The sequence below is a fragment of the Camellia sinensis genome, chromosome 6 (genome assembly GCF_055761805.1).
Source record: "Camellia sinensis isolate YWXY chromosome 6, ASM5576180v1, whole genome shotgun sequence".
Classification (NCBI taxonomy): domain Eukaryota; kingdom Viridiplantae; phylum Streptophyta; class Magnoliopsida; order Ericales; family Theaceae; genus Camellia; species Camellia sinensis.
The window spans coordinates 45738515-45810603 of NC_138966.1; the positions used below are offsets into that span (position 1 = coordinate 45738515).

General features: G+C 36.9%; 4 protein-coding genes across 11 annotated transcripts; 2 read left to right on the top strand and 2 right to left on the bottom strand.

The window, feature by feature from the left end:
- Positions 1–14706: 14706 nt before the first annotated feature.
- On the top strand, positions 14707–25587 carry LOC114268977 (deSI-like protein At4g17486). Of its 4 annotated transcripts, none has more exons than XM_028210232.2 (4): positions 14707–15030; positions 19071–19327; positions 24259–24546; positions 25093–25587. In XM_028210232.2, the coding sequence occupies exons 2-4, from the start codon at positions 19117–19119 to the stop codon at positions 25335–25337; spliced, it is 744 nt and encodes a 247-aa protein (XP_028066033.1). In that variant the 5' UTR covers positions 14707–15030; positions 19071–19116; the 3' UTR covers positions 25338–25587. The 4 variants fall into 4 exon arrangements, with proteins under 4 accessions (XP_028066033.1, XP_082729905.1, XP_028066034.1 ...); XM_082873779.1 differs by lacking the exon at positions 14707–15030 and adding an exon at positions 15515–15579; XM_028210233.2 differs by lacking the exon at positions 14707–15030 and adding an exon at positions 15748–15864.
- Positions 25588–27496: 1909 nt separating this feature from the next.
- Positions 27497–43854, bottom strand: LOC114268976 (lysophospholipid acyltransferase LPEAT1). 5 transcript variants are annotated; one of them, XR_003631466.2, is made up of 9 exons: positions 43084–43848; positions 41159–41278; positions 40964–41001; positions 36043–36107; positions 33863–33931; positions 32398–32531; positions 30640–30780; positions 28309–28480; positions 27497–27922 (listed from the first exon to the last, which is right to left on the bottom strand). XR_003631466.2 is itself a non-coding variant. In XM_028210228.2 (9 exons), the coding sequence occupies exons 1-8, from the start codon at positions 43582–43584 to the stop codon at positions 28370–28372; spliced, it is 1179 nt and encodes a 392-aa protein (XP_028066029.2). In that variant the 5' UTR covers positions 43585–43854; the 3' UTR covers positions 27497–27922; positions 28331–28369. The 5 variants fall into 5 exon arrangements, 3 of the variants coding, with proteins under 3 accessions (XP_028066029.2, XP_082729903.1, XP_028066030.2); XM_028210228.2 differs by having other exon boundaries at positions 28331–28480; positions 43084–43854; XR_014332328.1 differs by lacking the exon at positions 30640–30780.
- LOC145792649 (uncharacterized) lies at positions 36973–38209 on the top strand. The gene is made up of 2 exons (XM_082873780.1): positions 36973–37102; positions 37472–38209. The coding sequence occupies exon 2, from the start codon at positions 37496–37498 to the stop codon at positions 38207–38209; it is 714 nt and encodes a 237-aa protein (XP_082729906.1). The 5' UTR covers positions 36973–37102; positions 37472–37495.
- A 4992-nt stretch (positions 43855–48846) lies between the features above and the next one.
- Positions 48847–52676, bottom strand: LOC145793286 (uncharacterized). The gene is made up of 2 exons (XM_082876075.1): positions 51723–52676; positions 48847–48900 (listed from the first exon to the last, which is right to left on the bottom strand). Exons 1-2 carry the CDS (start codon positions 52671–52673, stop codon positions 48847–48849), a joined length of 1005 nt encoding a protein of 334 aa, XP_082732201.1. The 5' UTR covers positions 52674–52676.
- Between the last annotated feature and the right edge of the window lie 19413 nt (positions 52677–72089).

A 72089-nucleotide genomic window follows, 5' to 3' on the forward strand; every position in this document is an offset into this window, starting at 1 on the left:
GTTATAGGATGTGTTGGGCAGGTTTGTTATAGGTTGGTTGTGTTTGGGAGCCTAGTGTTGCTGCCCAGATTTTTGGACCTTCGCTCGAGCGAGGAGTTGGTCGCTCGAGTGAGAGTTGAGTTTGTGTCTGGTGGATCGAGCCAGAGTGGCTTCGCTCGAGCGAGCGATTGCGTCTGGTTCTGGCCCTGAGAGTTGCATTTCTTGGCTCGAGCGAGTTTTTCTTGGCTCGAGCGGTCTGGTTTGTTCTTCGCTCGAGCGAGAGGTTTGTCGCTCGAGCGAGCGTGCTGGTTGCAGACCTGAGGGTTTGAGTTGTTGGCTCGAGCGAGCATTCTTTCGTTCGAGCGCACTTTTGAGTTTTTGGCTCGAGCGAGAGCTTCTTGGCTCGAGCGAGAGTTTTCTGTGTCTGGTCGCTCGAGCGACCAAGTCTTCGCTCGAGCGAGCGTGTTTTATATCAGCGGACAGTAGCGTTTTTGAACATCACTTTTTCACCTTCTTTTTTTATCAAACCCTAGATCCGAGACTCTCTCTCTCTAAACTTACACTCTCTCTAAGAATTGATCTCCCTAGAGTGTGAATCTAGCCTAGGGCCTTTGTTAAAAAGATAGAGGGCGTTGAGAGCTTTGTTTTAATCTGAAAAAAGTTGGGTTTTGGAACACGTTGATCTTCGAGTCTTCATCTCCGTTTTGGCTCAAACTTCGAGGTAGGGATATCCTACTCCTCTCTATGGATTTTGTCTTTAAATTTTAGTATTTTGAGATGTTGGGGTTGGTTTGGTAATTTTGTGAAAGTTTGGGGCTTTTGTGTAATTTTACAAAAGTTGGGGTTTTATTCATAATAAACCTAGATGCATGTTTGGCATAGAGAAATGGAATAAATGTTGAATCATTGATGAAAATGGGACCTAAAGGTTGAAATGGTAATTATGGATAACGACCTAATTACATTGTTAGATTAATTGGGATAATTAATTGTGAGAAATAAGGAAATGAAATGTTGATTGAATATCCATTGTGCATTTATTTTCTGTTTAGAGATAACTACTTTGGGCTATCGGTGGAGGATAGTCGTGATTGTTGTAGACAATGCATGATGATTAGGCAAACGAAAACTAATCAATGGAATGTGTCATGGAACTTGTCGGTTGATAGAATACATTAACTGTATGTATTGAGTGATTGTATATAGAACGATTGTGTTTGTATACGTTATGTGTAGAGGAGGAGATGGGGGATGTACTCCGCGGTTTAGGGGAAGATAGGGGATGTACCTCTAAACCGGATAGTGTTGGGAGAAGATAGGGGATGAACTCCGTAGATACAGCTCATATGCTTGTCTAGTAAAGTGAAGATAGAGCTCATATGCTTATCTTTGTGAAGTGTGGATATAGCTTATATGCTTATATGTGGATATTGTTGATATACATATCTGTTGTAGAATGTGGATATAGCTTATTTGCTTATCTGTGAATGTGGATATTGTTGTTATACATATCTGTTGAGAATGTGGCTAGTGCTTATATGCCTATCCATTGAAAAAGAGAAAATGAAAAGTAACTTGGACTTATTAGTCGTATGACATAAATAAGTGAATGTATCAGTGTTGGCCATCTATCAATTGCTAATATTTTAGTCATTGTTCATGGTTGGTTTAGTGTATTTCTACTGGGCTGTGGCTCACCCTATATGGGAATATTATTTTCAGGTGCAGGTAGCATGCCACCTCCAAGGACATAGCTTGGGAGGCTAGAGGCGGACATACTTTTGTCGTTATCTTTTTGTTGTATTACATGTAATTTCAAGCCAAGGGCTTTATGTGTAAACGAGTTAGAACTCTTTTGTTGTAACCAAGTGTTAACTTGGAAAGCTGTAAGCCTGTAAGGCATTTTGCTTTTGTTGTTAACATGTAATACTTTCGTATGAAACTCTGATGTATAAAAGAATGTGGTTATTTTAATATGTCAATGCATGTCTTATTTGATGGGTTTAATGTTATTATTTTGAGGACGTTACACTTTTGATCCAAGAATCTCGGGATTTGGAGCATTTCCATTTTCTTCATCTTCTTCGTTGGGTGTCAACTTTTGAGGTAGGGATTCCTACTCACTCTTATGGTCTTTGACATAGATTTTTGGTTGTTTTGACAAAGTGTTGAAGTTTGGTAATTTTGGGACTTAGGGTTTCAAAATGTTAAAAGAGGGATTTGTTATTTTGATTCTAAAATGTGTAGTGTGGATTTCAAAATAATGATATCGTTGTTGGTTGTTGATATATAGACCATTGGGTCAATATTGGAAAATGGGGCAGAAAACCCTAATTGGTAGTATAAATTAATTGGTATGATTAATTTGGAAAAATTGTGGTTATATGGAATTGAGTTGGAAATAATGAAATTGGTTCATTATATAGTAGAATAGTGGAGTTGGATTTATTAATCGCTCACTTTTGAAAACATTGATATTTTATCTGTTGGAGCTTTTATTATCTGTTTAGAAATAATTGCTTAGGCTACCGGTGAATGATAGTTTTGATTGTTGTAGACAATGCATGATGATTAGACAAATTAAAACTAATCAATTGGATATGTCATAGAGTATAACGGTTGATAGAATACATTAACGTTATGTATTGATTGATTGTGTATATGACCTATGTGTATATACATTGTGTGTGTGGGAGGAGATAGGGGATGTACTCCGCGGTTTAAGGGAAGATAGGGGATGGACCTCTAAACCGGATGTTGTTTGGGAGGAGATAGGGGATGGACTCCATTGATACAGCTCATATGCTTGTCAGTTAACGCGTTGATATAGATTATATGCTTATCTATGGAAGTGTTGATACAGCTCATATGCTTATCTTTGGAAGTGTTGATATAGCTAATATGCATATCTGTTGAAATGTGGATACAACTTGTATGCTTATCTGTTGAGATGTTGATACAACTAGTATGTTTATCTATTGTAAAATGGGAAACGTTTAATATGAGTTACTGTCTCATATAAGTGGTTGGTCAGGTTCTAAGCCGTTGATGCAAATTGTGAAATTGATAAGAAATGGAAAATGAAATGAAACATGAACACAGTGGTCATAAAATGGAAATGGGTCATGAATTGGTTTATGGAAATTGAACATTTATCAATTGCTAATGTCTTAGTTATTGCTCATACTGTGTTTAGCATATTTCTACTGGGTGTTGGCTCACCCTATATGGGACATTATTTTCAGGTACAAGTAGTATGCCACCTCCAAGGACATAGCTTGGATGATGATGAGAGTTGAAGACTCTTTTTGTTTATTTTGTTTGTATTACATGTATATCAAGCCAAGGGCTTATTTTGTATAGAGTTAGTACTCTTTTTTTGTGTAACTAGGTGCTGACTTGGAAAGCTGTAAGCCCATAGGGCATTTGCTTTTGTTGTTAACATGTAATACTGTTGTAAGAACTACTCTGATGAATAGAAATGGTTGGTTTCTTTTATATCAATGAATGTCTAAAGTGATGGGTCTTATGTATTATTTTGAGGGCATTACATGAAGAGTTACCCTCTATCTTTTGTAAACAAAATTCTTGTTTTTTCAATTAAAATTCTCCAATCCATTCAAAATAAAATAAAATAAAATTCGTCAAGAAATAGATAATTAAATGTGTTGCTAATAATAAATTTAAATATATAAAATAAAACATCATTTTCTTATGGAGAGTTATATAATTGGGAAGATCCCAAAACTAAATGAAATACGACAATAATTCCATGTACGCATAAAAATCACAAAAACATACATACAAAATCAATATGAAAATTGATTCTAGGTAATGTGAAGACTACAACCATAATGAATTTAAACCACATTAATTTTTCTAGATATAAATTACGAAATGTATTGTAGTGCCCTTAATGGTTCCATTCAGCAGAGCACCATTTGGGTCTAACCCCAATAAGACTTCAGCTACATATTTAGCAGTCCTTGCCGGTTCCTTGATGTTGTATTGAGATATTAAATTTTTGGAAAAATAAAAATAAAAAGAAAGAATAAGTGAACAAAGTAAAAACTCATTGCCAATCTAAGATATCACTGGATCCATGACTTGAACGTGACATGAGTTGATCTCATAATGATCAATGCAAATGTCTCAAATATGCATATCAAATTTTCAATAGACTATTACATCTGGAACCTAATGATGTTTACCATTTCAAACTCAAGAATGTGTAGCCTCATTTTTTCATATCATGTAAAAGGGTGCTTTAAATTTTAGTTACATCCACCAATGCAAGTTCTCCTTAAACCTGCATATATGACATTCTCCATTTCTATCTGTACATCAAAATATACCTAAATTCCATGGAACTGACAAAAAGATATATTGTAGACATCCCATTTTTGACCGTCCTCAAGACTTGGACATCACCGCTCGAACACTCGGTGATTACTCATGTTTGTGTTTCGTTTTAAGTTCCCGAAGGTCTCGGCTATGCGCCTTGCCTCAGGATCTCTCAACTCGACTGTTCTGTGTTTGGTTTTGCACCAAACACTTGTGTTTTTGCTTCTGAGGGTAGAAAGTAGCTTGTTAGCTAACCCTGACACCCACCGGCCTTGGTTTGAGGCCACCGGCCATGTTTTGAGGCTACCAACCATTGGTGAATTATACCATTGGCCGGTCGGCACTCAGTATGGCCGGCCGGCCATCTTTTTGGCCGGTGACCTCCTTTTCTGGCCGATAGCACCTTTTTACCTTTTTCAGGCATGGTGCATGCCAGCTGTGCCAGCTGGAATGCACCAAACCTGCCCCGGGGCATACAGGTGGCTGTTTTGCCCTTTTTGCACCCTTTTGGTCAAAGCTTCTTGAGGAAGCTTGACCCTTTGCCAAAGCTTCCTCAAGAAGCTTGCCAGCTGTCCTAGCTTCCTCAGGAAGCCTTGCACCCTTAGCTTGGCTTCCCTTGTAAGCCTTGACCCTTTTGAGTAGCTTCCCTTAGAAGCTTTGGCCAATTACCTTGTCTATATAAGAGCCCCTCCTCCTCCTTTGTTTGGTTGAGCAAAAAACCAGAGCTATACACATATATATCTGATATATATCATCCTCTCTCTCTATATCTCCCTCTCTCTCTTCATTTTGTGTGTGTTTGAGGGCCTAAAGTGTGTGTTTGTTCTTAGTTTTGCACTAAAACACATAGCATTACACCTTACTTCGAATTTGAGAGGCTTTGGGGGTTTGTTCTTGAGGTTTTGGACTGGTTTTGATCAAAAGAAGAAGGTTGCACTTGCTGTTCATCAAGGGTTTTTCAAGGGTAACTCTTTTACTTTAGATTCTCCAATCTTGCACTAGACTTTTGCCTATCTTGCTCATTGTTTTAGACTTTGTGTATAACTGAAAAAAGTCTTGTATTTGCATGCTTAAGATACTTCATTAAGGTTGTTTTGGTGTTGGGGGTCGATCTCCCCCTCTTAGGCCTTGTTTGGCCCTTTTGGTGCTCTCTTTGCTAAGCTTTGTTACCCTTGAGTATTAGCCTTCTCACCACTAAAATCCAGTGGATTTTCAGTGGTAAAGAAGAGGTTTTGAGGTCTTGCATAGGGGAGGGACACCCCTCTCCCTTTATCTCTCTTTTACCCTCATTTTTGGCTCATAAGGGTAGCATGTATGCTTGGTTGTATTTGGCCCCATTTCAGAAGTTTTTGGATGCTATTTGGTCACTTATTGCCTCTATTTTTGATCGGATTTGTGGTCCCTTACATGCATAGTATACTTGCCTTGCATTCCTCCATTTTGCCTAGAAGTAAGCCATGCATTTAGGCCATGATTCTTGCATGTTCTAGCTTAACTCCATGAAGGTCTTAGCATTATTTTGCCATGCTCAAGGACTGTTGGGGGCTGTTTTAGTGATATTTGCCATGTTTAAGGTAGCCTCTTTGCATTTTGGCTTGTGAGCCTTGAGCATGTGAGTCACTAGCATGCTTTAGTTGGGTTGTTTCAATGATTTGGAGTCATTTTATATGTCATTTCAGTCCTCAAACCATTCTTGTATGCTTGCATTCATCATATCTTTCATGTTTTGAGGATGTGTCCTTTTATGCCTAGAAATGAGCTTTGGTGCATGCATTTTGTTTAAGTCACTTAGGCTGCCATACCAGTGGATTTTAGGGGCTCATTTTACATATTGAAACTCTGATTTGTATTGAAAAGTGCATGCCATGAGTGGTTGGGGTGGTTGTAGTAGGATACTCTCTTTAGTGGCCTTGAATGCTTCCTCTTTTGTATCCATTTCCTAGCATGTTTTGGTGCCATCTTTTGCATGCATTTTAGAGTCTAACATGAGTGTTTGGTATCCATGTACCTCACCTTTGGGTGCTCTTGAGAATAGCCCTCCATGCCTTAGCTTTAGGCCGCTTTGATTTGCTTGTTTGGTATGCTTGTTGTCCATCATTTTGGCATCTTTGGCCACTGTTTTGGGGTGTGGCTGGGGCCTCCCATTTCAGCCTAAGTCCACTCTTGTATATGGTTGCATGCTTGACTTGTTACCTTTAGTTGCATGCTTGCATTGTGCCACGTTTACATTACATTTTAGGTTGCATTGCATTGCATCTCGCATGCTTAGTACATTACATTTGCATGTTTAGGTTACCTTGCATTTGGCATACCTTGTAACTTAGCCTCATGTTGCATAGTTGAGCCACATTTGCATACATATATTGCATTGTTTGGTTTGGGGTGTCAAACCAAACATGAGAATTGAGATGCGTTCGTACTCAAAGTAACGTAACGCGCCTCGATCCTCGGTCGCCGCCCCCCTCTTGACCTCAACATGATAGGGTGTTGGCATTCATGTGTTTTGTTTGCATGCATTTACATTAAGTTGCTAACTTGGCCTCTTAGGCCATCATGCATCAAAATGCATAATTGATGGCCCGAGGATCGAGGGCCATGCTCCCTTGAGTCCATTACATGACAGGGAGTGTGTCCATGCATACATTTGCCTAAAAATTCCATGCCATACACTGGTTGCCCTCTGCTGCTGTCAACTGCAGGATCTGCAGGAAGTTTTGGCCGGTCAGCTAAATACAGTGCCGACCGGCCAGGAATTTGTGGCCGATAGCTTATTCAGTGGCCGGTGATCATCCCCTTCGGCCGGTGGTGTTTCTACTTGGTCAGTGGTATCCCCCAGCATCCAAAGAGCATACCTTTGGACTTTGGCAGTCCTCAAAGGATCAGGGCAGTGTAAACAGAGGCAACAGTGCTATGGCAGTGAGTTTCCGGACGAGACGAGTCAAGCATGCATCATTCACACATCCCGAGGCGGGGCTGTGGCCACCTTCTTTCTACATTTAATTTGTTAATTAATTAGAAATTCTGTAATAATTAATTTAGTATTATTTATTCGGACTGTAATATTTATTCGGACCCTCCGAGTGAGGGCAATTGTGTAATAAGTGTGCGTGAGTGTGTGTATGTCTCCCAACCCCACGTCTTTCTTCCCATTTATTTACTAGCTTTCGATGGTTAGCCTAGGGCATGTTTCAATTAGCATACAGTATGATAGCATGCGTGCATCCATACATTTGTCTTACATGCACCGGGCTCGGTGCATCATACTAACTGCATTTGTATTTCAATTCCAAAGTTGAATACATGATAGTTGTAGCGTCATCACATGCCATCTTAGAATAGCCGAGCCTATTGTAGTTGCATCTTGTATGTGTTGCATTAGCCATCTTAACAGGAGTTAGGATCATGCATTGATTACTAACTAGCTTTTGTTTTGGCTCGGAGTACTAGGTAAGCATTTACGCTTTAGCATACCGCATGCGTGTGAGTGTTGCCATAATAACATGATTACCATGAGGCTAGCTGCTTATGTGATATAACTGCTTGAGTGCCTGTGGGTGGAGGTCGAATTACCTAAATTAGAATAATGCATTAAAACTATGAGTTTTAAGCCCACTAGATAGTGGCAAAACCATCTTTTTTAAAGCCCACTTAAGGGTGGCAAAACCTGCATTTTAGCCTACTTACGAGTAGCAAACCATTTTCGAAACAAGCATGAAATGTTTTGTTTCAATTTAGGCAATTTGGTCTATACTTGTTTGCTGTGCACATAACATAGTAATTCTAGGCTAATAACCAGAAAAAGAACACATAACGTTTTCAAAAACGGATATCACGGTTAGTAAAGGCAGATCTTCGGATCGGGCGAGAGGGAGTGCTCATAGCTGACCTTCTCCAATCGTACCCAAGCTCCCGAGCCGAGGCAACTTTGGTGATGACGGACACGTGGCCTTTGGCACCGAGTTAGGGTTTCTTAAATTCCCCATAAAAAATATTTAGGTGGCGACTCTGTATCTGGTAAAGCAGTCCATGTTTGGCACTTCTTTTCTACAAATCTGTTTTCCAAAACGATTTGCCAGATCTAGACTCTTTGATGATTCATCGGTCTTGCATTGCACTCTACGAGATTAGATACAGGACCGTGACACCAATTGAGTCTGAACTATAGCATGAGGCCCGAGGGCGCGTCCACATATATAATCAATTACAAAAATTGGAAAGAATGGCCAAGATATCATGCATGATGAATAAATTATCGTCAACCAAATGAACACAACAATCAAATTCAAAATCCAGAATAAATAACCCAATTGAACCAATTAAAAAAGATGAATCTTCACCATTAATTAATAAAATGTATGATGAATCTGCAACAAAATTCAGTGAAACAAAAAAACCCAGAACTTACAGGACATGAGATAAGACAACCCAACCACGCATATGATCAGATAAACAATCCATTTCTTGGCTTCCTCAACCAAGTCCCGAACCATCACAGCTGGCTTTTGGGCGCTCATTTCGGACCCCAAGATTCAATCTTTCACACCACAAAACTCATCAAACATACATAATAATCAATGTTCCTCCCTATAACCCTCAATTCTCTTCTAATCAATGTTCCTCCATATAACCCTCAATTCTATAACCCATATGAAAAATAATTCAAAAAGAAACACTAAAATTCTGAAACCCATTTCCTAAAAAGAACATATCAAACCCATTACCAAACTCAAGCAAGAACCAAAAATACTGTAACCCAAATCTAAGAGGAGAAAAACCCACAAAAATATCATGGATTGCAAATTTGTAAGTTATAGTTTACCTCTAAATGGTTGCGATGTCGTCGCAAGAGGAGAGAGGCAAAACAAAAGGGCGAGAGAAGAGAGTCGGTGGTCAGTGGTCGAGAGGAACGATGATAGCAAGAGGCAAGGAGAGGTGCTCGGTAGTCGGTGAGTGGCAATGTTGTCGTGAGAGAAGAGAGAGAGAGAGAGAGAGAGAGAGAGAGAGAGAAAAGCGTATGAAAGAGGGAGGATGTGACACCCCTATTCTGTATTATGCTAATTGGCCCCAAATGCCAATGTGATTATATGTTTTGATATGATTTTGTGTGCCATTAAGCGAATATATATGATTTTGAAGTTTTATCTGTTCATCGTAGGAATATCTGTTTGAATAACCTGCTTTGGAAATTAAATTGAGGGCCTTATCGGCCACAGAACCCTAAATTGATTACGCCATTGTGATTGGCATAATTTTTAGAGCCTACGGTGAAATTTAATTGAAAATTGATTCTGGTCAATTTAAACTGATTAAATTGATAAATTAAGTATCCCATTATTTTATATTAAAATATTTGTTAGTGGGGCTTGCTGTATATTTGCATTGCACTCTCCTTTAGCTCTCTTAAAACTCAAAATCTGAGTTAGACAATTGAGAGTGAGAGAGAGGCCGGCTATAGAGAGAGAAAGGAAGAGACTTGAGCAATTTTTGGCTCTAGCTCGGGAATTTGAAGATTTAACTTAAGAATTGACTAGAATTTGGAAGATTAAAGCTCCTAAGTGAGTAACCAACCCCTAACTCATGAATTTGAGTTGTGATTTCGTGAATTGAAGATTAATTTGTGATCTAGAACATGAAAGGAGTTGGTTTTGATGAATTTGAAGACTATATATGCATGCATGTATGTATTGTTTTGAATTTGCGTATTTGAGCTTGAATTACATGACTCATGTTGCAATTTTGGTTGAAATCCATGTATTTGACCATCTTTTCATCATATGAGATGAGAATGAAGGTTATATGTCACATGCATGTACAATCCATGGAAGTAGAAGCTTTGAATGCATGAAATGGTTACATTGGTAATGAGTTGGTGGAAAATGAGCCATGCATGTAGATAAATTATGAAATTGAGCTTCAATATGTTGTAATTCTATGTTTGTACCATGTTAATACATGATTATGTGAAGTTTGGACCGAAATCATGCATTTAGAGCCTTTGAATGTCGAGATGAAGCTCAAGAACTCAATCTAGAAAACCCAGATTTTCGATGTCCGCTCGAGCGGGTGAAGTGCCGCTCGAGCGGAGAAATCGAGCTCCCAGCATTTTCTGCAGACATGGTTCCCGCTCGAGCGGGGAAGTTGACGCTCGAACGGGGAGCTATGTAGACAGGCAGTCCGCTCGAACGACCGAGTTCACGCTCGAGCTGGAATTGAAGGCAACCAGTACTTTCGCAGACCTAAGGGTCCGCTCGAGCGGGGACCCTATTTTCTGAAATCCTGTTTTTGCATTTTGTGTTCTGTTTTTCGTTCCCTTTCACTCGCAAGCACTCTTAGGCATATGTTAAGCATTGTAAATGAGTTAATGAGATAATAATAAAGCCTAAGGAGGAATATGTGAATTAAAGAACGGATTGAACTGTTAATGACCCTTTTGTGTTCGTGAAACGTGTAGGGTCAAGCTCCAGGGCAAATCCACAAGCCGATCACTGTGAGTAATATCAATATTTGAAAGCTTATCAATGTCCATTTGTGTATTCCCTTATAAGCTTTATGAGTTGCTAATTGGGATTGTGGACAAAGGTCTGACATGAATGAATAATTGGACCAAAGGTCGTTTTGACAATGATAAATGGACCAAAGGTCGTTTTGGTAGAAATAATTGGACCAAAGGTCTTTTTGACAATGATAAATGGACCAAAGGTCGTTTTGGTAGAAATGAATGGACCGAAGGTCGTTCTGACATATATGAATGGACCGAAGGTCGTTTTGATAAAAATGAATGGACCGAAGGTCAATTTGACATATGGGAGTGGGCCGAAGGCCGTTTTGACATGAATGAGTGGGCCGAAGGCCGTTTTGACATGAACAAGTGGGCCAAAGGCCGTTTTGACATAAATGAGTGGGCCGAAGGCCATTTGGACAGAAATGAATGGGCCGAAGGCCGTTTCGACATAAGTGAATGGGCCGAAAGCCGTTTCGACATAAGTGAATGGGCCGAAGGCCGTTATGCCATGAATGGAAACCCGAATGGGCCAAAGGCCAGAATGTTTGGAACTACAGTTACTTGATTTGAATTACGTATAGTTATATATATATATATATATATATTTGTTAAATAGAAGTATGAATTGGGCCCAAGGCCGTTTGGAGCATGTTGTTCTACATATTGTTATGTAACTGTCATATTGATATTATTCACTGGGCTATCGCTCACGCTCATTCATGTGTTTGTAGGTGAGCCAAAGGAAGTCCAAACCCAGCCCCAGTGAAGTCTGCTAGGAAAAATCCGAGCTTTGAGGAAGTCAGCCTTGCGTCTCACTCTTGAGACCTACCCCTTGTCTTTTTGCTATGTAATTATATTTTGTCTTGCCGGCAAGGACTTTATATATATCTGTAAATAGTCTGTCATAGGTTGACTCGTCTTGGATGATCCTGTCTGTAATGAATTTTGTGAAACTGTACTTTTGATGTGAGTTATTAACGTAACTGAATATGGTCTGTTGATGTGCATATAAGCACGGCTCTATGGACAAAGTTTTTATTTATTGCTTCCGTTTGGCCCTTTTACTTTGACAAGTTATGTCTGTTTTGGTCTGAGGCTGTAGGTAATCTCAAGATTGCTGGCCGGTTATGTCCTTAACCCATGAGGCGTGTTCGGGTCATGACAGAGGATTTCTCTGAAATGAGAAAGAGGGAGGATTTGGGCCGAGATGAAAGAAGAAAGAGTTTGATGAGCGTGGGTCTCTCTTCTGTAGGGAGTGGATGGGTGTGTTTTAAAATTTGAAATTTGGAAAAGTGAGGTGTAACAGATAAACATGGGTGGTTGCAAAGTTTGTGGCTTTTGGGCGGGAAGTTCTAAAGTGAGTGAGAAGGTTTTTATCTCTACCGTCCATCTTCAAGCATAAATGAATCATGACCGTTAAAATGTCCTAGTAGGACAATTGTCTCTAGGATAAATTCAAAAACCCTCTTCCCTTATTATATAGATATATTGTTTCCAGATCAAACCCTAGTCAAACAGACGTCTCTCTCTCTCTCTCTCTCTCTCTCTCTCTCTCTCTCCCCCCCTCCCTCACTCATAACCCCTCCACCACAACCTCTGTCACTATCTCTGACCTCTGATTTGAGTTCAACCATCATAAGTCCACCACTGCCTCTCTCTCATCTGCACCTCTCTTCTGTCGCCCTTCATCAAGTCTACAGCTCATTCGTGAGGCAGATCTAGATCCCATCGCCGGCCGCGCATCTACTTCACGATTGATGAGAAAATGAGATCCAAACATTAATGGTGCACTGCAAGATCCATCGGCCTCTTCTACTACCCTCTGCCGTGTCTGCCTCACATTTGCCTCATGATCGAGATCTAAGAGGCTTGTCGAAAATCCACCGAAAAAACCCCTATCTCCGTTGATCGCCATCAAGAGATCGGTCACGGCTCAAATCTTAAATCAAACGCAAGATCTACATATCTACAAATCTAGTAGTCCAATCATTGTCAAGACTGTCGTTGGGACAGTGTTCGTAGTGATGATGTTGTATGTGTACACTATGATGAAGATCCAGAACATTGTGAGAATAACAAGATAATGATTCTTTGTTCGTAAATAGGAGATCTGAGATCTCTAATGGATATCAACTCTTTTTTTTATTACTATTTTTTGGTTTTTTTTTTTTTGTGATATGTTTTTCATTAGCTTTGTTGTTGTTGTTGTCGTTGATGATGGTGATGATGATGAAACAGATTATAACAAATTAAAAACACAAAATTTGATAGATAAGACAGATCTGATCTATTCAAAATTTGAACAGATAAAATATTTGAACAAATAGATTTAGACAGATAAGTGAAAAAATTGGACAGATAATAAAATTTGAACAGAAATTTGAACAGATAAGGAATTTCAGCAGATAGATATTTCAATAGATAGATAAGTTAAAATGAGAATCTTCATATACACACACACACACAGAGAGAAGAGGTGTAAAAATTTAACATATCAGGTGGTAAAATTCAACAGATAGCAAATATTTAAACAAATAAGGGAAAATTTTGAACAGATAGAAAAAGAATTGAACAGATAGAAAAAAAAAATTTGAACAGATAGTCAAAAAAAGTCAACAGATAAAAAAAGTCAACATATAAATTAAGGGGTAAAATTGAAACAAAATGCCTTCCAAAACCAACAAAAGCACTTCTTACCAAACTATTTCACAAAGAATAAATCTTTCACCAACAAAAAAAAATATCCCTTAAACCTAATACTTTAAACAAATATTAGATTGGATTTTTTAATAATTTTCTCTTTAATTAAAGACTCAAGGTTTTACCAAATAATTTTTTAATTAAAAAAATCAATGTTAATTTTTAATCTTATCAAATAGGTCCCGACTCGAGTGATTTATTTATTTGTTTTTTAAAATTTGATAATTAATTAAAAACCATAACTCTAGTAGTCACAGTCACCTTTTGTTTGGAAGATACCATACGTTACGACTCACGTTCAACTTTGCTGGGAAAAAAAAATCAATTTGAAAAACACTTTTTCATTGAATTTATTATTTTTTTTTAACTTTTTCACAACTTTCAAATTATTTTTTACATAAATTTTTAAACTAAACAATTGCCTTTTTGGAAATATAATGCCACCACTTTCATTTTGTATGTTTTGTAGAGAAAGAAAAACAAGAAAAATTTCTCCCACAAAAATATTTCGTAGAGTATTTTTATAGAAAAAATTTGTAAGATGTAGCACTGCTACAAAAACAATAACCATCGTGCACGCATTAATGGTTAGCTTTGATCATCTCCAATAATTATTTAAATCTATTATTAAATTAAAATTTAGTAAAAAAATCACTCATTTTTTTTTTCTAACGATTTCATCAAATAGTTATCAAATTCATAATTTATTTTTTTTTCATCAAACTGAGAACCAATGTGCCTTTTATCAAATTATTATTCATAATTATTTGACTTTTACCATCGGATGTCCCTCCGAATGTTCTCGAATAACCACCTCAAGGTACAAAATTTGTAAAAAAATTACACTAATCGGTTGACTCTCGGTTGACTCCCAGATGACCACCTTAAAGTAAAAATTTGTGAAAAATTTATACTGACCGATCGAACGGCCGAACATTTGTCTAGTAATCTGCCCGATCAACCCATGTTCTAATGAAGTTTCAAAAACTTATAAAATTTTTATTTAAATTTCTACTCAAATTTAATGCACCTTAGAGATTCTCTTATTGATTAATAAGCAATCAAGCTTAGTGAATTATTTACTCTAAAAATACAATAAAATCATGGAGCAAACCACCAACCAATGGAAGGTTGGATTCACTGGAAAAATATATATATATATATATATATAAATAAAAAATAAACAAACAAACAAGAGAGAGATAAATGCTAGATTGAGATAGACAGAGACAGACAGGAGAGAGAAAGAGAGAGATAAAGACACGAGTCCAGTCTTTATCTTGCAAAATGGGGTGTCTGTTCTTTTCCTTTTATCGTCTTTATAATTTGTTGGGGCTCAAAGCTAGGTAGAATGTATGTGTGGCTTCAAAATTAGCAGTGTGTGTTTGTGTTACCTGGGTTTTGTCTATTAGTGTCTGTGACTCTGTTTTGCCTTCTGTTCATTAGAAACATAACAGTGTGGTTTTACTCTGGCCTCCTTTCCAATGGCAATCCTCTCCAAATCTGTGAGTCTCTCTCTCTCTCTCTCTCTCTCACACACACACACACACACACACACAGAACACAAACAACACATGACTTTTCTTCTTCTTCTCAAGTTTCTGTGATGTGGGTCTCTAACATTTTCTTGGGTAGGGTCAACTTTAAAGAATCTCTCCATTTTATAGCCGTTTTTGCTTCCATCATCTGTCTGATCTGTGAGTTTAAGCATAATTGGGTGTTTTGCCCTGTTGTTTTCATTTTATTGTTTTCTTCTTCTTACCCTCTTCCCTTGGTCACTCATGTGGTTGTTTACTTGCAAAAATGGTGAAAATCCTAGTTTTGTTCATGAATTAGCTAATTCATGTTGTTCTTTGCGGGAAATGCAGCTTTTGAAGTTAGGGTTTTCTTGGGTTTAATCAATCTTGAACAATGTTGGTAGTGGAGCTATTTTGCTCAAATTATATTATGTTTTGACCATGGCGACTATTGTTCTCTGACTCAAAACAGGCAAAATAGAGGGAACTGTGGTGTATATGCTTGGTGTGCCATGCATGTAGGGGCCAATTGAACTAGTAGGTTCTTGTTGGGTTTTCTCTTTTTACAATTTGGTTTGAAAAACTATTCTAAATGTCTATGTTTGCCAACTACAATTAGTTGGAATACAGACCTGTTTTGATGTTTTGACTTTAATTTCAGATTGTGTGTGTGTGTGTGTGTGAGAGAGAGAGAGAGAGAGAGACAACTCCAGAAGTCGGTTGATGTCCCCAATAGTTCTATGACCAGGACCTCCCATTAGGCTAATAAACAAATTGCAGATAAAAACATATGGATTCTCGTATCTTCTAAAATGGGGTAAGGTGCGTACATCTTGCCCTTTCTAGACGGCACTTCAATAGAAGTCTCATGCACTCTCTTTGCTTTTTATTTTCATATCTTCTAAAGAGATGACAGGCACGAACACTTATATTTTTTTAAAAAAAAATTCTTGTCTTTCACCATGAATGGAAGAAGGATAACATATAAAGTCAAGTCTTCAAGGTAACATAGATATGGACTGAGATTATAAGAAATTTCTGAACTACTTAAAGAATATTCTTTAACAGCTATTTTCATGAGTTGCTACATTTAGAGTTGTAATATCACAAAACGAACTTTCTCTCTCTCTCTCTCTCTTTTGTCATTTGAAAATGAACTACTTGATAAAAATAAATAAATAAATAAATAAAAAATCATGTTTTCTCTAAAGACCCCGAACTTTCCAAGATTTGTTTATAATATTTTCCACTTGAGAATCTTTAGGAACTTTCCTTAATTTTTTTTTAAATTTTTTTATTTTTAAATCTTTCCTAAATTTGGAAATGGCATCTATGTTGATTTGGTGAATCATTTACAGAAAATGACGTAAGCAAATGATCCCATGTGGTATGTTTTACGGATTATGACAACAAAACAACTTCTTTCATAGAGTTTGGACTTATTGAAGTCCTTGTTGGTCACTTGGTTTTACACAGTAATTTGAAACTTAAACTTGTAATAAACATATTGAAATCAGGTTTTCCATCTTTAGAAGTATCGCTACAAGATTTCAATCATGTTTCTACCAGCACATCCTCTGAAAATTCATGTTGCTAAGAGAATCTAATTACATAAATTAGTCAATTTGAAATGCTATATATATTTAAATCTAAATTGAGGGGCTATAGTAGTGGCCTCCCACTTTTCAATTAGATTCTCTCTGGAATTTGGTGTCTCCAATATTTTATTTCCTTTGATTCTGTGCTGACAACTGTTGGAAGGTCAAAGTTCCTTGTGTTTATCCAATATTTTAAAAATATGTTAAAGTCAGCTTACTTGATTAACTTTGTTATATAAAGTAATTGAAGGTGACCAAAATGTGGTTGGAGAATGGGAATGTTTGACGCTGTTAATCTCTAGATGTATTATGATCAATTGGTTTAGTGGAGGCAAACCAGAATCAGGAAAGTAAATGGTAAAAATCCTTTCTAAGAGTGGTAGTTGTTCAATGGAAGAGTCAGTTTTCATTGTCAGCCTATGTTTGAAAACATTTGATTGACCTAGTTACGTTGTCTTGTTTGAGATCAACTTAATTGAAAATCTGTTCTTGAGTATGAAAAGGAGAGCATGTCTGTGTCATTTTATCATTCAAATTCCATTAGGAAAATCTCTATAGCAACATATTATGCCAGAAGAAGAGGTTACTGTTGCTGAGCTATGTTACATGGACTCTTCAAAATAAATCAAATATCCGTGTCGGACACTCGACACTCGGACAAGGGTATGGGATATGTGTTGGATACTTTTCAACGGATACTTTTTATATAATTGTATATAACACTATTATTATATGTACATATTGTTGTATAATTGCTATAAATGTCATTTTGACACTATAAGTTAAATATAGTACCATTTTATCTCAAATATTAGATTAAAAATATAAAAATATGACATTTTTTTCCCGAGTCCGCGTATCCTTAAATTTATGATTTGATGAGTCCGACCTCTAAATACATATCCGCACCTGACACCTGTACTCGAGTCCATGTAACATAGTTGCTGAGGACATGATAGTGAGATTTCAATTTAGAAGATGCTCTGTAATCTCATGAGGCATCTTATTTTTCATTTAATCACGGAAGTCTGTTTTCATGAATTTTGCTTATTGATGGTGATTCCTGTTCACTGGTGTAGATTCTGATACTTCATTAACCTTTCACCTTTATTTAATTATTTTGTTTGGACATATATAAATTTTAGTTTCACCAATTACTACTATCTTTCTCAGTTGAGAACTTTCTCGTTAAGATATTTGTGAGCATTTAACACCTTGTCTTTGTGCATAGATGCACTTGAAAAGCTTCCTGTTTTGTGATGACATTGAATGTTAGGCTTTTGGCTGATGTTCTGGGTAACATTTTAAGCTATGTACACTTGAACAAACCAATAAAGTAGGAAGGAGATGGATTAGGACATAACCCAAGTGCCGGGTCCCAATAATTTAGAGTGTTTGGACAGATGGTAGACTGGAAATAGTCCTAAACTTGGGCATAATATGGACAAAGTGGCTGCTTTTAAAACTCAACCCTTAAATAATATTATGTCATCTTTCTGACAGAATAACCTAAATAAGTCTTATAGACTTCCTATAAAACCACTCTTATTATAGTCAGGAACTAACCAGCGAACCAAAGCCTCAAATTTGAGATTTCTCAACATAAATCACCTTTTGAAAGAAGCATTATAAACTATCCGTCAAAATACTTAAGTAATCCTGACAAAGTGTGAGCTTGGTTTAATCTCCAACGTTTCTCCATCTCCATCTATGTCAAGATTTTGGATTATGTTTCCTACATTCTGAAGTACTAAAGTAAACTGGTGCATTGTCAATCATTAACTCATTGATACCATTTAGGATTAACAACAATTTATAAATAAAATCATTTTCCCTGCTCAAATTTATTAGAGTTACCTGCAAATGATATTTATTGTTTTTCTTTTCCCTATCTTGGGGGGATCTTGGAGTGTCCCATTGCCATTGGACGCGAGACTAATTCCTCTGGATCACTGGATGAAGGATGTAGCTTGCACACTCCATGTGGTGGGGGCTAAAGTGACGTATATTGCATCTACTCACTTCAGAAGCACTGGAGAAAGCTTGTATATGCCCTTGTGATTCAAACATATGGAATGAAAACTATAATCATTGAGTTGTATAGGGTAGATTTGTCAGCCAGTTAATTTTTTTTTTGGTAATGTATTAAGTATATAAACTACAAAAATGACCTAATATCATTGACTATTATGTATGAAGAGAACTAGTTGACTTGTACGTGGTGAAGAAAATATAAAATGGAACTTAGAAATGTCAAATAGAAAATTAAAATATCTGTAACCTCCAATTTTATTCTTTTGAGAATAGAATTAAATTCTCTCTCTCTCTCTCTCTCTCTCTCTCTCTCAAAAATGCTTTTATTCTTCATTCCTCTATGGTGGTTTCTTTTCATTATAGGTCTTATGTTTCTAGATTTGTCCATATGTACAGATTACTACCGGCCTTGAGTGACTCCTGGTCTCACTTTAGTAGCAACATGAAATTTGGATCAAAGAAAGTATGGAAACTGAAAGTGCCATTCCGTTTGAAAGGAAAATCGGCCACCCGTTTTTGCATATTTCCAAAAGTCAAAAAAGCTAGTTATGGTCCAGGCAACACACCAGTTTATCTCAATGTGTATGACTTGACACACATGAATGGCTATGTCTATTGGGCTGGTTTTGGCATCTTTCACTCTGGTGTGGAAGGTAAGATCTCGCACTCCATTTTTATCCATTTTTATAAGTACTTCATTTTCATCCTATGTTTGTTTCTTCAATTTTCATTTTTCTTTTTTTTTCCATATATATATTTTTTAAATTTCTATCTATAATTATGAACCTAGTGTTGTTGTGTTCTATGTTACATGGACTCTTCAAATTAAATCAAATACCCGTGTCGGACACCCGACACTCGGACAAGGGTATGGGATATGTGTCGGATACTTTTCAACGGATACTTCTTATATAATTGTATATAACACTATTATTATATGTATATATTGTTATATAATTGCTATAAATGTCATTTTGACACTATAAGTTACATATAATACCATTTTATCTCACATATTAGATTAAAAATATAAAAATATGACATTTTTTTGCCGAGTCCGCGTATCTTTAAATTTATGATTTGATGAGTCCGACCTCTAGATACATACCCGCACCCGACACCCGTATCCGAGTCCATGTAACATAGGTTGTGTTTAGTACTAAAATGAGCATAAGTTATATCTATCTTGGACAATCTGTCCATATGATTTGTGTTTATTGTCTATTGACAATGCTGTCTGCACAACATTTAATCAGAACTATGATTCAAGGAGATATGGTTTCTTTCCATATGTGTGTGGAGCCCACACACCCATTCTATCTATAGTGGTGTGTTTTGGGTGTAAAGATAGGTGCATTTATAGCATTGTTGTTTCTTTTCAGTTCTTAATGTTGATTTTGATTCACAATTTCATAGCAGAGCAACTGGCTTGTCATTCTTCTTACATGTGTGGAATGATAGATGACAGAAATAGATAACTCCAGCTGATCTTAGGAGTCTAGGATAATTGAAATGATCAACTCTTCATTGCGAAGTCTTCAAACTGAGATTTTGTCATATTGGGTCTTCTTGAATGGTTGTGGTATGAGACCTACAAAAAGTGAAGAGAAGGTCTATTGTACCTAGTAATGGCCTTCTGGCTTTCACAATTCAAGTAAATGGTCAGGTAAAGGCAAAATTTCTAGGTGACATGTAACAACTAATTTTGGTTTCAAGGGCAAAACCCCAAATTTTGTTGTGGTGTTGATTGTGGATGTTTAAGCCCCTTTGTAATTGATGTCATGCTATTGTTGAGTAACCTATTGGCTTGACAATTACCTCTCTAATTTCGCATTCGATAGGGAAAAGATGAAAAGAAAGAAAGGGGGACAGAGGGAACGAGACACTATCCCTTGTTTGGTAAGAGGGATGAGGGAATGGAAGAGAAAAGAGGAGGAAAGAGCAGTCTGGCCCCAAAAAGTTTGGATGGATGAGTTGAAGGAATAACTCTTCCTCTTTAAAAAATGTGAAATGACTAATTTGTCCTTAAATCTCTCCTTAGTTTGAATGACATAAGGTATAATTGTAAAAGCACCAAAAACTTATTCTTTTCCTTCCTCCTTCCCTTTTCACTCAACTAAACAATTAGGAGGGATGAATCAATGTATTTCCTAGGTTACGTTTTCCATCCCTCTTTATTTCCCTTCCTTCTAGTTTCCATACCTTTTACCAAATATAGCACAAAAGTGTGGCAGAACCTAATATGCCTTTTTAGTGTGGATGCTAATCAAGTTAACTAGATTGGTCTCCCAACCCGAGTGACTATCTTGGTGTCTAATTCAAGACCCCACTTGTATTCAATTTTGTCATATAATAAAGTAAATAGTCTAAACAAAGTTTTTTGTTTTTATGGAGAAGTTTTGAATGGGCTTGTTGTACACCTTAAGCGGATATGCACATCATCTTTAATGGCATAAGTTTGGGTCCATTGTCCTTTGAAGGAATATTCTACAACCACTGTTGGATCCATGAGTTGGGGTGGCTTCTATTTCCATACACTAATTCCCCGTATTGCACACACTTATGGATTTGGATAGGGATTTAGAAAGAGAAAGAGAGAATATAGGTGAACCATGGTTGTTAAGATCGCTATCTGGATCGTAGGATTATGATCCAATATATATAAAGCAATCTGAATCACACTTTGGATTGGGTGTATGTTAGGATTGGTGCACGTTTGGTCAGGATTTTGGGATCAATTCGGGATCGCGATTATGTGCAATTCTGTGTAAGAGACATTTTTTGGCATATTTTACCATTTGTTTGACAACTGTAAGTCAAAATACACGTTATCTAAAGAGAATAAAAAATAAATAAATAATTGATAAATCACCCAAGTTAGATTAGCGTATATATATATATATATTTTTGAAGAGAATAAAAATATTACTATCTCAAGTCTGCACATCAATTAGGGCAAGAAAAATTGTGGAAAGAGATTGGACCTCAATTCAGCTTCAGAAAAATATTACTCTTTCGCACGATCCATTGTGTCATAAATGAATCCCATCACCAAATGCTCATACAAATCCACCAAACTAAGGCTTCGTTTGGGAACAGGCTAATTTAGTAACTTTTTGGCTATTTGGCTAAAATATGAGCTAAAAAAAAATTAGTATGTTTGGGATGACTTTTTAGTTTTTTACGAAAAGATGTGCAAAAAGTAGAGAGAAAAGAGAATCTTTGACTTTTTGGTATGGGTTGTTGGCTTTTTGGCTAATTTAGTAACTTTTTGACTTTTTGGCTAAAAGGGAAGGTTCCTAAACGAGACCTAAGTACCTTAATGAGAGGTACTACAACCTTCAAGCTCATAGAGATGCCCTACCAAAAATTACGATTATCTAAAATAATATCTTCAATCTTTCCTCCTTTTCAAACCTTGCAAATGGACTGTTCCTCCACTTGTTTGATGTAAATAAAGAGGACAATGCACCTTTCTACTCGTGAAGGCGTCTCAATGTGACTAGCAGCATTTTTCCTCTTCCTCCCTCTTCCAGAACAAGAACCAGATGCTTGACATTGTGTTTGTGATGCTACTTGTGCTGCAAATTGTGACAGATAAGTTTTAATAATTAAGCTACAAACACAGTGCCTACAACGCCTAATTCCACTAAAATCCATTGCCAATTAATAGTAGCAGAGATAACCCAAAAAAAAAAAGAAAAAAAAAAGAAGCAGAGCACAGTAACAAAGTGTAAAATTGGAAAGGAGAGAAAAATAACACAGCAAAGTGAACAGACAGAAAAATAGAATAACAGTAATAGAGTGGGGAATTGGGAAGAGAAAACAAAATAGAGAGAAGCATAAACAAACATAAGAAGAAGATAGAAAATCAAAATAGGAAGGGGAAAAAAAAAGAAGAGAATGTGAATTTAAAACAAAGTAGACGAGGAAAAGAAAGAAAAAAGAACGCAGTCATTGAGGAGAAGAAAGAAACATGCAAGAGGGGAAAAAAACAAGGAAGAAGAAGCAGGAAAAATGAACACACACACACAAAAAGGCATATTTGATTTCGAACATAGATAAGAGGAGGAAAAAAGAAGACGAACACAGGAAGGAAAAAGAAGAGGCAGAGATCCAATTCGAATTTGAATTCGAACAGAGAGAAGTAGAAGCAGAAGCAGAATAGCAGCAGCAAAAGGAAAAAAGAAGAAGATAGAGGGGGAAGAGGGGGTGGGGGAAGAGAAGGAGGATTTGAATTCGAATGCGGACAAAAAGAAGAGGTGAAGAAGAAGAAGAATAGTATCTGGGTTTTGATTGTGGAGTTTCCAAGTTCTAGCAAATTTGAAGCTCAATTGAGGTCCAATCTCTCTTTCCCCCAATTTTTCTTGCCCTAATCAATGTCCTCTTCGGACTTGAGAGAGTAATATTTTTTCTTCTCTTCAGATAATGCGTATTTTGACTTACAGTTGTCAAACAAATGGTAAAATATGCCAAAAAATGTATCTTAAATAGACCGTATCCAAAGTGCGATTCAGATTGATTTATATATATTGGATAGTGCGATCATAAAATTTGAATTGCGATCTTAACAAACCACACATGCCATCACCGTGAACCCAACTTCTGCAAACCCCAAAATTGGTTGGATGGTTGATATTTAAGCAAACCGTATAGGTTTGATAGTTGATACCCAAACAAAATTTGTTGGTTCAATGATTGATATCCGAACGACAACGATTTGCCTGGTTGTTCGAACAGTTTGAGAGAGAGGATAGAGTTTGGGGGTGGTAATGTGCATCATCGATTGGGAGAAAGAGAGGATAGGGTGGAGAGGTTGGAGACTCAGAGGAGGTGCGGGAGTGATGAAAGAGGATGGGTGTGGTGGAGGTTGGACTTCGAAGGTGGCAGTCGGCAATGGAGTGGCTGGTGAGATGGTGGTGGGTGTCTGGTGAGATGTGTATTGAGAAATTAGAGAAAGATAAAAGTTGTTCTTAATGGAAATTAGAAAAATTCATTAAGTGTGTGCACTGAGGGGAATTGGTGTGTGCAAATAGAAGCTCTCATGAGTTGGTGTTAGTGAGCAACCCCTGTGAATAAGCTTTTTTACTCGAGCATGAATATGGACATGTTACTGGAAAGACTGTTACACTTGCATTATATATCTAATTTATAGCAAGTTACTATCTCTTAATAGCTTGAGAGGCTAGCTCATTTCTTTTGGAGTGAGGAGCATATCTTGGGTGAAAAGAAATTTGTAATAGTAGTAGTTTCTTTTGTCATCAAGTGGTTGAGCAATTATGCCTCAAAGATTAGGGTCTAAAATGAAATTGTTGGTATACTTTAGGGATCATTTGTGTTGTTTACCCAAATTATAATTCATCCAGAAATCTTGAGAGATATATGAAATCTTGTCCTATTGCTAAAAATAGATACAAAGTCCCCTTACTGTGGGCACTTCATTGGCAAAGTGTTGCTGATCAGTAGAATTGATTAATTGTGTTGCAAACAGCAAATTTCATTGTTATTCGATTACTCTTTGTATATTGCTCCTGAATCTTTAAATGAGGTAGATAATATCGATTATCCTGCTTGCACGTTTCAGTTCATGGAGTAGAATATGCCTTTGGAGCTCATGACTATCCATCTAGTGGCGTGTTTGAGGTTGAACCTCGGCAATGCCCAGGCTTCAAGTTTAGGAAGTCGATACTCATTGGAACTACATGCTTGGACACAGTCCAGGTAAGGGAGTTCATGGAGCGCCACTCTACAAACTACAATGGCGATACATATCACTTGATCGTGAAGAACTGCAACCATTTTTGCAAGGACATTTGCTACAAGCTGACCGGGAAAACAATTCCAAAATGGGTAAATCGCCTGGCAAAATTAGGTAATCTTTACTCATCAAACCTAAATAGATTGGGTTACACTTTAGAGTGGAGTACTTTCTTACATATGTCAAAAAACAGAAGGGAAAAAAAATGGTACTTCATTACTTCATGGAATTCTATCTCAACTTTTTATTCCCTTTGTCATTTTGCAATTATCAGAAAGAAGTGAAAGTAACGGCAAAAGCATAGAGGCACAAGCAGAGCCTTTACTCTGGTGCAAGTAGGCCACAATTTTCACTTACACCAGAGCACAGGACCACTTGCTCCTCCATGATTCTGCAATTATCCACGGACTCGACAATTTTGCCAAATTGAGTCCTTTCTCGAAACGAAACATATGAACTCGTGAAAAATTCCATACAATTCAGGGGACAAGTGGAGAACAGAATTGGTGTTAAATCACGTAGGCTTGTGGTGAAAGATGATCTCTTAGGTGGGAGGACCTATCAAAAGCATAGTTTACCATCATGTTTCATGAAGTTAGTAACCCATTAGGTCATGTATTTTATGTAACTTCGTTCATTCTTGTTCATTTATCCTGCCAGGTTCGATCTTCAATTGTGTACTACCCAAAGCACTTAAAATATCTGCAGTGGAACATGATCCAAGTTACAAAGCATGCGATAGTGAGAAAAGAAGGCTAACAACTGCGTTCAGTTGTCTATCGTCTATCTCAACTAGGCAAAGGCAGTTATCAACATCGTCGTTGTTTCTACAGTCTCCCTTAAAAGGCTGCTTACCTCCATGGGAATTGAGAAAGTCTAACAATGGCTCACTGAAGGAAAGGTAAGTGACCATGATGACCTTTTCAAATCCTTTTCTTGGAAATCTCTCCTCATCAAGAATTGGTTGGAAAGGGCAGGGAGTGTGTAAAACATGGTGTTGTTTAGCTGTGAGGAGAAAGCAGGTAGCTTGCCATCATGTTGTATTTTCTTTTTATTTGTAGAGTAATTTATGCCTTTGATCCTTGTAGCATTATGTTCTGCTGTCAAAATTCGCTTATGCTAATTATTAGTTTTTTAAAAGAACAGAACCTAAAAGCAGTTTAGGCCACCAAATGTTGCCCGTGATGATTTTTCCTAGAGTGATCTTTTGTATGGCTGTGGTACTGTCAACTTTTGAAAATTGTACCTTCAAACTTTTGTAGAATTTAATCCCAGCCATCTAAAAAATGACTTTTAAGATCACTATAGGAAAAAGCACTCTTTACAAGTGAGTAACTTGTTGCGTAACTGAGTTCCAAGCAGGGATGCCTCTCAGAACTGCCTTCCCGTAACTTTCTCAAATCAACAAGTTCAGGAAGACCTGCTTCGGGAGAAGTCAAAGCAACTTGGAAAGATTCCTTCCATAACAGAAGTTTTTTTTCGCGAAACCAACTGATAACAGATACCTGGTCATTGATACCATTAGGGCAGGGAACCTTATTTGGGTAGAGCTGTTCTTTGTCTGATCAGATAGTAGTTAAAGTCCGACAAAGGAAGGAGCAGGGAACAAGAAATTATTTGTAGCGGTCAGCACAAAAACTCTCCCCTTTTGTGTGGTCTACTCTGATCCAAATATTTGCAGATTTCAAGAGTGAATAGGATTCAGTTTGTGTGACAGAAGTTCTCTGCTAAAGCCAAAAAACAAAAACAGAAACTGCTTTTGTAAATGTGTTTCTAGCCTGAATGCTGCAGGTGATTAGCTTTTTAATAAGCCAAGGCTTCTAAGTGGATTCAACCCAAGTAACCGAAAAATAAAATAAAATATTGGTGGAGCATTGTGGTAAACAAAAAAGATGGAAGGCCTCTGTTGATTACAGATGAATAGAGAGAACAAGTGGTACTGACAACATTTTTGTAGGTTTGGTTGGTTTGGTTTCTATCGTTTGCCTGAGTTGGATTTTAGCCTTCGGATCTCATTGCAAACTTGAGTTTGTTCAGCACACTGCCTGTGCCTGTGATTGATCACCTTAATGAGAAATTTCTTCAGACAAGATATTCATGCAACGCAAACCATCGTTTATTCTCATAAATTTCTTCGGATCTCTCCATGATTACTGACCATCAACATGCAAACTCAAATTGGCGTCTTTCTTCATCATTTAAGGTTGTGTTTGTTTCATAAATTTGAAAAGAAATTTAAAGGGCAAATTACATATACACCCCTCGAGGTTTAGCTAAATTACAGATATCCCCTGAGGTTTTAGAAATTACATCCCGCCCCCTGAGGTTTGTATTTTCATAACAATTTGTCCCCTGAGGTTTATATTTCATAACAAATTACCCTCTAATTTCTTATGCAAATATAGCATTCAGGGAGGAATTCGTAATTTCTCAAACCTCAGGGGGTATCTGTAATTTAACCAAACCTCGAGGGGTGTATATGTAATTTGCCCAAATTTAAAAAGCGAGAAAATGTGTAAGATATAATTATATTTTACTCGTATTTCACATATGTTTTTTTCTTTCTATGTTTAAATTCATAAACTAGACAGTATAAAAATATTATAAAAGATGATCAAGATGACCAGTAGTCGAAAAGACACAAATACATACAACAAATGAAACTGTAGGAAAATTATTCAATGCCTTTTGGAGCACTAAGTCACATGCCACACACCAATCATCATTCATTTAGCTCCCTTTGTCTGCCCCACCCCTAACAACAAATCATTGAATTTCACCAGCTCTATAGATCACAGAGTGAACAAAAGGGATATGAAATAACTTCTCGAAACCATGAACTTGGCTCCATTCTTAGGAGAATGACATTGATATGATTGATAAATCTCCATACCTAGATCCACCATAAGAAGCTCTCGACTCGGAAAAAGCACCAACACCCAAACACATCCTCCAATAACCCATACCATGTCGAGTAATTATCATGTTTTCTTGGAAAATTATGTTGGTTGTCTGTTCAATAACATGAGCTATATGCTTACGAAATCTGAAAAACAAATAAAAGTGAACAAATCACAAAACACCACTGGTCGGACAGCCAAATGGTGTTCCGAATCCATGTGATAATTTCTGCATTGAAAGACCATTTGTAAGCAAAATTGCAGCTTCTTGAGGAGGAAGTGAAACCATGAGATACAATACATCAATGGTCAAAATGCTGGAAACAGCTATTGAAGACATACATACCCAAGCCACTTAAACCAAAATAACCCCACTTCTCTATTAACAAAAAAAGCAAATGCAGAAACATCAGAAAGTCCAGCTTGGGGAATGCCAAGCAATCCCAAGTCCAAACAGATTGCATTTTTCATCTGTTATGCTTGTATGAGCACAATTTTCTATATTTAAAATTAGCTATTCCTCTTTGTATATAATACTCATACAATGATTATACAGATGACGAATCCGAATTACTGTTGGCAAAACAAACCTGCAGGAACACAAACTTCAGATTAACAACAGATGCATATTTCTTCTAGATGGGTTCTACAGCATTAAAAAGTCCATCGAGCATGAATAAAACATTATAACCAACAAAACTTATAAACTGGATGCTTATTTGACAAAAAGCATAGAAATCTATTTTTATGGCCATGTTACTGTGGATTAGAACATTACAAGAGTCTAATAGCATACCAAATTTTATTTTATTTTTATTTTGTTTCAGTCCATATTCAAAAGCAAAGGGGCTAAGAAGCCCAACTGGGACTATATATCTTTTGAGGGCATGAAATTAGCAGTCATGCAAAACACCAGGCAGGCTACTGTTACTGTCGAAAGCAGCATGATATATTTGTGTAATCAAAAGTAAAATACCAAGGGGACTAAGAAACCCAACTGGGGCTAGATATCTTTTGAGGGCGAGGCCATGATGCTATCAATCGTCTTTCCGATGCAAAACACTAGGCAGTCTATTATTACTGCCGTTGAGAGCAGCATGATATATTCGTTTCTCTGCCAAACCAATATCTGACATTGTCAGATTACCCTGCAAGCAAAACAGAACAGCAAATGAAGCCCAATTGGCAAGATATATAATTGAATAAAACAGCACTTTTGAAAGGATAGAGCTCAACAGTCCAACAGTAGTTTAAAATTTCTGCATCCATTAAATTGACAATTATCAATCACATGATATGGGGGCAAAATCTTCTTGCCATAGGCTAGACCAGATTGCTTTTGGGACAAGTGCATCCCTGACAATTTGAAGAGCTGTGTGGTGGACAAGCACTCCATCTTAAGAAAAATAATCGGTCCAGAAAAGCAACAGGGCCTATTTCCAGATGTTACAAGCCAAAATTAAGAATCCTACTCTGCTGTTTTAGCGCATTACAGTACGCATAATGTTCAAGTAACTTTTACAATCCCATAAATGTCTTGTAAAAGGCCCATTCAACTAAGAAGCAAAGCAAGCATCTCAAAACCAATCTAACCACAAAAATAAGAACCCATCTAACCAAGCTCTCAAACTTAAAGAAAATCCAGAATAATACATGCCTTTGTCATGACACCCAATTCACAACCATTAGAACTATAAAATCAACTTATTTCTTTGGACAGAAATCAGAACAATAATAAATCCACAATTAGGCCATCCCTTATGAACCCAAACATTTGCTATGTTGTAAATATGCCTCGGATCATTCTGTGACACTTTGAAATGACTGGGAAGATAAATATGGCCCACCTTGACATGTTATTCTACAAAGGTTTCCATGAAATTTTGAAGTGTGCATTATAATGGTGTAGAACATGGCTCAGATTATATTGGTGAAAAATTATAAGGATGTCCTAATTTCTCGGTGGAAAAGCTTTAGCAATCCCCTCATTTTAATCATTCACATTGGTTATTCAGTAAAATTGCCTACTGTACATTTTTTTTTGTTTTTGACTAGTGTGATGCAGACAACAATTCTTTATTTTAAAGTTCAAAGTATATGTGAACTGCCAGCCTTTCTTTCCTCAAAAAATAAACAAAAAACATTGATGTACCATAAAAATTAAAATCACCGCCTTTAGCAAGTAGTTTGAACTACACATATACCATTTTCTCATGGTCCAACAGTCTTTCAAAAAGAGTCCAGGTTAACCCAAAGCCATATTAAGGAATTCAGTGCCACATCTCACTTCCATTGCCTAATCTAGGGGCTACCACCCATTTCATATGTGTGATTATAGGCTTATGTTTCTTTTATAAAATGCCTTATTTACAAAAATAAATAAATAATTTGTAGGTTTATGGTTTTGTAGAACATGGGGCCAGTGGTGCGATGGTAAAAACTCAGGTAGTTTGAGAATGAGAGTAAAGCAGCCATTTCATATGCATAAAGCCAGAGATTACTTCACCCTCCCAGCAACCCGAACTGATGAGACCTGTACAGGCTTAGTCATTAATTGATTGGTCCCCAAGATGTAGTGAAAATTGATTGTTGAAACCATTCCCTTATGGGGGGATTTTAATCACAATATCATGAGTATGGTATCATTTTGGAAATGGTAGTAAACTTCAAAGAGGATTCTATATAGGGCTTTCCTGGAGCCTGGCTTCCAAACATCTAGCTAAAGTTACACCTACATTTCAGGGTTTTGATGTCATAACACAGACACTCTATGAACATCCCTTCAACTGGACCTACAACTCTCGATTTCCATGTCATAACTCAGTCTCAGACATTCTGTAAAAATAACTTCAGTGCCTTCTGTGCAAAGCTTATTTATATCTTGTAGGTCCATCCTTCTGTTTAGTTTGTGTTCGTCTTTTCTTTTGGTAGGGTCATTCATCATATGGGGCATTTGAAAATACAGAAATAGAATACCCCTTAAAGCTGACAGTCATTTAAAGGTGTTCCTGCAAGGCCTAAATTTCATGAAGAGCTCAAGAAATTGAGGTCAGAATTGGAACAATTTTTCTGGCGCGTGGGGTTCAGCATTGTTGCCACTCATCAATTGCAGTTAGGAAAACTATGAGTTGTATTTGTCGCATATAAGGAAAAATTCACGTCATAGAATTGGGATTTTTTTTCTAGCACATGGTTCGGCATTGTTGCCACTCGCCACTTGCAGTTAGGTAATTGTCGCATACGAGGAAAATATAACTCAGTTCATATTTACCCCTTTTATAATCAGAACCTGAAGGGAAGTGCATACCTCACGAGCCATCAACCTTCGGACATTTTCAGCATAAAGTTTTGGATCATCCTTTTCCTGTTGTGAAGGGCTGTAGACAGGTAACCTGGTAACCTCGAGGTAATTTACAAATTGACAGAGAAGTAACATAATATGGCGCACCTGCCAATGAGAGACATTATGTCACCACAGTAGAAAATCACTGACTAAATGACAATGTCCGCAAGTTTATATTTTTCCTTTTATTTTATTGCACCATCATTTCCTTAAATTAAGTAGCGTGTAGTATCTCATGTTTCCACATTAGAAAATCACTGACTAAATGACAATGTCCACAAGTTTATATTTTTCCTTTTATTTTATTGCACAATCATTTCCTTAAATTAAATAGTGTGTAGTATCTCATGTCACCACAGTAGAAAGTCACTGACTAAATGACAATGTCCACAAGTTTATAATTTTTCTTTTATTTTATTGCACAATCATTTCCTCCAGTGTAATGCTTTGCATTATTAGTAGTTGAGAGCGAGTTGGAGTAATCCAGTTATTCACAAACAAAAAATAAAATAAAAACGAAAGGAAGACTACGCCCCATTTTTTACTCTTTTAGATTTTGAGGTGGTCAGTTGTGCACCTCTAGGAGGATGGCGAGCCCTTTAATGACTCAAGATCATTGGAGGTGAAGGAGGAGAAGACAAAGGCAGCCTTAGAGATAGGGAGGGTGGCAATGGAAGACCTTGAACATTTGGATGGTTGTGTTGATACGATGACAGCGTTGGAGTGGTGTTGTGTGGGTCGTTGCATTCATAACACATTATATAGGTTCTCGGAGTATTGGAGCCCAAGCAACCTGTTGACAGGTGGCAGGCTCTCCTCAACTCAACAAGGAGCTGATATCAACCTAGTTGTTGTGCCTGTGATTCAGTCTGGCAGTATGATATCTCAAGTAGTATCATGAATACAGCATACATGTGTGTAAGGTCAACGTCTGCCCTCTTTAAACCTGGTCAAAGTAGAGCTATCACTGCAGGGAGACACCAAGCAACCTTGACGAATCCATGGTCTTAGCCTCCATTCCACAATCCTCCAATGATCCCAAGCGAGGGTGCCTAGGCCCTACTCCCAACCAAGCAACTAAGTGGTTAAGTAGAATGAGTGAGCACATAGTGAACATAGGTAAGCCAAAGGCCCAGCTATGCTGCAGGAGTACAGAGTGTGTTCCCTATTGGAATGAGGTATAAAGGACCACGGCAAGTGAGGGCTCTAGGTGAACCATGGTGGTGCTGAGCAATAGAGCTTGGCTCCGTTGCACAAGTCATGTCGAGCTCTTCATACTTTGACTCATTTGCGTTGGAGCTCTTTTGTCTAGGGTGGCAACTCCACACTAGTGCCTCGGAGGTCTACCACGTGGAGGTGTGATGGCGATGACGTGGCGTCCGTAGGGCTCAGCACATGTTGGGCATGGTATAAGTACCCACAGGTTCTAACATCATGAATAACTTTTCACTACAGGACAAAATTATTTGCTTGGCTTACATACAAAAACCAAAATGAAACTTTTGCAAGCCTATGCGAAATCATTGGGTGAATAAAACATGTAATCCTAATTCACAATAATAATTTCGTTAAAAACAGAGCAAAAACAAATATAAGCATGGCCATGATGTGACTAATGACTTAATCTTTTAATTCAAATTAATGTCACATATGTAAACTCAGCTTTCGTTATCTGGATTTTGTAGAGATCATGGAAGTTGGAATTGTGAAAGAAATACTCACCCCAGATATGGAGTCCCAGGCAGGACTGAATCTTTGGTATGGATATCTTAAAATCACTGGAAGCACTGGAGCTTTCGAAAGAAATGCACCAGTCTTAAAAGGAAGGAGGAAGTCTCCATTTGTGGTTGTACCCTCTGCAGTAAATAGAAAGAGCAATCAACCAACTGAAAGAGCACTCTACACAATTATGTGTAGGATATGCAGACCAAATCCAGATGCTAGCAGATGAATCCCAAAGTATGCTCAAGAGAGTGATTTTTCTTGCCCATGGACACCAAAAGGTTTGATCAATAGCCACAAAGTAGTGCCACGCTGACATGAGATCTACAAAAGCTCAAGTTCTGCTGAACATGTTTATCTATTACCCTTGAGCAAAAGAAATTGAGAAAATGCATTCAACTTGAGGGAGTCAAACCCAACTATTTATGTTAGTGAACTAATGTGTTTCTCTATATTACAGGATTAATGCTCACAAAGATTTCACTAATTATAAGAAAGGATTTATCAAATTAATACAATGCTCCTCATATAAAGAAATTTAAGAGATCAAAGAGCTAATATTACTTAAATAAACAAATTAAATCTTCTTTATATTACGAATGAAAACACTTGCATATGTACATTATCCAGTCTTACGAAACTTACAAATTATACTTGGACAGAATTTACCACATAAGCATGCATGCTAATGGTATAATATGAGAATAGTGATATAATCACTATATTTTACAACGTAGTTTTAAATCCTATTCCTAATGCACATAAGAGAAACCATATGTGAATGGGAACATAAAAGAATTGGTTGAAGCATAAATTGAATATTACTATTTCTTTTAGAAATTTTAAAATATTTAGAATTCTATTTATGAAAGTTTATGTTTATTTAGGAATAGTAGTTTTGTTAGGAATTTGTTGGATTTGTTTATAATTTTTATATTTCCTTATAGGTCATTGTGTAACTACATATCTAGACAAGTTTGTGTACTGATGACTTGTGTACGATATTGACATGATTGATTATGAAGAATCGGAATTTCTCAGTGCCTTTTCTGTCCCCAGATTTCTCTCCTTTTTATTCTTCTCCTTCTCTGCTTCTACATCAATTTTGGTATTACTACATATTACAAATCAACGAAGGGAACTAAATCAGTATGAAATTACTAGTTGATACATAAGGAACTCCATTGGTCTGACAATTACAGTTTCTAGTATATACCACAGCAGAAGCAGATAGTAAGGCATTCAGAAGAACTAACAAATACAAGGTAACTAAGAAAATCTCTTCACTAAATTTAGATTTTACAATATATTTAATCCATTTATGTAACCATTATCTGCAAATCATTCTAAATGTCCTCCAAATTAAGTAGACGGAAATAATCAGAGTACTATGAGGTTAGCAAAATGGATCACATCATTGGTGGGCAATTAGACACCACCATACTGACAGCATCAAAATAATAACCTGGGAAAAGCATCATCATTGGAGCAAACTTATTCTGATGAGCTTCTCGAACTCTTTCATTGACAACAGCTGCAAACAACAACAGGATCAATACAATTACATTCCAATCACAATAAGATACGACCATTGAATTCTTGGCTTTATGAGCAGTAAAAGACAGACAGTATAATACTGTCAGACAAAAAGGTTTTGTCTGAATTATTTCACAACTAATAGCTCAAAATGTCTATACTACAGAGTGGAAGCATATTTTTTCCTTTTATTATTTTTCCCCATATATGATGAGCGCAGCAGCCCCTTGTCTAATTTGGACATGGCCCACACCATTACAACCATCAATCTGTAAAACAAACTTATCCCATAGAGTTGATAGCACAAAAAAGGCACCCCCAATGCGTTTTGAAATGTATTAGATATATTTTAAAATTCATTAATTGTCTGTATATTCACTATGAAAACTAATTACTATCAGTTATTAAAAAGATAAGTCAAACTTCTATGGCTGTTGCATAAATTACAGTGTCATGCCTTAGCTGCATCAACTTCTCCTATCTTGAAAATCATGGCAGCATCAGTTTTAAACATCCCATAGTTATGCCCATGCACTAAAGCCTAAAATTGGTCATTTACTTCCCCACACACAAAATCGATGGACAATTATTAGAATAATCCTTATTTTAGAAACCTGTAATTTTCTACATCTCAAAGTGGAATAATATGCCAATTCTTTAATTACCTAAGAACTTCTCCAGCAGTGTAGTATTTAGGTGTAGCAATGCTAAAATAACACAATGCAACAAAAAACACTCGCTCCATGTGTTTTGTTAAAATAGTACGGTGTTATTGCTTGTGCTAAATTTAGCACAAGAAATAGCATTGTGTTGCTTTATACTAGACCTTTGAGCAGTTATTTTTTATTTATAAAATTACATTTATGCCATTATAATTGGAGTTTAATTTATCACTAATTACAACTATATTATGTGAAGAGAAATTGTGTGAGTGAGTTAATTTCGAACAAATAAATTAAATGAAAAGATAAAAATTTGATCTATGGAAAAACTGATTTGTTTTGTAACTTTGGCATAGATTAATGAATTGAAGTATGATTTAAGAGATTGTGCTTGAAGCAATGTTTGAAAACCGGACCAGACTAGCTTGTTCGACCAGTTGACCCGTCAACCAGACTAGGTTCCAGTCCGGATACACCCCTAAACCCATTTTAATTGAAAAAACGGCTTCTTTCAAGTAAACTAGTGAAACATGTGGTGAAGCCGGATAAACCGACAAACCGAAGCCGAGTTGAGAGAACTGGCCGGACTAGTTAGGCTTCAATACACCTGGTTCTAGGCATTGAAAAAATGCTGCTTGGAGGAATTGAACATGACACCTCGCGCGTATGAAGGCAATGCACTTCCACTGGACTAACATTCCCCATTTAGTATATAAAGTGGATGTATATTATTTACTGTATTCAATGGAATTTTTCTCAAATAGTATTATAATTAACATTTTTACAAACAATAGTAACATAAAAACATTTGTATAAATATATATATTTGGTAAACATATTTATATAAATTATATATATCTTAAAGTATAAAAATTTTGAATGAATGTATCTTAATTCCTTTTTTTCAAAAAAAAAAAATTTAAAACAATTATTAATATATTTATTAGGTAATTATGACGTCATGGTTTGATTCTGGTTCACCCGACGGTTGAACTGGTAACCCGTGACGCAGTCACTTTTCCAATTTCACCAACCGTCCAGGTTTCAAAACGTTGGATTGAAGAATGGGCGTTGATAGGCAAATGAATAAAAAATAGCACAGAAAACAATATACTATTGGAGCACCCATGCTATTTCAGCACAGTAAATACCACACACTGCTGGAACAACTTGTAGTAAATTGGTATAAAGTACACTTTGTTGTGCCAAAATAGCAATGAAAATACTACACCACTAGAGATGCTCTAATATCAGTCTTGTGATATGAACATCGGCTTTAATCTAACTCTTCTCATGGAAGTATATGATATGTATATATGATGTCTATTTGTCTTGAAACCATTCTTACAAACAACATTACAGAAAGAAATATAACAGGATATGTCAAGTAAGGTACTTATTCTTCGTCAATATTCTACATAAGTATAGATATCAAAGATTTATGTACCAGAAACACCCTTGAAGTCGGATGACTTTGACTCCCGTTGAACAAAAACACAACCGAGGCACTTGCTGCAGAAAGCAATAAATAACAATCAAAGGCGCTCTCAGAAAATTAATTGCAACATAATAAAGCAAATATATGCATAAAATTAAATAATTATTAGAAGAAAAAGATGACAGAAAAACTACCAACATAAAAATATGGCATAAAAAGTTCTATCAAGAACACAGGAACAGACGCCTAACACTTGGCCATATCTATTTAAACACAAAAAAAATGATATCTTGAATTTTAAGCTCTCAAAAACTGAATTTAACATGTCCAACAGTTAATAATACTAATTGGAATTGGACTAAGGTGCAAGACAAAACCATCTTCAACCTGAGCTATTGGACTCTTATCCAATTGTAAGAATAAACTTCTCCAAAATAACAACACAATGGACCTCTTAAAGCAATGAAATGGAAGAAGTTAACGAACCAGGATTAGAACACATTACTTTGGGGTATCATAATCTTCAATCCCCCACCCCTTTTTCTCTATGAATTGTGGCAACTCGAAGTGGATAAGATTTTTCAATAGACAACTGTTCTTCTATGAAGCACGAACACCTCTCCGAGGGCTCCGTACCAGTGTCAGACACGTGTCGGACACGGACACGCGTCGGACACGCGGTGGACACGTGTCCGACACGCATGGTTGAGTGTCCCATTTTTTTTTAAATTTTTTTACATCCGGACACGTTTTGGACACGTTATAGACACGTTTGGGACACGCGCGGGGGCAATTTCACAGTTTACTAAAATTTGTTGGGGTCAATTTGAAAATAACCAAAAACAGATCAAATTTGTCCTAATCTACTATTCGCCCTAATCTCTTCGAATCGACTTTGGAATAGAAGATAAACAACTGAGAAAGAGAGAAAGAGAGAGGACCTGACTTCGTCGTACGTCGTCTCTCGTCGATCGTTGCTCCTCGTCGGTCGTCTGTCGTCGGTCGTCTGTCGTCAGTCGGCGATCTTCTTCGTGCGATCTTCAGTCGATTTGCTGCTTCGTTAAGGAAGGTACGACTCTTCTTCGATCTTCTTCGATCGCTCCCTCTCTCTTCGATAGCTCTCTCTCAGCCTCTTCTTTCTTTTATTTCTCTCTTCGATAGCTCTCTCTCTCTCTCTCTCAGACTCTTCTTTCTTTTATTTCATTTTTTTTTTCCTTTTATTTTGATTTTGATTTTGATTTTGATTTTATTTTTTTCTTTTATTTTTTTTCTTTTATTAATTTAATTTTTTCTTTTCTTTTTCTTTAATTCTGATTCTGATTTTGTTTTATTTTATTTTTTCTTTTCTTTTATTTTTTTTATATTCTGATTTTATTTTTTCTTTTCTATTATTTGAGGATATAATTTTAATAATGTATGTTTATTAATTTTATTATAGGGACCAATTATTAATTCTGAAACAATGGCTATGGGTGGTAGTTCTAATGATATACCTGATGATGATTTTGATGAGAATAAACCATTGTGGAAGTATATAACTAAATTAGCAAAACCTGGGGAAGGAGGAGGAAATTGCCAATTACAATGTAAATTTTGTAATAATACTTTCAAAGGTTCATATACAAGAGTAAGGGCACACTTGTTAAAACTCCCAGGAAAGGGAATTGGTGCTTGTAAGAAAGTGACAAGTCAAAAACTTTCACAACTACAAAATGAGAATGATGCTGCTGAGTTGAGAATTAAAAATGCTCTTCCCAAAAATGTACCATTGCCTCCTTCCACTGTATCAGTGGGTAGTAGTTATGCTTATGAATCAAAGAAGAGGAGAACATGTGAGAGTGGGAGTGGGAGTGGGAGTGGGAGTGGGAGTGCGCCTGGGAGTGGGAGTGGGAGTGGGAGTGGGAGTGGGAGTGCTATTGAGAAAGCATTCAACTTGAAGGATAGAGAGCAATTGCATTTTGAAATTGCTAGGATGTTCTACTCGGGGGGGTACCTTTTAATCTTGCAAGAAATCCTTACTATGCTAGCTCTTACACATTTGCTGCAAATCATAATATTCCTGGATATTTGCCTCCTGGTTATAATTTGTTACGAACCACATTACTTCAAAAAGAGAGGGCAAATATTGATAAATTGTTGCAACCAATTAGGGGCACATGGAAGGAAAAAGGGTTGAGCATTGTTAGTGATGGTTGGGGTGATTCTCAAAGGAGGCCTTTGATTAATTTTATGGCAGTGAGTGAAAGTGGGCCTATGTTCATTAAAGCAGTTGATTGTTCTGGAGAAACTAAAGACAAATATTTCATTGCAAATTTGATGAAAGAAGTGATTAATGAGGTTGGGCCAAGTAATGTGGTTCAAGTCATCACGGATAATGCTCCTAATTGTAAGGCAGCCGAACAACTCATTGAAGCTCAATTCCCTCATATTCTATGGACTCCTTGTGTGGTGCACACATTAAATCTAGCTTTGAAAAATATTTGTGCCGCAAAGAATATTGAGAGGAATGAAGTCACATATGAAGAATGTAGTTGGATTACTGATATTGCCGAAGATGGTTTGATGATTAAGAATTTTATCTCTAATCACTCAATGCGATTGGCTATGTACAATGAATTTGTATCATTGAAGTTGCTTTCGGTTGCCGAAACACGATTTGCCTCCACAATTGTTATGCTCAAGAGGTTAAAGCTTATAAAACGTGGTCTTCAAGCAATGGTAATTAGTGACAAGTGGAATTGCTATAGAGAGGATGATGTTGGGAAGGCAAAATTTGTGAAAGAAAAGATTTTGGATGATGTGTGGTGGGATTACATTGATTATATTCTTTCCTTCACGGGTCCTATATATGACATGCTTAGGGCTTGTGATACAGACAAACCTTGCCTTCACTTAGTATATGATATGTGGGACTCAATGATAGAGAAAGTGAAGATGTCAATTTATAGGCATGAAGGGAAAATAATAGATGAGGAATCTACATTTTACAATGTGGTGCATCAAATTCTCGTGGATCGTTGGAATAAAAACAATACTCCTCTCCATTGTATGGCACATTCATTGAATCCAAAGTAAGTACCACATTTAAATTTGTTTTACATATTTCATTTTAATGGACTTATCTAGTCTTTCTTGAAATAATTATTTTTCCTATTTTGGATTGTAGGTATTATAGTGATGAGTGGCTCTATGAGGATCAAAATAGAGTTCCTCCACATAGGGATGAAGAGGTGACACGTGAGAGGAACAAGTGTTTTAAGAGGTATTTTGAAGATATCACGGAGCGAACCAAGGTGATAACTGAGTTTGGAAAATTTTCGGGTTATGTTGAAGCATTCTCAGAGTATGATTCCATTCATAATAGGTGGCACATGGATCCTTATACTTGGTGGTGTGCATATGGTGCATATGCACCATCTCTTTAAAAACTAGCTTTGAGATTGCTTGTGCAACCTGCCTCTTCATCTTGTTGTGAGAGAAATTGGAGTACTTACTCCTTTATTCACTCAGTGAGAAGGAACAAGATGGTCCCTCAACGCGCGGAGGATTTGGTGTTCATTCATAGCAATCTTCGTCTTTTATCAAGGAGGAGCTCCCAATACTTGCAAGGAGAGACAAAAATGTGGGATATTGCCGGAGATAACTTTACTCACTTGATGATATTGGAATGCTTGGGATAGCTAACCTCTCACTTGATGAACCGGCTATGGGGGCGGTCCTATTTACAGATGAAGGAGAAGATGGAGGCGGTGGTGAAGATGTTGTAATAGTTTCCTTTACTTAGGTTGATATTTATGGATTTTGTAATAGTTGTTGGTACATTGGATAATTTTATATTTTGTGGTTTGATTTTCATGCATTTTGTAACAAATGATGGTTGGTAGCTTCGAATGACAAGTTATGTATTGATGGAATGCTATTTTATGTTAATTGTGAACGATATATATGATGTTAAATCAATTAAATGTTTAATTTTTATAATTTTAATAGTATTATTTTGTATATTTTATTACCTTTATTTGATTTTTTTTAATAATTTTATGACATATAATAAATAAAATTAATTATATATATTGAACGTGTCCCCGGCGTGTCGTGTCCCCTATTTTTTGAAAATTTGCGTTTTTGCGTGTCTGTGTCGTGTCGCGTGTCGTGTCGCGTGTCCGTGTCCGTGCTTCTTAGCTATTCTTTATTTTAGAGCAAGGAAACATAGATTATCACACCAAATGCTACCTTCTACTCATTTTGAATGGCTTTCAAATAATCAATTTTGAAGTTTCGACAAGTGCTTGAATTTATCGAGTCAATAGAACAAGGATGCCTAATAAGAGTTTCCCATTTTGAATAAGAAAATAATACTACCATGCCATGTTTGATTGCCAGATTATTTTTTGTGGGATTGATATGAATGGAATTATTGATACGATTGTGGTGGATAAATTATACCATAAATGGGGCGAAGGATAAACTAGATGATAGGATTATGGATAAGATTATGGGAGATAAGTTATACCATGGAATAAATAAATGGGATTAAGGATTGGATAGAGGGGGTGGGATAATATGTTTGGTTAGGATGGGATAAAAATATATAATTATTTCAACCGTTCGATGATGGAGGAAAATAATCGGAAATCCCCATGATTTTCATTTAATCCCTTATACTAGTATTAAAATTATACAAAATTTTTAGATTGCTAAACCATAGTAAGACTAAAAAAGCAAGTGGGGTCTAAATGTTCCCAACCTATAATCCCCCCTCCTTGTCCCGCAATCAAACATGTTATTAAAAATCAAGTGGAGCCCACATGTTCCCCCACCTCTTATCCCTCTCTATTTAATACAGCAATCAAACACCCTAGTCATATATTTATCTTGGTATAAGAAGCCAAGACAACATGATTAAATAAGTAAGATGATGTGAACTAACCTTATGAGACCAACTAGAGGAAGTTTAGCCACTGATCTCTTCAGCAAAAATAAATTCCAGAATCCAGGGGTTAAGATCAACATACAACACAGAAATGTGTCAGTTCCGATGCCAAAAGTTTGAACATAATCTCAAGCACAGCATATGCAAATCATTTGGTCACAACAAATTCCGTAATGAAACAAGTTGACGCACCTTAGCAACAAAACTTGGGAAGAAGGAAGACATGTGGTATAATATATCCAAATAAGATATATGGTTAGATATGATAGCCCCAGGTCTTTTAGGTTCTTCAGATAGATCATTGCACTCAGTCTGGCAGAAGAAAGAGCGAAAATAAACAAAAAGGAATCAAAAGATCAGCATACTGCCCTAATTAGCCTCCAAGAGAAAAAATTAAGGAAGTATTAACCAAGACAAATCATTTCCAAATGTGCTTGTCATATTAGGCTCCACAATAATTAAGCAATGCAAAAAATACAAAAATTATTAAGGGTTCGTTTGGATAATTGTGGATTTCAAATCAAGAGATTTGAGCTTAAATGCATAGAAAAATACTGAAAGAAGATAAATTCAGATAGAAGACAAACACATGGATCCTTATAGTTAGAAAAAGAAACCTTAGCATGATTGAAATTTTTATATGGTGATTTCAAATCCATCAAGATTAAGCTATTCAACTCAATCTTAAAATTCAAAAGTAAACTATCATATTTTAAATTTCAGTTGTTGTCCTTGAATGATTAAGATCAAATCCCTTGCTTTGAAATACACATCTCTCCAAATGAACCTTAAAATGATTTCATCTTGGTAGACCATAATTCATAAACAGAGCATAGTTGTTCCACGCATATATCTGAGCATAATGGTTCCACATATATCTGATTGATGACAACCATGTCATTTGCAACACAATCTACAACATCTTCAGATGCATCAGATAAGATGGGAGGAAAAATAAAAATTAATCAAATTTGGTGGTGAATCATAAGTTTTAACAATTATGAAACTGGTCTGGGACTGAATTTTCTCCCCAAAAATGTTAAGGCAGTAGAGAGGTGACATTCAACATCTAGATGTGCAATACATAAATACAACAATACAACTAGGAAAGGTTTAGAGGACAGATGCAGCAATGAACATGAGTTGAGCATAGAATGCTTGATGGAGCAATATCCATAAACCCTAAGCCTTGCTATCATATACTTCTTTCAATATGCCGCATATTCTTTAATATTTCAGCTACTCTCATTATATGCCTTACAAATTAGACTTCGCTTGTTCTCAACTCTCAAGGCACCAATTCTTAAAATCAATGCATTTTATGGAAGCAATAAATGATAGCGGGGTCAAAACCTATGCATCAAATTCTATTTAATTAAGAAAGAAATTTCAAATAAAATCAACTTCTCTCTTGAAATAAGCAAATTAAGGAAATTGTACTTTCCCGCATACTCCTAAACATATCCATACTTTCTAAAATCAATCCTAAGCATATCATATCATTTCCAAATTATAAGGGTCAATCTAATATCTCAGAGATAGTAGACAACAGTGCAAATATATTAAGTTTGGGCAAATTTCATTTTACCCTATTGACATTTGAAAATAACCACAAAACCCTCATATGATTTGTGAACTAAAGTGCACCATTTGTACCATTGAAGTGAAAAAACTAAAGTATAGGAGGGTAAAGTAAAGTATGCCAATTAAGGTTTACTTTGTTTTGCTGACCGGGTGTCCAGGTCAGCTTACGCGTACCTCGACTAATCCCAAAACCCACACAAAACGCTCTCTCCAAGTGAATTGGATAAATCTCGAACAAAGCCCGTGAGCATGGCCCTAAGGAGTTGACCGTGGAGGGAGCACACCCCATGCCCCAAGCTGCCCCCACCAGGCCATCCCTTTGGGTTCAATTAAGGTTTACGTAAGCAACATATTTATGATACTTGCATCGTCAAATCCGATGCAACTATTGGGAGTTATCATCGTCAATATTTTATTGTCATCAACTTAAGAGTCAAATTACACCCAAAACTCTCCCAGTAGAGATATATGCATAGGAAATAGAAAAAGTGTTTAGTGATGTTAAACAAACTCTAAGCTAGTCAATTTTCTACCTCAGAGATGTCTAGATTCCGATAAGTTTCATTAATCCAATAAAACCCTAGAACGAAAAGCATGAGCCTCGCAAGAAACCTCCCGGACCGAACAATCACGGCCCTCCTCCACCCTCCCATGTGAGCGTAATCCTCCTGATCCTCCTCCTCCCGATTAGGCGCCGAGAATAGAGTACAAACCCTACAAATCAAGTAGTAGACCACCAAAATCGTGAGTGAGACGACCACGCGGATGGGGACGAGCGTCAATAGGGCGATTCCGAGCAGGAACTTCTCGGCCCAGGGAAGCTCGCCGCGGCCCATCGTGCCGTAGACATCGTTGCGGACGTAGGCAGCGAATTTCTTCTCCAGCTCTTCGATGTTGACGGCGGGCTTGAGGAGGAGGGGATAGTCGTCTTTGGTGGAGCGATCGTCGATGGGTTCGGGAAGTGTTTGTTGTTGTTGTTGTTGTTGTTGTTGGGAGATTGGTTTGGGATTGAGGTCTTTGAGTTCGGACTCCATAATTGGTGTTTGTTTGTATAGTGAATGGGACAGTAGTGTGTTTTGGTCTATTGGAGGATCGCCATAGTAAGGAAAGAAGGAAAGAAAGTAACAAATAGATTGTGGATCTGAAAAAGTGGCGTCATGGTTGCGGGTGCGTTGTTGTTGTTTAAAAAACGCCCACCATTAGCCAAGTCACTCTATCTCTATCCTAAGATTTGCAAGTTCCCCATCTCGTGTTCATGAAAATTACTCTGTGCCTCACGGGCAACATGTGGCGTGGATATATCCTTAGAGCATCTCCAACAATAATGTATATATTTTTTTTTTATTAAATTTGAGTAAAAATTTTATTTGATTAAGAGCATTTCTAACGGTGATTCAAATTTTTCACCAAATCTGAATCAAAAATGACCCATCACCCAATTTGATACCACTCACTCCAACGGTTCACCTTTCACCAAATCTATCCTGGGACAACCAGGTGGTCGACCGGCCGGTTGACCGGTTAGGCAAAAAAAATTTTTTTTTTTTTTTCGCAAATTGTCTGAACTTTTTTTTGAACTTTCTGAACTTTTTTCGGGACGACCGGGTGGTCGACCGGCCGGTTGACCAGTTAGGCAAAAATTTTTTTTTTTTTTTTTTTAACGGTTTGAACTTTTTTTCCTGAACTGTTTGAATCTTTACTGGTTGACCGGGTGGTCACCCGGCCGGACAACCGGCTGGTTGACCGGTGTACCTCTTTTAAACGGTCAGTAACAGTGATTTGGTAACATTTGTGTCTCGTTCTCAGTTTGATGCTTTTTTTGCTGAAATCTCATTTTGATATCAATCTGGTGCAACGGTTGGAGCTCAAAAAAGTGGCTTTTTCATCAAATTTTGAATTTGATACCAGGTTTGATGAACCGTTGGAGATGGTCTAAATATTTTAATGGAGCATGTTAAACTTTTATCAAAACACTAGTCAATCGGTCAGTATAATTTTTTCACAATTTTTTGTAAAAAGGTGGTCATCCAGCACATCTAGTGGTAAAAATATAACAACTATGAACAACACAATGATAAAAGCTCTCAGATATTCTCAATTTGGTGTACTCATTGGATGAAACCATTAGAATAGAAAAAATGATAATTTTTTATCAAATTTAAATTTGATGAAATAATTGATGAACTACTGGATATGAGCTTAAACCAATTATATTCAGCTATTTAATGTAATTGAATTGAATTGTTTACAAATTTATTTTAACTAGTGAGGTGCACGTGCAACTTTTTTCATCTAATCTAATGTAATGTAATTAATTTTTAAAAAATTTTGTAACTTCAAATATAGAGAACAAATTTTAAAATAAAGTGAGCATACTAATGCACTCTTTTGTAATTGTATAGATAATTTAGTAAAATCGTGAATAAATCTAACATATATAAATTTTACAAATACAATAAATAAGTTCTTAAATATAGAATGTTACTAAAAAGAAAGAAAAAAAAAAACGAATAAAGAGTTTTTGGGATTGGTTTCCTTATGTAGTGAATCTTCTGCATAATAAGAAAGGTAACATTGGCCTTGTTTGGGAAGATGGTTGGGTTAAAATAGTCCACTAATAGATAAAATGAGTTAAAATAGTCAATAAGACAAAATGTCACATCTAACCCGTAATAATTTCAGTTTTTCTCTCACAACTATCAAATCAACTACGAAAAAAATAAAAACCAAACAACTTTCTAAACACAATTTTTTTAGCCAGGTTAAAATAGCCAATTAAAATGCAACTTCCCAAACAAGGCCATTATTCATACGAATCATTCATTGTTCATGCAGAAAATGTATGAAATTTATTTTGTAAGAAAATGAATTTTGCCTTAATATTTCGATCCATATAGAAATTGCAAAAGTAATTTGTTGATATTTATAGACACATTGTTATGAGTGTATTCATCTTTACTATCAATTTATATTATCAAAATCTTTCATACGAATCATAAGTAATTTATATGTTAAAATTTATCAAAGAATTAATGTAATGGATTTACTTTTGCGCTATTAAGTTATGGTCATGATGTTTGACTATCATTTGATTTATCCTTTTATTATTGTGAGTAATATCTGTGTATCTGAATAGAAAATATAAAATAAAATTTTTTATGCAACCATATGGAACCACAGAGTGAGAATGAAAAGAATTTGTCTTAAAGGTATGGTCTGTTCATATATCAAAAAAAAATAAATAAATAAATAAATAAATAAAATTCGAATAAATAAAAGCATATTGATTGTAATTATAACCGATGCACTAGTTTGAGTCTAAATTAACCCCTTTTAGATTATATTATTATATATAGTGACCGTATTTTTTTTGGTTAATTTGATAGGAGATATCAATAGAGATTCAATCGAAAATAATATATTAACCAAACACTATTAAAGTCCAACAGCAAACTAACTTTTTCCCAAAAAAAAAAAAAAAAGAAATTAAAATAATAATAAATAAAAGAAAAAGAAGCTTTCAATCTTTTTGGTAACTATAAATAAATTCAAATTTTGAATTTCAACATGATTATAGAATAAATTATATATTTGTAAATGATTAAATTTGGGAGTCTAATTTCTCATTCACTTTTTGAATAAATGAATGTTTTCTGCAAAGGAGTGTTTGAGAAACTCTCCAGCTAGTCATGCCAAGGAGGTACTGCTCGTCAATGGCAATGCCATAACGACTCTTGAATCAGATGACGATGTTGATAACATCATCTTTGAACCTCCTGATAGCTCCTCGCCGTTGATAAATCACTTTCCTCTATTGCACAACTTCTTCTCCGCTCACTCATAACCGTGTCATCTCCACCCATCGCAGCCCCAAGACCTTTCACCTTCACTTGAGATGTGAACTCTGACTATTGTCGAAGGCAACCAATTGATGCAATTTCCTTCAACAACTTTTGATGCACGTCATGACCACCATATTCTAGCTAATCTTATCAAGTATTAACCAAATCCTCACCAACTAATTTGCAACCCATGCTCTAGTGTAACCATTCATATCTTCAATTATTTTCTCTCTTCATATTCATCAAAGGTGTTTTTTTTTTTTTTTTTTTTATGTGGTCAAATGGATGAGGAATGGGTATATGGCAAGAAACGATGTTGCGCTAACCATGGGTGAGGGAAGAAAGGGAAACCATGAGGAGGGACGTCGCCGAACATGATACTTACGAGAGACAAAACCATTACCTTTTTTCTTTAATGCAATTTGAACAGTTAACAAAATGATGAAGTGGCATCATCTCATTTACAAGATTGGATAGTCTAATTTTTTGATAAACTACAGATAAGCCACTCTCTTGTTATAGTAGTAGATACGTGTCTTTTCATTCAAATGTGGCAATATTTCATGCTTGCTGTCTTATTCAAATCCAATTATAAATAGGGTATTTTTGAAATTGAAAAAAAAGTAGAAAAACAGTAGAATTGCTACAAAAATAATCATATTATCATGGTTGAGGTGTTTGCGTTCTAGAAGATATTTAGTTGTTTGGTAAATGTTGGTTGTTATATGATGTTTAATAAGTTTGGGAGAGTATTTTTAGGATTTGGCAATGCTTCTGTTTGTCGTTTCATTCAAATCTAATAATAAAAATAATATTTTCGGAATAGAAGAAAAGTAGAAAAGTCTTTGAATTATTAAAAAAAATAATCATATTATAATATATGAAGGTGTTTCAATTTTGGAAAGTGTTCGGTTGTTTGGTAAATGTAGATTACTATATATGATGTTTAATAAATTTGGAAAGGTATTTTCAGACAGAAAAAATGTTAAAAACATGTGTTCTTCATATTTTTAAAATAATAGTAGATTTAGGTCTCGTTTGGCAATTAATATTTCGGTCAAAAAATCAAAAAGTTACTAAAAAAACCAAAAAGCCTATAACCTATACCAAAAAGGCAAACATTCCATTTTCTCTTTACTTTTTGCACATCTTTTCGTAAAAAGTCAAAAAGTCATCCCAAACATACTAATTTTTTTTACCTCATATTTTAGCAAAAAAGTTAAAAAATTACTAAAATAGCATATTTTCAAACGAGGCCTTATTATAAAAGTAAGAGATATTTGAAAGTCCTGCAACTTAGCTTTTTAGTTAAAATAACCAAAGAGTCAAAGCACCCCATTCCCATTTGATAACATGGTTGAAACTAATTTAGCCCGTTAAATAATAAAATAGGTTAAAAAATAATAAAACAAAATATCACATTCAAATTATGTTATTTTTTTTCTCACAAAACTACAAAAAAATCGAAAGTTTATTCCAAATAAAACTTTTTTACCCAAGTTAAAATTCAAAAAACCAAAAAATCAAACTAATAAAGTTATTTCTAAACGAAATCACATCAAACATTATTTATACGTCTTTTCATAAAAAAAAATTAAAAAATTATTTGAAATAACCACTTTTCATACATTATTTAATTTTTAAAGCAAATCCAATGTTTATTTCTCTCTCTCTCAAAATTGTAGATTTCACTTCCAAAACTACCTGATCATGACCCCAAAACATGAAATAATATCTCTGTCTTGATGTATTATCCCTTGTCATCCCGAATTCCTTTTGATAAATTCTTTCGCATTCGTTTTTTTGGAAAGCCATCCCTTGTTATGCCTCTCACAATCTAAAATTTGAATTTTAAAATTTTTTTCTATTTTTTTTTCTTTTAGGAAAATAATATTTCCTATAGGAGAGTAAATGTTAATATCATTTTCTTTTTCAACAATACTATATACATTGCTTAAAAAAATATTTAGGGTTGGTTTGGAATGTGTGTTGGCTTTTTGATTTTTTAGCTATTTTAGCCTAGGGCTAAAAAGCCTCGTTTGGGATAAACTTTTTGACTTTTGTGAGAGAAAAAATGAAATAATTATTGGTTGAATGTGATGTTTTATCTTATTGAACTAAAAAATCTATTTTATTATTTTATAACTATTTTAACCAAAAAGCCTTTGACTTTTTTATGCCCAACGAGCTCTTATAAAATAAAATATGTACTATTGTTGAAAAAGAAAAGGATACTAACATTTACTCTCCATAAGAAGTGTTATGTACCTTCCCAAAAAAAAAACCAAAAACAAAAACAAAAACAAAAATTGAAAAAATATTTATAATTTAAATTTGTGATCTAAATTACACACTTGGTATGGTATGATTAATATCAGAAATAGAGAGTTTAGATCCACTAAAATTAGTTTTATCTTATATTTTATAAAAAGTAAAGTAATTAGTTGATCCACCTCACCATCCTTCCATAACAGGGTGGAATTCTCTACATCTTATATTCTTTTCTTCCTTCAATAATTCCATAAACAATTCCAACAGTTAGTTTAATGTACAACTTGTGCATCATATCTTTTCATTTTTGTCTTTTAATACCGACGAAGTCCAAATTTATTTAAATGATTTGATAATCAATTTCAACAGTTGTTTGATCATCTACAACTTGTGCAGCATGTTTTTCCATTTTTGTCTTTTAATATCAACAATTCCAAATTTGATTAAATAGGATGGATTAGATTTGTGTTAGGATAATTTTGCCTTCAACATCAAAAAAATAGGCAACACCAATACAATGAATCAAGATCCTCTACTTCATCTCTCTCTTTTAACTCCCTCCTTGCTAAGCTATTAGACACATTTTTGGATCCAATTTTGATTATCCAAACCATTCACATTTTAAGATTTGTTGAGTATATCATACCTGTAAAAAATCAAGCTGATCGGATATCAGAAAGCATGTGCTCGGAAAACTGTTTATTAATTTTTTAAAAAAAATGGTTTGTAGTTCGATAATCCGAACACGTAGTTTTTGATATCCGATCAACTTTATTTTTTACAGGTATGATATACTCAACAAATCTTAAAATGTGAACGATTTAGATTATCAAAATTGGACCCAAAAGTGGGTCTAATGACCTAACAAAAAGGAAGTAAAAGAGAGAGATGAAGGAGAGGATCTTGATTGCCAATACAGTGCCTTTACAGATTAGTTTTAAGGATGACATTGATGTCACTACTGTGAGACAAAACATCACATTTTCACTATTTTTTCAGCCCCTTTCCAGTTGCCAAAACGTCATTTTTTTAATCATTTCGTCAAATCCTCATAGAAATGTTTGAAATTTATTATTAAATGGCTATCTCGATTGATAATTTCAAAAATTCATTGCATCAAATTAACAATCAATGAAGCACCGCAAAGATGTGCTTCAACAACCATAAGAAAGGCACTGTCACAGCCAAGCAAATTTCTTTTTATACCTTGCTCTAAAGAGAACAATGTTTTAAAGAGTTACAATGGTGGCAAAACAATCTCTCACAAGCTCACCACCCAAATACAAGTTCTTTCACTAGGCTCAAAGTCCTCTCTCTACCTACAAAAGAGCGTGAGATAAAATTTCACCAAATCAAGACTTCAAAGAAGCCACCAAGAATCTATGGAAGACCACGAAACAATACCTCCAAGAGGTTGTTAAAATTGATGTAATATTGATTGATGTATATTGTATATTACAATGATTCCTATATATAGAAGAGAAGAATAGGTAGGTAGGTGGAGTAGGTGGTAGTAGGTGGTAGTAGGTGTAGTAGGTGGGAGTAGGTGGTAGTAGGTGGTAGGTTTTAACAGTCCCCCGCAAACTCAAGGGAGCTAGGAACTAACCAACTTGAGTTTGGAGAGAGTAACAAAACAAGAAAATACACAAAAATAAAAGAAGATAGGAGACACTGTATGGTCGTGTCAGACCGTTGGTGAAGACACTGGATGGGTGTGTCATAACGTTGTAGAGGACACTGGATGGTTGTGTCATAACGGTGTAAAGGACACTGGATGGTGGTGTCGGTGTCATAACGTTGTAGAGGACACTGGATGGTTGTGGCAGACCGTTGTAAAAGCTAACCGGAATCAAATGTCAAGAGCAGTTTATGGGGTCATGTCGAACCGTTGTAAAAGTCGCACCCTCAAAAGGTGTTCCCAATCTGTCAAAAGGTGTGCCATCAAAAGGCGTGCCCAATCCATAAAAGGGTGTGCCAGACATTATGGCGAGGCGCGTGACGACCTTGGCTTGCGCGCCCGTTTTGTCGTCTGTCGGCAAGTGGCGCGCGATGCGCGGATCGGCCCTGGCTATTTAAACCAAGGGTGAGGCGGAGGCTGTGCAAACCAGTCTGAAACCTCTGAACTCTCGGAGAGCTTGTCTCTAAGAGTTGCAAATCTTGAAACACTCTGCAAATCCTGTCTGACAGTACCAATCGGTAATCGCTGCTTCTCTGAAACACTGAGCAACCAAAAAACATGGCCTCTTCTTCCCGTGGTCTGCTCACTCTCTTTCTCGACCTCAACGAGTCAACAAGAGAGATAACTGGTGTGGTGGCCCGGGAACCTCAACCAAACACCTCTAGGTTTGCTCTGTTGAACTTTCCGATGCGGTCGGTGGAGCAAAAAATGGCAGGGCAAACGGATATTGAAGCCAATCAGTATACATTGAAGTCATGTGTGGAAACCATGACTGCGGTCACAAACTTGTCGCACCGGCTACAGAGTAGGACAAATGAGGTGCAGCAGTTAAACGCCCAACTGGCTCTGCTCCAGCGCATATATAAGGATGCGCGAGCAGAGATAAGGGTGCTAAAGGCGGAAAATAAGGAGCTGAAGCGGAAGGCCACTATGATGTTCTGATTTGGAGGGCCGCCATATGCTGCAGTGGAGGAGCAGGGAGTAGTGATCGTGCCCAGTGGAGTGGGAAACACGGAGGCAACACCGGCAAGGGCCAACCAGGACGGAGGCAAGAAGAAAAGACCGGCGGCAGAGTAGAGAAGAAAAATCCCGCCTGTGGATGAGGTTGTTGTGTGTGGGTTTTTTTTTTTTTTTTCTGTGGTGTAAAATGGTGATCGGGGTGAGCCCCGACATGAATAAAATGAGTTTGGTGTGCAGTTCGTCTGCTTCTTCTGTTGTTTTTTTTTTTTTTTTTTTTTTGCAAAGAAATAAGAATGAAAAAAAAGGTTGCGTGGCCCACGGTTTTGTGAAAACCTGCAATGGGTTTGGTATTTGTGTTTGTAGATTTTTTTTTTTTTTGTAATAATAATAATAATAATAGATGAATGGCGAAAGCATGTGCCTCGGGGGATTGAAAAGTGGGTTGGAGAAAAAAAAGAGTGTGGGTTTGAAAGTGGAAAGATGAGAGAGAGAGAAAGAGAATGAGTTGTGGGATGAGGAGAGTGTCAGTCCATTGAGGAAAAAATAAAAAAAGAAAGGTGTTGATGGGGAGAAAAGTGGACCTCTCTCTCGGTGGGACTATTAAAAAAACAGCAAGATGTATTGTATTAAGAAAAGAAGGCATGGGTGGGTGGAAATGAAATAAAATAAAATATGATGATATTGGGACTATGAAAAAAACAGCAAGATGTATTGTATTAAGAAAGGGACGGATCTCGCTTTTGGGTGGTGGTGCTTGAAGAGAGAGAAAGCCACACAGTGTGTGGAGTTGTAGAGAGAGACAGAGAGAAAAAGGGACCACAGAGAGAGATAGTGGGTTGATAAAAAAAAAAAAGATTGTGGGGTTGTCCATACAGGGAAGATCGTCGTGAATCAACGACATGGTGTGGATCATCTCGACGGCGCAAGCAGCCGGCATTGCCTGAGATTCTCCGCCGCCGACGAGCTCGCAGGAGGCGATGCAGAGAACCGGGCGGACCCTCTTGCCGCCGGCGAGGAGAGAGTATCTCATGGCTTCGTGGATCGTTGGTGGATTTCTCAACACAACAGCGTCGTCGAGGGCTTTGTTGATGGAATTAGCTTTGAGAAGCATGTATCCATTGATATCGAATTGGGTGGTGATTTGTTGATTCGAACTGTCTGTTTCTTCTTTGGTGAGAATCGCAGAAACTGTGGAAGATGAGACGGGTCGTTGTTGGATTTGTCTGAGAGGAAATGAAGAATAGTTTCTGAAATTGGGTGTGTTCTTCTTGATTGGATTGTAGATTAATCCGCTCAGAGATCTGCATCGGCTTGGTTGATTAAACATTGAACAGGTTTGGACCCATGAATCTACCAGATTCATCGATCTCATCTTTTTCTGTTGAGAGAGAGAGAGATTGATTCTTGTCCTGATTAGCAGCAGCACCAACATTCGTTTGAGTTACAACAGCCGCCTCCATTACGATGCAGGGCCGACAGAGAGAGAGGCCGCCGATTGGAAGCAACAAGTGAAACGATGAAAAGAAGAAGAAACAGAGAGGATTTGGGCAGTGATGGGAAGGTATGTGTAAAAAATAAGCGGAATAAGTGGAGGTCCGGCGGACGGCTAAGGTGAGGTTGTCGCCCGCCGGTGAAGCGAAAAATACTAGGTTCTAAACCTGCTCTGATACCATGTTAAAATTGATGTAATATTGATTGATGTATATTGTATATTACAATGATTCCTATATATAGAAGAGAAGAATAGGTAGGTAGGTAGAGTAGGTGTAGTAGGTGGTAGTAGGTGTAATAGGTGGGAGTAGGTGGTAGGTTTTAACAGAGGTTGCCAAGAATACCGAAGCTCTACCATGAGGTCGCCAAGAACAACAATCATTCATGAACAAGATCTACTTCAAACTGACGAACACAAATCTATTGGAAAATAATAGGTTTTCGGCAATTTTAATTTGAAATTAAAGTGGGACCCAACCGCCGGTTGAGGTGTGTCTAAGTGGTTTTGTATTCTCTTAAATGAGAATATTGCAATACAAAAATAATGAGTCGAAACTATTGAGTTATGAATGAGAATTGTCTCATAAAGTGAGCATCAATAAAGTTGGATTTAGATTTGAACTTAGTCTTGATTTGGACTGGCTTTTGTAAATTTGAAACTCCACCTGGCTAAAATGAGAAAGAAAAGAGAGAAAATATCTGATAAGAGAATGAAGAAAAGTGAACCAAAAATGGCTTTTAAAGATGATAACTCCGAACAGACTACTCAAGCGACCAGTCTTGCACTTGAGCATTAGAGACACAACACTGCTTGAGTGATGAAACCTTCGATCGAACGCAAAACTCACATTCCTAGAACTCAGACCTACAAAAGTGTTGGAAGCTTTGCAAGACCTCTCGAGTTATCAATCCGTTGCTCGAGCGATGAGAAGAACAGAAATTTTCTAGAGTGCTACACTTTTCTCTTCCTTTCATTTCTTTTCTAAAATTTTTTCTCTTACTAGTTTCTTTGGCTGGTTGTTTTTTCTCTATGAATAGTAAGTTTTCACCAAACTAGTTTTAAATTTTTTGTTTCTCCAAACCATTCAAGCTACACCTAGTTTTTTCACCAAACTAGTGTGTAGTTTTTTAGAAAACATATTCTGAAAAAACCAAATAGAGTGTTTTAGTATAATAAAATCTAGACACAACAATCACAAAAAATTATAAATAAATAAATAAACATAAGTTAGAACATACTACCACTCTTTTTAAATAACTCAGTATACAACTGCAATCCCAAGATGCTCAATTCTCACCTCAAGCTAACTATTTCTAGTGATCAACACAACATTATAAGTCACCTCCTACTAGCTAATGATCTCCAACACGTACATCTATTCATATCTTTTATAATTTTGCAATGGAATCTTTACATGCCAGTGATTGCAACAGTGACATGAGCAATATCTGTATCATCCAATTGTGCATTTATTAATAAAATAAATGAGACATGCTCATACCTAAATCTTAAAAGAGCAGTGAAAAAATGGTAAAAAGAAAGAAAATATGAAACTAAAAATGTGAATTATGCACTCAAACCAACTGGAGATACAAATGTTATATGTACAATAACTCGTTACCTATTAACACGTACACATCGAGCTATAACAAAAATTCATGAATGCTAGCAATAGGAGGCATACCATCAACAAGAGAAATTGCATCAGGTTTCGCATGCATTACAATTGTCTTGATGACATCTCCATCTCCATCTCCAGTGAAATCAATTGCATCGCCCATAATTTCCAAGTTTTTAGTAATAAAACAAAACATAGCATAAAAGCAAATTAAGTTATTGTGTAAAACTATTTCAAAACAAGACTTCTTTGGCAGTTTGCCAGTCAATCCAAATTGAAACCGGCAAATTAACTAGAGAAAATGAAAATTAATGTCATCATGATCAAGCAAATTGTAATCATAATCAAACTCAATCAAACTTGAAATTGCCTAAAATGCATTTGTAGTATGCATTTGAAAGGAAAAATATACGCAAGTACAGTATATTAAGAAAATAAATAAATAAAAGATACCTTATCAAAAGGATGAGAACCTGGACTTGTTTGTAATTCATGCTGCAATTGTTCTAACAAAAAACAACATAAACAATTCTCAAAGAGATAAGTAGATTGTAAAAATTAAAAGAATTAGAGCCTGCATATTCAAATAGTTGTCTTGTCCAACCAAATTGCCAATTACAAGTTAATTTATTTTCATTATAATTCTTTAAGGGGCCAAGCTCGTTGTGAGAACATGTCTGTCATTAAATAGAATTGCAATCCACGAAAAATAATTTTATTTTAGGTAATGGTCATGGAGAAACTACAAAGTATGCAATGGCCTTAAATATGCCTAAATTCTATGAATTTGGCCAGAAATTTCATGACACATCTTCAAGAATTATTCTTTTTTCTTCCTTTCACCCTCACATTCCATTCTCCTTGATTAAAATCATTTTTTTTATCAGTTTAAGGCAGAATTTAGGTTTTTTCTTTCATAACCATTCTACCAGTGCAATGCTATCAATCTATCTATCTACCAAATGCTGAAATTTTAATTAAAATCATATTGAAGAGCATCGCAGAAAGCTCAATGTTACTTGGGCCAGGGTAACAATTTCACTATGGACAATATACTCACATTTCAAAACCCGACAGAACAGAAAACTTGGAGGTGAAAATGTGGACCAGAATGCAAATTCATGATAGAAAACAACCCACATTGCATAAAAGCAGCCCACATTGCCCATCGGCCATGTTTATATATGAATCTGATCACTCAATACAAAAACAAAATTCAATAAAATCATTGCATGGCCTACAATAAAGACTAGGTATAGAAAAAATGCTTATCCACTTTGCACATGAATATCGAATATAATGCTAATGCAGTCAATCATAAAGCTAAGCATAACCTAATATATGGGAAAGAAATAAATCTTCTCGTATAATCCTGTTGATCAAGTCTGCGCTCCTCCGTACGTCGTCGCTTTACTCCCTGAAAACACAAATGTGAGCTAACCGACGGTGTGTGCCGGAAACCCCTCCGATGCCTAAGTCAGCAACTAGACAATAGACAATATGCTCTGTGTATTCTAGAGTAAGAATTGGGATACCTGTCCATAGGTCTGGTCATGAGCTTTTATAGACTTTACTTTGGCACAATCCTAGTAGGATTCCAACTCTCCCTATGAGAATCCTCCTAGGAATCACACACCCTACTCACTACCAACCAAGTGAGATGGTTTTGCACAATCCTAGTAGGACTATACTCTTCTTAGTCCTCCTAGGAGTCATACTCCTACTCACTACCAACCAAGTGAGATGGTTTACACAATCCCAGTAGGACTCTAACTCTCCTTAATAGAGTCCTACTAGGAGTCTCATCACTGCAAGCCAAGTGAGATGGCTGAACTTTTTACCTCGGTTATACATTCCTACCCGAACTGATTTATCTCGGTCCCCTGACCTTCGGACCGTGTGATCGAAAGCCGATCTGACGGATGCCACCCTGCCGAGCTATACATAGCTCGGCCCTTGCCATTGATGCTACCTCCTTTTAATAAGCTGCTGCAACCACACCGAGCTAAGTTACCTCGGTCACACGCTTAAGTAATGATGTAGATGGCGCCCGGCTGAGTTATACCAAGACCGGCCGAGCTACACCAAGCCTGACATCCTTTCTCACCAATACCTCGGCTAACCATCAGGCCCACTTATTTCGGCTGACATCTTTACCTCGGCTAACATTGCGGTCAGCCAAGTTACTTCGGCTCTGTGATACTTTAAGCACTACTATCAGTCTTGACTTCGAGATGACGCCCTGTAGAGCTATCGTTTAGCTCGGTCCTCTTTCTACCGATACCTCAGTCCATAGTTCGGCCGAAACCCAAAATATGAGATGTCTTCTTGGCCTAAGACCGAGCTACACCAGCCCTTATCTCGGCCCATTACGCGGTCTAACTCCCAAAGAAGACTCTTCCTAGCTCGGCCCAATTTGTTTACAAATTACCCTCTCAATTGCCCCTTAATTCCATCTGCGTAGCATGATTGAGATTATTTTTCCTCCAGCCGAGCTAAGAAGTTGTTCGGTTTCACGGCTTGTTTGGTCCCAATAAGCCTTGTCAGTTGCTTAGCATGTCCTTCCACTAATCTGGTACGACGTTATTCCCAGGATACATGGCGTACCCCCAATATCCTTGTTCTTCTTGTTACCATCGTCATGCCAAAAATTTGAATAGCCCTGATTTTTTGCCTTTAACGTATATATCCTTCGAGTTTGTATACGTCGATTTCTGTGTCTTGCCGAACAGACTAACTCGGTTTATACGAACCTTGACAACCTGTTTTGGCCGAGGTAACCATCATCCCGGTCAAAGAGTTCCAAAAATTTGTTGGTCAAACCTGCCAACCTGCTTTGGCCGAGGTAACCATCATCCCGTCCAAAGAGTTTCAAAAATTTTGTTGGACATACCTGCCAATTTCCTACAGCCTAGATCCTTATCTCAGCTTAAGAGAAGTAAGTGTTGGTTTTTCCAGCCAATCTCTTCAGTTCAGATCCTTATATTGGCTGAAGAGAGCTCAGTGTTGGTTATTCCGGCCAACTCTGAGTGAAATGTTTGGTTATCCCTGCCAAACGTCCTGCAGCCTGGATCCTTATCCTCGGCTTAGGAGGGTTGTTGGTTTTTCCAGCCAACCTCTAAGTTGGTTATTCCGGCCAACCTAGAGTAAAGTGTTTGGTTATTCTGACCAAACGTCCTGCAGCCTGGATCCTTATCCTGGGCTTAGGAGGGGTGTTGGTTTTTCCAGCCAACCTCTAAGTTGGTTATTCCGGCCAGACTAGAGTAAAGTGTTTGGTTATTCCGACCAAACGTCTTGCAGCCTGGATCCTTATCCTGGGCTTAGGAGGGTTGTTGGTTTTTCCAGCCAACCTCTAAGTTGGTTATTCCGGCCAACCTAGAGTAAAGTGTTTGGTTATTCTGACCAAACGTCCTGCAGCCTGGATCCTTATCCTGGGCTTAGGAGGGGTGTTGGTTTTTCCAGCCAACCTCTAAGTTGGTTATTCCGGCCAGCCTAGAGTAAAGTGTTTGGTTATTCCGACCAAACGTCTTGCAGCCTGGATCCTTATCCTGGGCTTAGGAGGGGTGTTGATTTTTTCAGCCAACCTCTAAGTTGGTTATTCCGGCCAACCTAGAGTAAAGTGTTTGGTTATTCCGACCAAACGTCCTGCAGCCTGGATCCTTATCCTGGGCTTAGGAGGGGTGTTGGTTTTTCCAGCCAACCTCTAAGTTGGTTATTCCGGCCAACCTAGAGTAAAGTGTTTGGTTATTCCAACCAAACGTCTTGCAGCCTGGATCCTTATCCTGGGCTTAGGAAAGCTAAATGTTGGTTATTCCGGCCAATATAGACCTAAGCGTTTGGTTATTCCTGCCGAACTTCTTGATTGCCCCCCAAGTCGGGCAAAGACTTGTTGCGCTTGGTTAGTCCTTCTTTCCAACCGTGCTAAATTTTGCCGAAGGTGTTCTGTCCGATATCACTGTTTGTATCGAACTCTACCTTGGTGTGCATCCCATCTTCCTCTACTAAGATGTGTTGGTGCACTCGCTCCATCAGGGCTTCCATAGAAAGAGGTGGCGTCATTGTTATTGAATCTCTCAATTTATGGCCCACTAACAGACCTTGCTTGTACTGTGCAATAGCTAGGTTTGTAGGACAATCTGTTACTTGGCTGAAGGTCTCCCAATACCGATTGTCGTAAGACTTCAATGTTTCCTTCTTGCCCATGTTGATGGAGAGAAGCTGGTCAATCTCCACTGGCGTCCTGGTGTTTATTCTGAATCTGGTTACAAATGCCTCCGTTAGTTGCGCTCATGAGGCTATACTACCTTCTGGTAACCTTTCAAACCATGCTAAACCCATGTCGCCAAGGCTGGACGGAAACATGATACACATTAAAGGCTCGTTTCGTCGATACACGGCCATAACCTGGCGAAAGTGGCTTAAGTGTATGTAGGGGTCTGACACCCCCTCATAAGTTATGAATTTAGGCTGATGGAAGCCTAAGGGTAATGGTGCGTCCTCAATTGTTGGGATGAACGGTGAGCTCTGCAACTTTGCTAATGCTTTGTCTGCTGGTTCATAGGCGAGACGTGGTTTTGGAATTCCAACCTCGACACTCCTATGTGTTCTAGGAGCCAATCGTTGTAGTGCGGAGACTCTGCGGGGGTCGCGAGCCTGAGTGTCTTCTCTCCTTCGAACCCTTTCAGTCTTCTTTCTCTCAGGTCTGGAGTAGCGTGTCCTGGAAGTCTTTGATTGTGTATCACCCGACCTGAGGCTTCTACTTTCAGTTTGTGATAGTGTGACTTATCTGTCATGATCTTCTGAGTGGCAAGAGTGCGTGTTGCCTCTACTCCCCTCTTTTGTTGTCATCCCTTTGCTTTTTATCTCGCTCTTCATAAACTCTATGTCAGCTGTTATTCTTTTTATTACTTCGTCTTGCTCCCTTACGTGATCTTCGAGAACCTGATGATCCATCTCCCGCCTCTGTCTATCAGGGCTCCGAGAGCGGTGTGGACTTGAGCCCTGTCTTCTTCTTGCTTCTCTCTGCGGATTCCTTCGCTGCGGATCTAATTCCGCCATGGGTGGGATAGAAGGTAAACCTTTGCGCCTCCCATCCCCTTCCGGAGTTTGCCCATCTATAGCAGATTGCGGCAAGTCTTCATTGTGCGCCATTGCTTTCAACTAGAGAGGAAAACTTTATCAAGAGGTTTTGCTCTTTGTGAATTTCCCACAGACGGCGCCAATTGTACGGGAAAGAAATAAATCTTCTCGTATAATCCTGTTGATCAAGTCTGCGCTCCTCCGTACGTCGTCGCTTTACTCCTTGAAAACACAAACGTGAGCTAACCGGTGGCTGTGTGCCGGAAACCCCTCCGATGCCTAAGTCAGCAACTAGACAATAGACAATATACTCTGTGTATTCTAGAGTAAGAATTGGGATACCTGTCCATAAGTCTGGTCATGAGCTTTTATAGACTTTATTTTGGTACAATCCTAGTAGGATTCCAACTCTCTCTATGAGAGTCCTCCTAGAAATCACACACCCTACTCACTACCAACCAAGTGAGATGGTTTTGCACAATCCTAGTAGGACTATACTCTCCTTAGTCCTCCTAGGAGTCATACTTCTACTCACTACCAACCAAGTGAGATGGTTTACATAATCCCAGTAGGACTCTAACTCTCCTTAGCATAGTCTTACTAGGAGTCTCATTACTGCAAGCCAAGTGAGATGGCTGAACTTTTTACCTCGGTTATACATTCCTGCCCGAACTGATTTATCTCGGTCCCCTGCCCTTCGAACCGTGTGATCGAAAGCCGATCTAACGGATGCCACCCTGCCGAGCAATACACAGCTCGACCCTCGCCATTGATGCTACCTCCTTTTAATAAGCTGCTGCAACCACACCGAGCTAAGTTACCTTGGTCATACGCTTAAGTAATGATGTAGATGGCGCCCGGCCGAGTTATACTAAGCTCGACATCCTTTCTCACCAATACCTCAGCTAACCATCAGGCCCACTTATTTCGGCTGACATCTTTACCTCGGCTAACATTGCGGTCAGCCAAGTTACTTCGGCTCTGTGATACTTTAAGCACTATTATCAGTCTTGACTTCGAGATGACGCCCTGTAGAGCTATCGTTTAGCTCGGTCCTCTTTCTACCGATACCTCGGTCCATAATTCGGCCCAAACCCAAAATATGAGATGTCTTCTTGGCCTAAGACCGAGCTACACCAGCCCTTATCTCGGCCCATTACGCTGTCCAACTCCCAAAGAAGACTCTTCCTAGCTTGGCCCAATTTGTTTACAAATTACCCTCTCAATTGCCCCTTAATTCCATCTGCGTAGCATGATTGGGATTATTTTTCCTCCAGCCGAGCTAAGAAGTTGTTCGGTTTCACGGCTTGTTCGGTCCCAATAAGCCTTATCAGTTGCTTAGCATGTCCTTCCACTAATCTGGTACGATGTTATTCCCAAGATACATGGCGTGCCCCCAATATCCTTGTTCTCCTTGTTACCATCGTCATGCCAAAAATTTGAATAGCCCTGATTTTTTGCCTTTAACGTATATATCCTTCGAGTTTGTATACGTTGAGTCGTTCTTTCTGTGTCTTGTTGAACAGACTAACTCGGTTTATACGAACCTTGCCAACCTGTTTTGGCCGAGGTAACCATCATTCCGGTCAAAGAGTTCCAAAAATTTGTTGGTCAAACCTGCCAACCTGCTTTGGCCGAGGTAACCATCATCCCGGCCAAAGAGTTTCAAAAATTTTGTTGGACATACCTGCCAACTTGCTTTGGCCGAGGTAACCATCATCCCGGCCAAAGAGTTTCAAAAATTTTGTTGGACATACCTGCCAACTTCTTGCAGCCTAGATCCTTATCTCAGCTTAGGAGAAGTAAGTGTTGGTTTTTCCAGCCAATTTCTTCAGTTCAGATCCTTATCTTGGTTAAAGAGAGCTTAGTGTTAGTTATTCCGGCCAACTCCGAGTGAAGTGTTTGGTTATTCCTGCCAAACGTCCTGTAGCCTGGATCCTTATCCTGGGCTTAGGAGAAGTGTTGGTTTTTCCAGCCAACCTCTAAGTTGGTTATTCCGGCCAACCTAGAGTAAAGTGTGTGGTTATTCCTACCAAACGTCCTGCAGCCTGGATCCTTATCCTGGGCTTAGGAGAGGTGTTGGTTTTTCCAGCCAACCTCTAAGTTGGTTATTCCGGCCAACCTAGAGTAAAGTGTTTGGTTATTTCGACCAAATGTCCTGCAGCCTGGATCCTTATCCTGGGCTTAGGAGGGGTGTTGGTTTTTCCAGCCAATCTCTAAGTTGGTTATTCCGGCCAACCTAGAGTAAAGTGTTTGGTTATTCCGAACAAACGTCCTGCAACCTGGATCCTTATCCTGGGCTTAGGAGGGGTGTTGGTTTTTCCAGCCAACCTCTAAATTGGTTATTCCGGCCAACCTAGAGTAAAGTGTTTGGTTATTCCGACCAAACGTCCTGTAGCCTGGATCCTTATCCTGGACTTAGGAGGAGTGTTGGTTTTTCCAGCCAACCTAGAGTAAAGTGTTTGGTTATTCCGACCAAACGTCCTGCAGCCTGGATTCTTATCCTGGCTTGAAGAAGAGCTAAATGCTTGGCCATTCTTGCCAAGCTTCTTGGTTGCCTCCCAGTTGGAAAAAGACTTTTGCGCTTGGTTAGTCCTTCTTTCCAACCGTGCTAACTTTTGCCGAAGGTGTTCTGTCCGATATCACTGTTTGTATCGAACTTTACCTTGGTGTGCATCCCATCTTCCTCTACCAAGATGTGTTGGTGCGAATGTGAGGGTCGGTAGGTACTTCCCTCTGTGTAAGACCTCAATGATCTCGTTCTCTTAGACCTGGAGTAACGAGTTATGGAGGTTCTAGGCTGAGTATCGCCTGTCTTGAGGCTTCTACTCTCTGCTTGTGATGGTGTGGAATGCCTTCCATGGTCTTCTGAGCGGCGAGGGGGCGTCTTGTTTTTGCGCCCCTCTCCTGTCGCCACTCCTTTTCCCTTCATCTGGCGCTTCAAGGCCTCCATGTCCGTCGCCATCTTCCTTATTAATTCGTCTTGCTCCCTCACGCAGTCCTCCAGAACTTGAGGATCAATCATCCGCCTTTGCCTGTCAGGACTTTGTGAATGAGAGTGACGGGGGCTGTTAGTCCGCCTCCCCATAGTATCCCTCCTGGAGTTATGTCATTGGGGCTCCAAGTCCGCCATGGGAGGGATAGAAGGTAGTCCTTCACGCCTTGCACCCCCATTTGGTGTTTGCCCGTCGATGGCGGACTGTGGTAAATCTTCATTGTGCGCCATTGTTCCTAAAGAGGTAAAGCTTGATCAAGAGGTTTTGTCCTGTCTGTTTTTCCCACAGAAGGCGCCAATTGTACGGGAAAGAAATAAATCTTCTCGTATAATCCTATTGATCAAGTCTGCGCTCCTCCGTACGTCGTCGCTTTACTCCCAGAAAACACAAATGTGAGCTAACCGACGGGTGTGTGCCGGAAACCCCTCCGATGCCTAAGTCAGCAACTAGACAATAGACAATATGCTCTCTGTATTCTAGAGTAAGAATTGGGATACCTATCCATAGGTCTGGTCATGAGCTTTTATAGACTTTACTTTGGCACAATCCTAGTAGGATTCCAACTCTCCCTATGAGAATCCTCCTAGGAATCACACACCCTACTCACTACCAACAAAGTGAGATGGTTTTGCACAATCCTAGTAGGACTATACTCTTCTTAGTCCTCCTAGGAGTCATACTCCTACTCACTACCAACCAAGTGAGATGGTTTACACAATCCCAGTAGGACTCTAACTCTCCTTAACAGAGTCCTACTAGGAGTCTCATCACTGCAAGCCAAGTGAGATGACTGAACTTTTTACCTTGGTTATACATTCCTGCCCGAACTGATTTATCTCGGTCCCCTGCCCTTCGGACCGTGTGATCGAAAGCCGATCTGACGGATGCCACCCTGCCGAGCTATACACAGCTCGGCCCTCGCCATTGATGATACCTCCTTTTAATAAGCTGCTGCAACCACACCGAGCTAAGTTACCTCGGTCACACGCTTAAGTAATGATGTAGATGGCGCCCAGCCGAGTTATACCAAGACCGGCCGAGCTATACCAAGCTCGACATCCTTTCTCACCAATACCTCAGCTAACCATCAGGCCCACTTATTTCGGCTGACATCTTTACCTTGGCTAACATTGCGGTCAGCCAAGTTACTTCGGCTCTGTGATATTTTAAGTACTACTATCAGCCTTGACTTCGAGATGACGCCCTGTAGAGCTATCGTTTAGCTCGGTCCTCTTTCTACCGATACCTCAGTCCATAGTTCGGCCCAAACCCAAAATATGAGATGTCTTCTTGGCCTAAGACCGAGCTACACCAGCCCTTATCTCGGCCCATTACGCGGTCTAACTCCCAAAGAAGACTCTTCCTAGCTCGGCCCAATTTGTTTACAAATTACCCTCTCACCTAAGAAAATAATCTAAGAAATGATTTATCACTCAAACACGATACAAAAGAAAAACTCATCATAACAATATTTGTAAAATTTTAATTTAGCACCAATGAGAAGTGACCAATGAACAATTTGGAGGGAAGCATTATGTCGATCAAACTAAGCTGCTTCTAGCACCTATGTTCAAGGATCAACAAAGATAAAAACAGAGAATACATGAACTTTTAATTTAGGGTTAATATTGCAAGTCGTAAAAAAAATCATTATTATTAACATTAACAACCTACGCAATAGACATGCCGTGGTTATGATATTATTTACGACATGACAAAAAAAGAAAGTTATAAAAGTGAAAAACTAAAGCTTGCATTTTTTGTATATCATTGATGTGATACCGTAAAAACCCACTTTTGTTGTAGTGCCCACCTTTGTGGTGATGATATAAATATTGTTAGTAATCTAAGAATATTATCTTGATGATTGTATACCTCTAGTTGTGATTATAAATGATATCTTGTAACTCTATTATTTTATAGTAAAAGTTAATTCAGAATTAGACTTGTGGACGTATATATTTTTGCCAAACCACGTAAATTTGGTGTTTTGTAATTATTTTTGTGCCTTTAATTTTTCAGCCAAATTATTACTTATCATTTGTGGTTTGTTGCCTATTTTTTAATTACATAAAGAGGGAAAAATATAAGAGTTTTTCCGGCAGACAAAACAATACATCTAAATTTAAATCATTCCAACAAATATCACCCAACCAAAAACAATCATTTCCACACCAAGCTAGGATTGGCAAGTGGGTTTGCAGGCTTTTTTGGCTATTTTAGCCACAAAAAACAAAATAGGTTATTTTAGCCATAACAAACAAAACATCACATGCAACCCATAATCATTACATTCTTCTCTCACAAAAAAAACTCAAAAAAGCCAAAAAGCCTTTCCCAAACCAAGCTTTTAAGCCCAGGCTAAAATAGCTAAAAAAGCCAAAGAGTCAAAAAGCCAACCCACTTCCCAAACGGAGGCAAAGTGTCCAAAGCTCACAAAAAATCCGAATGAAGGGCACTCAAGGAATGAAAGTCATTAAAGGAGACAGAGTCTTCACATATTTACAATAAATAAAAAAAAAAAAGGTCATTCCTCAAACTAATTCAAGCCAGAGTAGGTTTCTTACACAAGTCCAAAACTAAGAAGAAAATACCCAAAGCTTTTAGGAAGTCCAAAACCAACTCCAAGTAAATCAATTAGAGTCTTCCACGAATTCAGTCACAAAAGGACTGAAAAAATATGCCAAAACCAGCTTTAAGAAGTCCAGAAACCTCTTTGCATCCCAAAGGTATTGCTCAGGCATCACTGCTCAAAGTAGATGAAGACTCCAACTTTGGAACCTCCGTAAAAGACTTCGCTCTCCACTGCTCAACCAGTGAAGAACAAACCCCAACTTTCACAAAATAGAGCCAAAAATTTAAATTAATTATATATTTTTTTAATTTTTAAATGTGAAAAAATATATTTATATTAAATATTATCCGGGACATATAGGCCTGTTGGAGATTTTATTTATCAGCAATGCTAGGTATATCATGAAAATAATCATGAAAGTTTTGTGACCCTTGAATTATACTTAGAACAAAGCACCACACACTAATCAAGGTAATCCAAGGATTATAAATTTTTCATGATCATTTTCATGAAAAAATTTTCATGATCCCTAACTTTTTCCTTTATTTATTTATTATTTCTAGATGGGCTTGGGAACAAAGTATAAGCTTGATCCCGGGTTGGGCCGAGCCTGAAAAATAGCTTCTAGTGTTATTATGTAATATGAGCTCAGCCCAAACCCATTCAAGCCCCACCCATGTCCACCCCTAGAATATGGCAAAAACAATAAATACACATTAGTTAAGAGAAATACTAGAGAATCACAATTTTAGACATATAATGATGTGAGGCAAATAAAAAATTAACACATCGTGTCATATCATTGTGAGTCAAATTGATAGAAATATAATTTTATTTTTAGCCTCAAACATTTTCCATTATATAAACGGAGAAAAAAAATATGGGCTTTTTACCAACCGGTCTTAATAATTGAATTTATTACCCATTAGGTCTTAAGTTTCTATTTCATGCACCAGGAAGTCCTGTTCTATTTTTTTATTCTGATTTTGCCCTTGCTGTTATACTGCCAGAGCCATTGATTGCGCCACTGTAATGTTGAGGGGAGACGAAGGGGTCACGATGTTGATGGCGGTGAAAAAGTTTGCGTCGAAGAATCGGCAATTGAATGATTGTTCGTTGGTGTTGATGAATATGAGAACTGCCTCTATGGCCCTTGGATTTGAGAGAGATGGTGTTAGATTTGAGAGAGATTAAAAAAATTGACATGATGGAGATGGGTGTGTCAACATTAACAAGTTCGGAGCTCTGTACCAATTACTAATTGACGAGCGAGACGAAAAAGAAGACATGAGAGAGGCGTTCAAGTGTTAGATCAGAACGGTGATGGGTTTATCTAGGTATTTTCAATGCTGACCAGAACTTCTATTTTGTTTAAACCAGTGATAAATTTATCAGTAAATTTGTTAAAACCAGTGATAAATTTGTTTAAACTAATGATAAACCAGTGATAAATATGTTTAAACCAGTAATAAATTTGTTTAAACTAGTGATAAACCAATGAAAAATTTGTTTAAACCAATGATAAATTTATCACTGTTGAATTTGTTAAAAAATTTACAAATAGCAAACTTGATTTGAGAGAGAGAGGGGCATCACAATAAATTTATCACTGAATTAAGTAACAAATTTATCATTTATAAATTAAGTAACAAATTTATCATTGAATTAAGTAACAAATTTATCAGATTAGTTACACGTTTGTAAAAGACCAACAACACCTTTCAATGCACTAATTGGATACTTTGCATTCCAAACCGGTGATAGAGGAAGATGGTGGCAATGACGATGTCGAAGATGGTAAATTGATGATGGAGGATTGTAGTGTTGAAGCTAGCAGATGAATGATGGGAGAGGAGGAGGAGATAGTGTGCTAGTGACAGAAATAGGAGAGAGAGATAGGAGAGAGAGAGAGATGTGTTTAGGTTTAGGGTAAAATCACTCAACTAAATGAAAAGGATAAAAATGAAAGATGAACTAAATTATTTTAGATCAGGACTTCTTGAAAATTAAATCCGATCTAAAAGAGCGGCCATAACTCCCCAATTGTATTAGATTCTTATGGGCCTGATAATACTTAAAGTAAAGTGAATGTTGGGCTTGAACGTGAAAGTCCATGAAAAGTTGAAAATTGAATAAAGAAGGGCCAGCTCAATGCAGAAGGCGTCGGTGGTGGACCTGGTCAGGTAGAGCCGTTGGTTACCCACTACTGGAAGTATTAGTAGTGTCTTTTTTTGGATTCTTTTTCGTAACGGTAAGGAACCCTCCACCAAACAGCATTACACAACAAACAACACACACATACACACAGAGTACCAACTGAAGAATGCGACCCATGGCCTAAGTTTCCCTTTCCGTCTTCCAACCGCCGCCCTATACCGACCTCTCTCATTCCAAACAGCTTCCCAAATACCATACCTACCCTTTTCTATTAATTGCAAATACTCCCTCCAAAAGTTGCACTTTTTTTTAATTTTTTTTTAATCTTGCAAATACCCATCATATTGTTTGATTATTTGCATTAGATATAAGAAGTTGAAAAGAATAGGGAAAATTAGTCTAGGGTCCCTCTCCTACTTTTTGTAAAGGAAGAGATCCACAAAATTATTTTTTGATGTCTAAGGTCTCTAAACATATATTAGAGAAATTTGACTCTTTATCTCTACTCTACTCTCTCTCTCTTTTCTTCTCTCACCCACTGTCTTCCAGATCCAAGTTACTTGACGTTATGAAGAAATGTCCACCTTGGCAACAAGCTGTGCTTCTCCACCCTCCTCTCCACCCTCCTCCACAACCTCTTCCTCAACACCTTCTCCTCTGACTCCTCCCTTCGCTCTGCTACCGTTGCAGACCTCTGCGCCGCCCGGATCCGCGACCCGCCCTGCCTCTCCTTCTCCCACCGTCTCCTGTCCAACACTGATTCGGAGTTCGCCGTCAAAGAGATCGTCACAGAGAGAGATCTCTGTTCGCTCTCATCGATTTCGATCTCGATCTCATGATCAACATGTTGCTAACTCCGGCGAATCGAGGACAGGCCAGAATCGGCCCTCCATTTGAGCTGCTGGTCAGGAGGTAATTTGCCAGACCGCTGACCCTCAAAGAAGAGAATAAATTTTCCAAGGGCATCATGTAATCTTGAGAAGTGAAGGCTGAGCAAGATAAGCTAAGAGAACAAATTGCTAGGCACAGAATTGGTAATGTCAATGAATATGGCACTGAACTAAAAGCCATATTTAAAAAGAAAAAACTACACAGGCCTGTATGCATATACCCTCATATGGTGCACCCTCCAGAAATTCTCTTTGTGTGTCTTTTTTGTATTTTTTGGGAATTTCTCTGGGTAGTGGAGTCCAGAGAAATTCTTCTCTGGGTTGAGAGAATTTCTGTAGAAAGGTTTGTCTGGGAATTTCTCTGGGTTGGGGAAATTCTCTGGGTTCCAAATTAAGCATTCCAGGTTCCAAATTGTGAACTGAATTTTTTTTTCATTTGAACTGAATTTTCTCTGGGTTGAAACCAGAGAAATTCTCTGGTTTTTGAACTGAATTTTCTCTGGGTTGGTCCAGAGAAATTCTTCTCAGAATTTCTCTGGACCAATTTTCTCTGTGACGTGAATTTTCTCTGGATCAACTTGAGGGACCTTAGACATTATAAAAATATTAAATGTCCTTTATGTTATAAAATCTTAATACAAGGGATCTTAAAAAAAAAAAACCCCAAAAGAATATGTAAGAGTATTTTTTATTAAACTATATTTTTTTAATTTTTAGTTAAAATAGCCAATAAATCAGCAAATTTTAACTCCATCAAACTAATTACCAAGTTAATTGTTTTAATTTGTGATTTTGGCTCAATAAATGTAGTTAATTGTTTTGGCTGATCAAACATTAAAAAATATTTTGGAGTTACTCGGGTTGATTTTATAAAAGATAATTCAAAATAAAAATAATATTTAAAAATAGAATAGGCAAATAATAGAGAATTTGTTCGAAAGTGTATCGAAAAAATATACAACTAAAATAGAAAAATTAACTTTTGAGCTAAAATGTAACAAAATGTTAGACAGTTTGATGGAGATGCTCTATGGGGTATGGAATGTGATATAATATATTTTGAATACGAGATTATTATATATACCGTAGGATCACTCATATTATATTTAGTTAGTCCTCGTTTGAGAAAATGTTATTTTAATAATTTTTTAGTTTTAAAAAGTTGGTAAAAAATTGATATTTTGACTTTTTTAGCTTATTTTGTCTTTTTATGGGTAAGTTATGTGAGAGGTAATGTGACTCAAAATTGGTAAAAAGCTGAAAGCTGACTTTTTACTAGCTTCCCAAAAGAGCACAATATAAGATAAAAAAAAATTAATATATTTGAAATGACTTTTTATTTTTTTTACAGAAAGATGTACAAAAAATAGAGAGAAAATATAATCTTTAACTTTTTGTATAAGTTATTGCTTTTAATTTTTTTAATAACTTTTTGGTTTTAAAAGTTGCATGCCAAACGATACTTTAGAATATGATATAACATGAGATAAGAAGAGAGTGACTATTTTTTATCGTTAAATAAAAAAATGATAATTGTGGGAGACATGCAATACCTTAATGCTATGTTTGGTTGGAGGATTTGGGGAGGGATTTGGAAAGGAAAAGGGAAAAGGTGTGTGAAACTATGTGAAATTTAGGCATATTTTATTCTCATTTCACCTACTTTTTCCATTTTCCTTTCCAAATCCTTTCTCAAATCCCCTAACTAAACACAACATAAGTGTATGATATTTCATATTTTGTATTTTTTACATATATAATATACCACCCAATCTCATATCTAATAACCAAACAAAAAGTATTAAAAACATAAAAATAAAAATTGAAACCCACGTATTTTCTTTATCTCCCATACCATGTCAAAAACAACTTTAATTATCTTCGTAAGAAAGGTTCGGAAAGTGAAATAAATGATTTTAGTATCAGTTTTATGAGTTGTAACAAGATTAAGTTTGTTGTGCTGTCATGTTTGCACCGCTAACATTTTATCTATCAATTCGAGCAATTTAGTGAGCTGTAACAAGATTAGTTTTGTTGTGCTATCATGTTTGCCCCATTAACGTTATATCCATCAATTCAAGTTTTTTTTTTTTTTAATAAATTAATTGAAATTACATATTGAAAGGAAGACTTCAAAGAATAATTTTAGTTTGAGAAATAAATTCAAAACAACTTACATTTGTAATTTTTTTTTCAAAACAACATGGGTTTTAAAAGAAAAAATAATAAGAAAATGATAAAATAAAACTCTAAAATGCTCTCTATGAAAATTTCTGAATACATCCATCTAATTTCTCTTACATCCAACATATATATTGGTATAGCATTTTGCCAGTTAAAATTAATAACAAGAAATTAAAATCAACCCTCCTCTACCTTTTGAGAAATAAATTCAAAACAACTTACATTTGCAACTTTGTTTCAAAATAACATAGGTTTTAAAAAGAAAAAATAATAAGAAAATGTAAAATAAAACTTCACAATTCTCTGTATGAGAATTTCTAAACACATCCATTTGATTTTTCCTACACCCAATATATTCAAGTTCTTTGTACTTATGTTTAACGCTTATTTTTTAATTTTTATCAAACAATCGGTTGACTGGGTAGACGTCCGGGAAGATGTCTGGTGCGGTTGTCCGACTTGTGTAAATTGATGACATCCTGAAACGAAGAAAATTTGCAAGCCTGGTTGACCAGGCGAGGACAATCGGTCGATCGTTCGATGTATGATTCTAATGTTTATCTATAATAATTTGATGAAATGCTGAAGCCATCCTTAATTTGATGAAAGTTTTGGATTTCCTCTCATTTGATATGGGTTTGATGTCATAGTTAGAGTAGCAAAACTGGACTTATTTCATCAAATTTAAATTTGATAAAAAAACAAAATAAACTTTGGAGACACTATTAGGGCAAAATTTTAGTTTTGTCCTTGTATTAAAATATATGAGAAATAAGAAAATTACATACCTATTTTGGGATGTATACCATATGTTTCAATCATGATATTTATAATATTTAGTTGTGACATATTATGATTTCATTCATGACATAGTTATGACTTATTATAATATTGATTATTAGTTATTGTAATTAATACACATTTGGGGGATTTGTATTCTAAAATAACCCGATAAAGAATTACCGTAGAAATTTGGAGATATATAAATTTATCTCCAAATTGAAATTAAATGAAAATGTAAATGTAAACGTTAATGTAAATGAAAATATATTGAAATTGAAAAAGATATATATATATATATATATATGGGATAATTACAAAAAATTCAAAATAGTTAAAAAGATATGAAAATACAAGATTTAGTTGCATAATGTATAAATTAATTATATTTCTATTACATTATAATTATTTTATATTGATACTACTTTTTTACAATTCTCCCAATATATATCATTGATTATTCTAAGAACTTTTTTTTAATTAATTCTTCTGAGATTATAAATTTTCTGTTTAAAAATAGAATTTTTTTAACCCAAGGTGGGTATTTTAGTCAAAGTACATGATCCTTACCCAAACCAATACCGTGAAGGCAAAGCGACTGGCTTTCAAACTCAGACTTGAGAGGTGTTGCTTGTCCTATTAGATTTATTTTTGGATCTCATTTTAATTATTTAAATTATTTATATTTTAAAATTTATTAGATATATTATATATATATATTTAAAATTTAGGGGGATTTTTTTAAGGTCCCTGATATTAAGAATTTATAGCATAAAGGACACTCAATATTTTCATAATGTCTAAGGTCCTTCAACATCAATCCAGAGAAAATTCGATCCAGAGAAAATTCGATCCAGAGAATTTCTCTGGAATCCAGAGAAATTCTCTCCAGACATCCAGAGAAATTCTCTTTATCCAGAGAAAATTCAGATAGTCCAGAAAAAATTTAGACATCCAGAGAAAATTCACAAAATCCAAGAAACTCTGCAACATCATGCATTTTATATGTTCTCTTAC

Bases quoted from the DNA above. Each gene is read 5' to 3' on its own strand.
- LOC145792649 (XM_082873780.1), top strand. From the start codon at position 37,496: ATGGCTATGGGTGGTAGTTCTAATGATATACCTGATGATGATTTTGAT.
- LOC145793286 (XM_082876075.1), bottom strand. From the start codon at position 52,673: ATGAGATCGATGAATCTGGTAGATTCATGGGTCCAAACCTGTTCAATG. The intron at 48,901-51,722 runs GCACATGCTTTC...GAATTATTGAAG, and splicing joins CCACTTTTCAATCCCCCGAG to GAAGAAAAGAATATAAGATG.
- LOC114268977 (XM_028210231.2), top strand. The intron at 19,328-24,258 runs GTAAGATCTCGC...TGCACGTTTCAG, and splicing joins CTTTCACTCTGGTGTGGAAG to TTCATGGAGTAGAATATGCC. The intron at 24,547-25,092 runs GTAATCTTTACT...TTATCCTGCCAG, and splicing joins AAATCGCCTGGCAAAATTAG to GTTCGATCTTCAATTGTGTA.
- LOC114268976 (XM_028210228.2), bottom strand. From the start codon at position 43,584: ATGGAGTCCGAACTCAAAGACCTCAATCCCAAACCAATCTCCCAACAA. The intron at 33,932-36,042 runs GTACATAAATCT...TGTTGTTTGCAG, and splicing joins CGACTTCAAGGGTGTTTCTG to CTGTTGTCAATGAAAGAGTT. The intron at 28,481-30,639 runs GTATGCACTTCC...TTTTGCTTGCAG, and splicing joins GAAGGTTGATGGCTCGTGAG to GGTAATCTGACAATGTCAGA.